We start from the raw sequence: 53,957 nt of genomic DNA, 5'->3' as shown, positions 1-53,957 counted from the left end.
TTTAAGGCAAAAAGCCCTGCTCTATGGCACATACTAATTCGTGGGGTGTAAATACTCCCTTCATGGGTGCTTTCAAGCTTCCATCGTGACATCAGCTTGCACATAAAACTTCTGCAAATTTAAGCCAGCTCTCACAAGCCCCAGCCCAGCACTGCGCTGGGGGTCAATGCTATACTATATTTGTGGGAGATAAATGCAGTGGGAAGGGCTTCCCACATGGCTCAGCAGAAAAGAATCCACCTTTGGAGAAGGCAATGGCACCCCACTCCAGTACTCTCGCCTGGAAAATCCCATGGATGGAGGAGCCTGGTGGGCTGCAGTCCATGGGGTCGCTAAGAGTCGGACACAACTGAGCGACTTCACTTTCACTTTTCACTTTCATGCATTGAAGAAGGAAATGGCAACCCACTCCAGTGTTCTTGCCTGGAGAATCCCAGGGATGGGGGAGCCTGGTGGGCTGCCATCTATGGGGTCGCACAGAGTCAGACATGACTGAAGCGACTTAGCAGCAGCAGCACCCAGTGCAGGAGCTGCAGGAGACCTGGGTTTGATCCTTGGGTGGGGAAGCCTGGAGGAGGAAATAGCAATCCACTCCAGTATTCTTGCTGGGATAATCGCATGGACAGAGAAGCTTGATGGGCTATGTCCATGGAGACTGGGACACATCTGAGTGACTGAGCACACGCACAAAGGCAGTGAGAAAAAGGGGAATTGGCAGTATGGAGGTCGGGCATACGTAGGGTGACATTGGGTGGCCACATGGGGAGGTTTGAGCAAAGACTTGGGGGAAGGGATGAGAATTAGGAAGCATCTGTGTGGGAAGGGGTGTACCAGGTGGAAGATATAGTATATGCAAAGGCCTTGTAGCTGGAGCTGCCTGGCGAGCTCCGGGAAAGCAAGGAGGCCAGAGGGGCACCCCTAGGGATGGGGAAGGCCATCGAGGGGAGATAGGACCTGGTTGTGGTCAGGTCAGACTTGGTGGGCCTCAGGAAAGCCTGCTAGACCCTCTCAGCTCCCCAGTTTGAATCCTTCTTTCCCCTGAACCTTTTGTCTTTGTCTTCATAACAGGGACTAGGCAGGCGTGCAGCCAGGGACCCAGCGGAACAGGAGAGCCACTCCCTCCCCACCTGGCAGGGTCCTTGGTGGTCTGAGTGGGGAGCCGGCTCTTTCCTGAATGGAGGCATGAGGGGAGTTGGCAGGTTTGCTGGGTCCTTCCGGAATGGAGGCAGGAGGGAGCTGGCAGGTTCGCTGGGTCCTTGTCCGTCTGAGAAGAACAAGGCTTCCTTGTTAGCATCCCTGCCTCCCTGGAACAAAGGGGCAGGCAGCCACCAAGGCGCGTGAGTCTGAGTCAGGCCCTGCTGAGGGACAATTGTGAGCACCCTGGGGAGGTGGGAGGTGAGAGATCGCAGGCCAGAGGGCAGAGGGAGAGTTGACACTGCATGGGGCAGCGTCCTGAGAATACCTGCCCCCCGGCCCGCCCCACCCACCGTGCCAGGGACAGAACAGCAGGCTGGCCTATAATCCAGCTTCTCACTTTCAGCCCCTAGACAGCTTTAGAGATGGTGAGGGACCTCAGCTCAGCTATGTCAATAGCCCCCACCCCTTTCTTCTGTGGCTGTCTGTGCACCGGGTCTGGGCCAGCGATGTGCTGACCCCAGGACAGGACATGCACAGCTTTGCCTCTTGTGTGTGTGTGCGTGTGTGTGTGTGTGTGTGTGTGAGAGAGAGAGAGAGATGGGAAGGAGTGGGGAGAAAGGACAGTAAACTGCTGAAGAAAGCAGCTGGTCTGAGCTCAGGTCCTTCAGAGATTCCACTCTTGACGTCTCTCTCCTAATGCTGACCGCTCCTCTTTTCTGCTCCAAAGTCTCCAGGGCTCCCACCTCCTCAAGTTCACAGCCAAGGTGTACCTGCACCCACAGAACCCATGGATGACCAGCAGCCTACCCTGTACAGCTGGCCCACCGTGTGTCCGTGTGCATCTCCTGCTGGAGCCCCAAGCCCTCAACCCCAAGAGTGAACTCATGATCATTTAAAGGCTGCCCTGGGACTCCCCAGTGGTCCAGTGGTTAAGACACACTGCTTCCAGTGCAGGGGGCAGTGGGTTCAATCCCTAGTTGGGGAACTAACTGACCAAAAAAAAAGTAATGCCCCATAAATATTTATACAAAATGGAATAAAATAAGAAAAGCCTGCCCCTCCCACCTCTGCTCCCTCCCAGGTACCCGCAGCTCCATCCTTTGAGGTGAGCCAACCAAAGCCCTGGGGCTCTGTAGCTCCCTCCCTCCCTCAAATCCGCTTGCAGACCTTGTTGTTTCTAGTTTTAAAGTAGACCCAGAATCCCTGCTTCTCGCCCACTCTTCCGTTCCTGCTCAGCTGGCCCCACCATCCCCCGGCCCCCAATTCCCCCTCCCATCTTCACTCCCCACATTCCTACTCACCATCGCCCTATCATCTCCCTATCATCCATCACCCCTCCCTCACCCCTCCAAGACACCCCCATCTCCACCCCTTAATTCCCCTTTCCCAGCGTCCCAGTGCTGCCCATGGCCTGTTCTTCCCGAAACCGCCAGAGGGCGCTTGTGAGCAGAGAGCGAGGCGCGTCCCTGCTCTGCCCCCTCCACCCCGCCCTCCACACCTTCCCCTGCCGTGGCAATCGAGCCTTCCGCGTCCCCGGGCCCTCACCTCCTGCCCCAGTCCCTCGCTCATCCTCCCTGCGGCCCCTCCCACCTGCCAGGCGCAGGGCTGTCTGTCCCAGGGCCTTTGCACAGGTGGTGCTCCCTCTCACCAGGTCTCCCTGCTCTCTCCGTGACTCCTCCCCACTGAGGCCTCCTAGGCTGCACACCCACAGCTCTGGCCCCTTCTGACTACCCCCTCCCACCCCGTTCTTCTCCAGGGCACTACTTGCCTGCCTAAGTGGAAAGAAGAGGCGGGGAGGTTGTGTGTTTCGTTCACCCCTGTTTCCCCTGTACCGGAAACTGCCTGGTGCGCAGCTCTGTCCTGGTGGAATTAGTAGTTCTGATGAGGGCTGTTATCAGAGGAGCACTGGCCGTATTTAGGCCTCGGCTTAGCCGGGCAGCCTCACTGGTTTCTGCCCGCACCGGGGCCTCGCGGCTGGGCCTGAGTCCCGCTCTCACACCCAGCTGAGCTTCCGTTTTCAAGTTCTCTGACTTGCCCTCTGCTGCCCATGTCAGTTTGGATTAAAATGCGGCTTGTTCCCATGTAGACTTTGACTGGTTCACATCTCAGCCCGCCTGCTGGAGTGAAGATTTCTGGGCTCTTTAGCCCAGAAAAGAGAGAATCCGGCCAGGAGTGGTGGCCAGGCGGGCTAGTGGGGGATGAACTCTATTGAGGAGGGGCCTGGGCCTGGGGGTCCCCCAAACACCCTGCACAGGCTCAGGCTGCCTGTCCTTCCTATTCACTGCCCCCACCCCCCAACTCTGTGTTAGCTCTTGGCTTCTCATAGTCAGAAAGGGGAACGGAGCCCTGGATGGATTCTGAATGTAGGGTCTCATCCCAGAGGGGCTGGGTCACCGAGAGGAAATGGAGGTGGTGGGAGCCGAGTCCAGTGTCTCCAGCTCTCTTCACTCCAGGGCTGACCGAGGGAGCCTGGGCTGGGGGCCCAGAAATGGGGAGGGCTGGGTCCTTCCACCCCCTGTCCTGGGCCCCAAGGCTGACCAGTTCCTGGGCTCCTGCACATCTAGCCAGTGTGGGTCCCTGAGAGGCGCCCATGGACAGGAGGAGAAGGAGGTGGGTATTCATCCCCCATCTCCCACTTCTGTCCATGACTCTGCTAAGGAGCACATAGCTCATTGAGTGTCGGGGCGACCGGTGCCTGAGGATCGAGCTGGCTGTGGGCTGATGGGCAGAAGTGAGCCTCTCTGGGGAGGGGAGCAGGTGAAGGCCCTGAGGTTCCCATTCAAGGGGCAGGAAGCCGGCTGATGTGGCCACAAGGTCGTGGACGAGGGCTGAAGGCTAGGAGTCCAGGGCAGAGGGGAGCAGGGATGAGACAGGGAGGACTTGGGTTTTATCCTTAGGATGAGGGAAATCCAGAGATTCAGCATACCCGGAAAACTGAGCAGGAATTAGAACCCCGGGAGAAGCCCTCGATGCCAAGCTTTGCTCTAAAACCTGAGTCAGAATTCTGTGCAATCCCCCACCCCCACCGCCCCCTTCCCCTGACTCGCCCTCCCTCCCTCCCCACTGTCTCCCCTCCTGTGACCAGAGGAGGTCAGAATCCACACCTCTCATGCGATGCTGGGATAATTAAACACTGCGATGCTGGGCCAGGATGCCTGAGTCCCAAGCTAGTAACCTGGTGACTGGGATACGGTAAATGCCTCTGGCTTCACACAGACTCGTTTCCCCCAGAGCCTGCAAGTCTGCAGTGCTGCCGGCCTCCTGTCCCAATGTTGTCATTCATTCACCGCGCTGGTTTCTTGTTGATCTTTTTAAAGAATCAGCTTTTGGGTGGTGGTGGTGGGGCTTTGTTAATTCTTTCTTCAGTTTTCTGTTTCATGCATTCTACTTTGTTTTTTAAATCTCCCTCCATCTACCCACTAGTACTCTTACATTTTTCTAGTTTTTAAAGGTGAAACCTTAGGTCATTGATTTTAAGATCTTCTTTTCTATATTTTTATTTATTTACTTGTCTGTGCCAGGTTTTAGTTGCAGCACGTGGAACCTAGTTTCCCGACCAGGGGTCAAACCGGGGCCCCCTGCATTAGGAGTGGGGAGGCTTAGCCACTGGACCACCAGGAAGTCCCAAGATCTTTTCTAACATAGCATTTAAGACTTGTTTTATGACCTTTGACACAGACTATAACATTTTGATTAAAAAGGTTTGAAAATTATAGAATGCCTAAAAATTACATTGTGGAATGAATTGTATGATATGCAAATGGTCACTCAGAACACCTGTTAACATGTTGCACTGCAAAAGGGCGTGACCACACAGCAGCAAACAAGGATGCTCTGAAGACAAGGAATGTGAATTCTGCTTGGCTACGCTTACCTGAGCCCGGTCTCAGATCCCGACATGGGTTGGGGTCGGGGGAGCCTTCCTGTGTCAGGGACAGAGACGCTCTGTGTCGCTGGCTTCTGGGAGGAGGGGGCTTCCTGGACAACCGCAGCCACCCCTTGGCCCACGTGACTCCTGTCCTGGACTCAGCTCGGCCCCCTCCTATCCTGAAATGCTGCCTTCTCATCGTCTCACCGCAGTGACTTGTCCTGCCCTGCTCTCTGTTCGCAGAACATGTAACACCTTTTAAGGTATGAAGTGCTCCTTTATACATTTACTGCTTATTTCCTCTTGCCTCCTGACATCAGCTCCGGTCTGTCTCTTCCTGTCGTGTCCCCCAGCCCAAGCAGAAACTAGTACAGAGTTGGTGTTCAGTGAGAACTTCCTAGATGAGGGAAGGAGGGGAGGAAGGAATGCTTCTTGGCTCAGAGTGGCAATCTTGGACCATGCCTCGGCCTCCTCAGCTGTAGTAACAGGGCCATGCTGCCCATGACCTCGCCCATCCCTCCTGCCACCAGGCTGTGGGTGTCCTGTTTGTGGCTCCAGCTCCCGGGAGCCTGCTCTGGCCTGGGCTGCCTAGCTCGGCTGGCTCCCGGGGGACTGGCTCTGCTGACATTGGACTCTTTCCTGGACTGTCCGGCCGCCTGGCCGACACTCGATCCTGGCCCCACTTCCAGGCCAGCGACCGCCGGCCAGCCTGATCAGGCCAGGGCCCCAGACTCCCTGCCGCGGGACAAGGGGCCGTCTGTGCCGTTCCAGATGGTGTGGTTGGCCAGGGCTCTGCCAACCCCACAGGAGCTGCCAGCATCAGGGACAGTGCCGGCACCTGTGGCCCAGAGCTGCACGGCCAAGGAGCAGACACCAGGAGCCAGGGGCATCCACCCACCATGGGGACTCTCACCTGCGACCCAGCTCCACGGCTGACCCCAGCGCCTCTGGGCCGGCGGGCCACTGACTGTCAGATCCCAGAGACCAGCCTGAGGAGGACCTGCGGGGTGGCCACCTTGGAGCACGGTAGGTAGGTGGGCGAGGGGCCCTGTGGAGGTGGGACACTTCCCTGCTCTCATCCCCCCCACCCAGATGGGGTTTGGAACGTGTGGGAGCCCAGCTGGAGGCAGGAGCTTCCGGCAAGCCCCTGAATTTCCCAGGAACTCAATTTTCCTTCCTGCAGGATGGGTGTGAACCTGGCATTCTTGTGGGCCCGAGTCCAGTATCGTAAAGTCAGACACCTTTCCTGGTGCTGACTATACAGTGGGCAACAGAGCAGCAAAGGTCCTGAGATGGGGATGGACGTTAGCAATGACAGCCGAGAAGCCTTTGCAGTGTGTTCACTGCTGATAGCGACCTTGGAGAAAAGGCAGCAAAGAGGCTGGGAGCCTGTGCAGGGGCAGGAAACGAAGAGATCTGTGGGCAGCTGAGTCTCCTGACTCTGCCGTGGACTCTGGGATCTTAGGGCCTGTTCAAGCCACAGTTCTCCATCCCTAACAAGGCAGCTGGAGTCAGACTGTGGGACTGACATTCTTGTGGAGGCCACCAAACACTGCAGCTGTGACAGTGTGTCTCCATGTCTGGGGTCAGTTTCCCTACAGGTGGCCATGTGTCTCTGAGTCTGGGGTCAGTTTCTCCACTGGTGACATTGTGTCTCTGAGTCTGGGGTCAGAATTTCCAAGGTGCCCTGGCCCTGCAGCCCCTCCCTCCTATGACTCACAAAGCTTCTGTCATTCCCCACTCCCCCCGGCAGGGGAAGGCAGCCCCTCCTCCCCTACCCCTGTCATGGAGGTTTGCTAGAAGGAGGGTGGGGGCTCTGGGGCTGGTCCCTGGGTTCCCCCTCCATCAATCAGGGTGAGCAACCCAAGGCCGTGACCCAAGGATTCTGGTCACAGGCTCTGGGCCAGGCTTGTATGCCCTGCCTTCCACTGTTGGCTACATCAACCACGACTGCACCAGGGTAGCCGGTCCTGCCTACTCACTCTTCCGGAGGCCCATTGAGGGTAAGGCCGGTGGGGGTGGGAGGGGTGGACCTCCAATCTCCCACTGGAGCACTTCCTACCCCCTTAGATCCAGGCGCTCACTGATCAGGAAGGAAGCTGGGAGGGTGCATGGTGTCACCCCTACTGTGTGACCTCAGAGAAGCTGCTGTGCCTCTCTGGTCCATTTCCTTATGGAAGGGGAGTAGTGGGCGGTGTTCTCCTTGACTCGGAAAAGCTGTGTCTCAGTTTCCCATGCTGTGAACAATGAGGGCACAGTCTTTACCAAGTTGTACTCAAGACCAAATACACCTCAGAAGCATGGAGAGGTTCATGGAGTGAAAATTAGGTGGTTTCAAAGTGGCTACCACAGCGCCTGGCCTCTATCAGTAAAGAAGGGCCCTGAGCGTGGGGGTGACCTCCAGGCCTCCATCAGTGGGATGGGGGCTCCCGGGCCATGCTGTCCCACAGGACACAGGGAGGTGGGAGGTGACCTTTCATGTTTGGACAGGAAAGGCTGGCGAGGCCACAGGCTGTGGACAGTGCCACTGCTGCCTGCGCCTTCACAGCGATGCCTGCAGGTGACTTCACCCCGCGTTCTAGAGCACTTGGGGTCCTGAGTGGGCTGGGCTGGGGGCTGGAAGGGTTTTTACTCTGTGGGGACTTGATTCGTGTGGACAGAGGCTCCTTTGGAGGGGTGGGGCTCACAACCTCTTCCCAGCCTTCAGAATCAGCATCCACCTCAAACCCAGGAGCCTGTGAGGGGTGCCAGAGGCACATAAGGGAGTTAGCACTGCATCTGTGACTAGGAAGGACTGAGAACTGGGTCTGTGGCCCAGAGCAACCTGGACTTCCAGGCTCTCTTCCCAGTCATAGGAGCCCATCCTGGGACAGAGGGACAGACAGAATGGGGAGTTGGGTTACTGATGGTTAGTGTAGACTCTGCTGAGTGCCCAGAGCAGACTCTTAGAGGTGGGGGCATGGGAGCTGGGCTTTGTAGGATGAATAGGAATTCGGCCCCCCTTGAGAAGAAGGGGACTCCAGGCAGATCTTGCAGCACAGGCAATGGCCTTGAGGTGGGAAATGACATGAACGGGGCTGTGCCTATTTGTCAAGACCATGCTTCATGTGTACGCACCATGTCACATATGCACATGTACACACGGTACTTAAACCCATGAATCCGTGTCACACCTACTACTCTTAGATTCACATGCATTGATACCAGAGTGGGCTTATAAACAGTGGCAGTGGCCATCACAGTAAGGGTCACGAGTATTAAGTGCAGGCACCAATTCACCCTATCCCGAGGATCATCTCCCCTTCTATCTTTGCATCCTGCTGGTGTGAGGAGGAGACTGGCCGGTTGGGCCAAGAGCTTCCTCAGGACCAGCTGTCAGAGACCCGACTCAAGCCCTGCTCCCCAGGCTGGTCTCATGCTAGCATACCCCAGCTCTGCAGGGCTCTCCTCTGACTGATGCTTACTCAGGGCCGGGTTACTTTAACTCTACACACAATTCTAAGTGTCTCATAGCGGGTCCCTCAAGCCGCTGACAGGTTGGAGGTTGGGGGTGGGGCTCTGATTTCAAGCACATAGATGGTCAACATGATCCCATGCCCCAGGTCTGGGCAGTCACTCCTCCATAGGTTGTCCTTCAGGACGTGGCAGGGGCCTCAGGGTTAATGAGGGCATCGACTGGGGGCGAGGTCACAGGAGCTGCCCTCGAGACCCTGGACTCTCCCCCGCAGCATCTCCGCAGGAGACCAGCCCTGGGCCAGTCTACTTCCTGGACTCGAAAGTCACCCGCTTTGGCCGCAGCTGCACCCCTGCCTACTCCATGCAGGGCCGGGGCAAGTCTCCCGGTGAGTATCTAATTTGAGCTGATCCCGCCCACAGGACCCTGCCCCTTCAGGGTCTCAGTCAATCTTGCACCTCCCTCCCTTTCTGCCCTACCCCCACCAATTTCTTAGATCCTCAGTGTCTTTGGAATGACAAAATCCAGTGGACTTAGAGGAGGGGTCAGGGACCCTAAGAGAACCTGAACGGGTAAAGTGGGCCAGGCTAATGTGACCCAGTACACATGTGGGCACATGTCTACTCAGCCATCCATCCATCTACTCACCCACCCATCCATCCACTCACCCACCCATCCATCCACTCACCCATCCATCTGTCCATCCATTCATCCACACTTTCATCCACCCTTCCATCCACCCACCCACCCACCCACTCACTTACCCATCCATCCATGTACCCACTCACCCATCCAACCATCCTTCCATCTACCCATCCATCCATCCACCCATCCATCCATCCATCTGTCCACCCACTCACCCATCCATCCACAGTCTGTCTATTGATTACTCTACAACTCCCTGAATCCATCATCTGCTCATTCACTCATCACCTCTCCACTCACTACTCATCCTTCTGTTGACCCATCCACTCAAACATGCACTAAGCCAACTGCTGAGCATTGAAGTAGATTTGACTCATTCTCACTTTTTGTAAGACCCCAGCCCAGGGTGGTTAGATCCAGGTGGGGACTTCTCACCTCAGTGTGGCCATGTCTGGAGAGGTGGAGAGACCCACATCAGGGGGAACCTGGAAGGGCTGTGAGGGCTCTCTGTAGGAGCATGTGGAGAAGACATGGGGAGAAGGGGATTTTGGGGCTGTCTTGAGATGGAGAAGCAGCTCCTGGGAGGTTGGAATGGGAAACAGGAGGTATGCCCAGCAGAGGGCTGAACTTGGACAAAGGCTGGAGGCTTGAAAGAGAAAGAGGGCAGCCAGGCTGCTGTGAACTCCACGATGCATATGGCAGGGGAGCCACGCCAGGTCTTAGAGGAGGTGAGGACTCTGTCCACTGCCCATTCTTACAGGTCTGGAGGTGACGCCCGGCCCTGGGGCTTACAGCCCAGAGAAGGTGGCCCCCATGCGCCAGCGGACGCCTCCAGCTTTCACCCTGGGCTCCCGCCTCCGCCCACGGCCCCTGAACACCTCAGCCCCTGCCCCCAACACCTACACCCTGCCCTCCCTCTGGGGCTCGCAGGTCTTTACCAAGCCCAGCAGCCCCAGCTACACCGTGGCTGGCCGCACACCCCCCGCCCGCCCCCTGCAGGACCCCGCGGAGATACCTGGCCCTGGCCAGTATGACAGCCCGGACCCCAATGCCTACCGTCAGCGCCGGCCGGCCTTCACCATGCTGGGGCGGCCCCGAGCCCCACGGCCCCCAGATGAGACACCCGGTCCTGGCAGCCACAGCCCTGAGCAGGTCACTGTGACCAAGGCCAGGGCCCCAGCATTCACCATGGGTATCCGCCACTCCAAGCGGGCTACCACCATGGCTGCAGACACTGCACCCTGATGCCCTCATGACAGGAGGTGACAGGACGTCTGGCCCACTCCTGGGTTGAGCCTCAGTCTCCTGTGCTGTGAAGTGGGGGGGGTAGGCAGGTGGTTGGAGGGGGGAGCCTAGGAGAAGCCAGGGTGAGGGGAAGGCACCTCCTTCCTTCCTGTCTTCTGAAAGGTCCAAGGTCCTTCTAGGCCACTGCTTTCTCCAGTCCCGGGGGCTGAGATCCCGTGGTCCCCACAGGGTGAGTCTCCTTCCAGCGTCCCAGTTTCTTCTGTCCAGGTAACACCAGGCTGGGCCAGGCCAGGTGGAAAAAGGGACACTCTGGCCTTCCTCAGCCGCTGGCCAGAGACACGGCTTCCTGTGTCCTAGAACTCAGTGTCCGCCCTCGAGAGCCTGGGTCCCCATCATGGCTTGGGTTTCTGCCTCACTTGGGCTCATCCCTGCTACTCATGGAAGGGTTGTTTGGGCCCAGATCCTGCTGGAGGCAGCCTTGCCGCCCTCTCTACCTGCTCCACCCTCTAGCTGCCTGCCAATAAAATTCTGGGGCATCGGCAGCTGTCAGCATCATGGTTCCATCTGTTCACGCCACAGGAAAGAAACCTGAACACTGCTTTCAGATGCCAACCCCTAACTCTGCAGCCCCCTGGGCACCTGGATGGGACTGAAGAAGGGGTCTAGGACTGAAGGAGACAAGCTGTGGGGCAGGGGCTTTGAGTGGAGGGAGCCAGACTGGTAGGCTTCTTGAAAGAAGGGACACCAAACCTGGGCTTTGAAGGATGTATAGGAACTTGATGAAGTTGAACATTTGCCACAGTAGGCACCTACCGTGTTCCAGGCATTGATAAGGTTGTTTTGCAGCAACTCCAGAGGCAAGTCACGTTTACGGACATTTGTCAGAGGGCATAATGGATGCTGGTGTCCTTCCGAGGCCTGGATATGAATCCTGCCCCATGGGCTCTGTTCCTGCCACTCTTTTCCACGGACAGAAAAGAAATAACGTGGATGAAGCATGTAACCAAGCCCTTGGGACCATGACACCTTATTAACTACAGCCCAGAAAGACCCTAACCCAGGATCTTGGGAGGGACAGACTGCACTTTGACTTCCTGGAGGAGATGACCCCCATGGCAGCGCAGCAGGAAGAGCCTAGGCCTTGGAGTTGGGAGTCAGCTCTCTCCTACTTGGCCCCTCTTCCCCAGCCTGGGTGCCAAACCTCAACACACACCCTTCACCAGACTAGGTGGACACGTGCCAGGACCACCTCTACACACACCTGTGTACACATCAGGACCCCCGACACACACACCTCTGTACACATCAGGACCCAGGACTCCTGACACACACACCTGTGTACACACTTGGACCCCTACACACACAATGGTAAACATACCAGGACCCCACAACACACACCTGGGCGGGGACCCAGACTCCCTCCTCTCTCACACACACAGACACACACACACACTCACATCCGCACAGAATATACACACAATCCAACTCTCACATAGTCCACAAATCTGTAGCCCGCAACAGAGACACAGCACAGAGCCCAGGTGAGAGCTGCAGACCACGACAAACGTCCTCCGACCCCCTCACTGACCCGGGGCCACGCCCCTCCCGGGCCGCAGGAGCACAATAGCTCTCGGGGCTGGAGGCTCAGGCCTCCCGCCGCATCCCCGCCCCCGCCCCGCCCGCCGGCCAATCACGGCCGCGCGCGCGCCTCCAGCCCGCATCCCAGCCGCCTCCCCCGGCCCGCGGGTGGCGGCCGAGCGGTGATCTCACCACTCTAATTTATCGATCCGGTCTCGCGCGGCCTCGCCACTCCTTTGCTTCCATCCCCACCGGCCCGGCTCCGGCCTCCTCCCTTTGTTTCCCGGCAGCCGGCCCTGCCCGGGGCGGGGCTGGAGAGGCTGGGGGGAACCGGCCAGCCCCCGTCCGGGAGGCTGGTTCCTGGGATTCTGTTGGGTGGACGCTGGAAGCGGCTCCCCAGAAACGCAGCAGGAGGAGTCCGTGACCCTCTGGTCCACTCCCCCGGCTTATAGCCGGGGAAACTGAGGCCCAGGGCGAGGCCGCGTAGCGGGGACTCGGCTCGCTCGGACGCAGGCAGCCGGACTGGTTCCAAGTGTGCGCTGTGTGCCCCAGAGCACACCCCTGCCCCTCGCTGATCTCAGGTTCCCAGTTAGAAAATCTAGCAGGGCCTGATTTTCAAGTACCTCCTCCGTCAGGAGCGGTGGGAAGGGAGGGAGACGACCTGGGGGTCTGGGGCGCTCTCCTGCCTTGACTGAGCTTCATTCCTCTCCAGACCTCAGTTTCCTCCTTTCGAAAAGGGAAGAAAGGAGATTTCTGTTTCTCCCACCTCCGTCCTTCTAGGAACTTGGGGGACGTGTGGAGTGCTAAGTAAGGGGTCACCGCCCGGGTGCTGGGTTCGAAACCTCGCTCCCTCCCTGTTTGCAGACCCCGAATCAGCCCCGTGTCCTCGGCGGGCCTCAGTTTCTCGTCTCCCCGCCGGGCACCGGGGCGCCGAGGGCCGGTGGTCCCAGGGGCGCAGCCCCCCGCGGCTGCGCGCTGGGCCGGACGGATGACATCACCGGGCCGGGGGCGGGGAGCGAGCGCGCGGGAGCTGGAGGGCCTCCTCCGCACCAGGCGCAGCGCCCGGTCGGGCTCGGTCCGGCGGCCGCGGCCATGACGCAGGGTCCGGGCGGGCGCGCGCCCCCCGCGCCCCCCGCACCCCCGGAACCGGAGGCGCCCACCACCTTCTGCGCGCTGCTGCCTCGCATGCCGCAGTGGAAGTTCGCGGCCCCCGCTGGTTTCCTGAGCCGCGGCCCCGCGGCGGCGCGGGCGGCGGGGGGCGCGGGGGCCGCCGACCCTGAGCCCGAGCCGGCCAGCCCGGCCGGCGTCCCGGCGCTGGCGGCCGCGGTCCTGGGCTCCTGCGAGCCGCGCTGCGCCGCGCCCTGCCCGCTGCCTGCGCTCAGCCGCTGCCGGGCCTCCGGGGTGCGGGGACCGCGGGGCGCGCGGGGGGCGACCGGGCCCCCGGATGCCCCCGCTGACGAGTGGATCCGCAAAGGCAGCTTCATCCACAAGCCAGCGCACGGTTGGCTACACCCGGACTCCAGGGTTCTGGGGCCCGGGGTCTCCTACGTCGTTAGGGTGAGTCCGTCGGCGGGACCCTGGGACCGCGTCCTCCCCCGAGCCTCCGTCTGGACATGGGGGTTCCCACCCCCCACTTCTCTCTCTTGGACACTCTGGACCCGGGAAGCCAGGTGTCTGTCCATCTCTCCTCTCCCCATCACCCTAGACCCCAACTGCCAAGCCGTGCTCTGCTGGCCACCCCCACCCAGGAGGCGCTGGGGTCCAGGTTCCCACGGAGTCACGTGGGGAGGGGCGGGGAGAGGGCGGCTGGTGGGAGGGGGGCACGCATGCGCAGGTTAGGCGTAGCCCCCCATTTCTTGGGTGAGACTGGGGCCCGAAGACGCGGGTGGGGGCGGCCGGCTACCCAGATCCCCACTGAAAACTCCCTCTAGACAGGAGGGTCGGAGACCGTGGGCAACGTGGGGTGCAGAAGGGCCGAGCCCTGCTAGGTCCCTGATTCCAAGTGAGAGATCGCGGGGCCTCGGAAGGCGCTGCAGAGAAGCAGGTCTTTATTTGTTCTGGTTTTATATGAACCTCTGACTCTGTGGGTAGTTCTGATGAACCATCAGGAAGCGGTGAGCGGCCCGTGGGATGCCTCGCCGTGAAATGCTTCCTCACGCCCCAGGCTATCGGCCACTCCGCCCACCCACAGTTCATTGTCACATCAGAATCCAATGTATATTCACAGCGTTTCAGTCTGGGGTGGGGACCAGGATCCTGGAGTTCTGTGTCTTTGCGTGTGGTGGTTTGTCTTCGCTTCTTTTACAGTCTCCCTCCACCCACCCCATACTAGGTTGACTAGTATTCCTCAGATTGCTGACCTTCTGAGCCTGAGAATATGGTTTTATGTGGAAATGGAGTCTTTGTCGATATAATCGAGTTAAGATGACGTCACACTGGATTACCGCGGCTCTAATGCGATCTCTGGTATCCTCCTAAGAAAAGGGAGATTCGGACACAAACGCTCAGGGAGGGGCCCCGTGACAACAAAGGGAGAAATGGAGTGATGCGTCCACAAATCAAGGGACATCCACGGTGGCCGCGTACCACTGCCAGACTCTGGAAGAGGCTGGAAGTACCCTTACCTCAGGGAGCAGGGCCCCCACCACACCTCGATCCCTGGCTTCCAGCCTCCAGAACTGTGGGGCCAGGCTTACATTTCTGTTGTTTTAAGTCCCCAGTTGGTGGCGGCTCGCAGTGGCCTTGACTTTCTGCATGTCCAGGTGTGGTCCAGGCAGGCCCGCAGCTTCCCTGGGAGTGGGTTAGAAAGGAAGAGCTTTGGACGGGCCAGCGGGTCTTAGGCTGCCTCACATTCTGGACCTGCTCTTCGCTCTTGGAGTCTTCTGACTTGGTCATGGCCCCTTCTTTTGCTGAATCTCAGCTTCGCTGGATTCAACACTAATTTTGTAGCGAGATGTTTCCCCGGCAATGCCTTGGGCTTCGCACTACATGCCCTCGGGGGCCATGGCTGTGGGGATTAGAAGTGCTCAGAATTCAGATGCTCATGTTGTTGGGGTGCAGGCTTTTGGACTGTTCCAGTGGTCTGGACGTTGCCATCGATGCTGCAGACATTTATTAATAATGCGTGCCAGAGCCTGCCAGGTGCTGATGGCATGCTAGGAAATGCGGCCCATCTGATCCCTGCTCTTAACGGGCTCAGCTTTCTAGAGGGAGAGACTGATGGTAAATAAACAAGAGACAGACAAACAGGAAAGTGGCAGATATTGGCAGGTGCTGTGCAGAAATTACAATCAAGTGATGTCAGAGACTGCTGGCTGCTCTTAGCAGGGCTGGTGGATGGGGTGCCCCTCAGAGATGACATTAAGGCTGAGCCCTAAAACCACAGAGGCCCTAGGCATGAAACAACTGGGGAAAGAGAATCCGAGGCAGGGGCTCAGCTGGCAGGTTTGGGGACTGGCCGGAGACCCATGTGGTGGGGCTGGTGCAGAGAGAGGAGCATAGGAGTAAGATTTGGGGGCTGTGCGGGCTAGCTTGGCTTTGGATGGTTCTAGGCAGGGTTGCAGAGCAGCGTTGGTGCTGAAAGGAGCTTTCCTGTGGAAGTGGGCTGGGGTGAGGCTGGCAGGGCAGCAAAGAGAGCCAGGGGAGGCTGGGGCACTGTTGAGGGAGCAGAGATGCCCTGGAGCAGGGCAGTGTGGGGGTGGGGAGAAGGGGGCTACAGCGTCCGTGTTGGAGATGAGCCCTGGTGTGGCTGCCCCGAAGGGGGGATGGGCAGGGGGTCTGACTCAGCCCCACTGTCCAGCTCTGTTCCCCTGGAAGCCTCAGTCTCTGCACCCACACCCCTGAGGTGTTCTGAGAGCCATGAGTCCTCTCCAGGTTGGTTCACAGAGAAGTGTGAGGTCAAGGCAGGAGCAGCTGTGCCCCAAATCATGCAGGGGCCGACGGGGGTGACTCGGGTCCTCCAGAGAGAATGTGCTGTCCCCACTTATGTAAGCTGGGGACACCAAGGCCCAGAGAGGCAGAGTTGTCACCCCGTGAGAATCCAGCACCAGACCCAGAACGGAAGCCACTCTCCAGCCCGAACTTGCTGCCACCTGAGTGGCAGAGTACCAGACCAGCAGCCTCGGAGACACCCCTGTCCTGGTCCCAGGACCTGTGGACATGTCACCTCACAGGGCAGAGGGGACTTTGCAGGAGGGATTAAGTTAAAGCCCTGTGATAGGGACGACCCTGCATTCTCAGGGGGCCCAGTGTCATCAAAGGGTCCCTAGAAGAGGGAGCGGGGAGGCTCAGAGGCAGAGAGACAGGAGATGCTGCTCTGCTGGCTGTGAGGATGGAGGGAGGGGCCGTAAAAAAAAGCTGGAAAATCGGGGAGCCTCTGGAGGGACCAGCCTTGACCACACTGGGATTTAGCCCCGTGAGATCCAAGCTGGACTCCAGACCTTCAGGACTCTAAGGGGATACATTTATGTTAAATTTGTGTTAATTTGTTATAGCAGCAAGAGGAAGCTAAAACAGCAGCTGACTCACCTAGCTGATATCATAGAACCCTCACGAAACCCTGTAACGGTCCCTGTTTCAAAACAAGAAAACGGAGGCTCGGCGAGCAGTGATGCCGTCAGGGCATCTGGTCTAGACATGAGTGTGGAGTCAAGCCCCCGGTTGAATTCTCCCCCATCCTGAGGTTTATCTACTCAGTTTCTAAGTGAGGACCCGGAGGCGCAGCCATGTCAAGGAACCTGGTGAGGGTCATGGCCGCTGTGGCACCATCAGCAGCCTTACCACAGGCACAACTCAGAGTGGCTTAGAACCAGAAGGACGTGGATCCTCTCGTGGGAGCAGAGGCCCTGGTGGTTGGGGCCTGGGGCTGGTTAATTTCCCAGCTCGGTGACCTCATCATGAGTTCTCATTCCCGACCTCACTTGGGAACTGGGTCTTCACAGGTGTTGTTAGGTAGGATGGGGTCATCCTGGATCCAGAGACTGGTGGCCATGAGAGAAGGCCTGGTGGAGACGTGTGGGGGAGGGAGAGGTAGGCACCGGCCATGCAGCCCTGGGGCAGGGCAGGCAGGAGGGTGGCTCCACCAGAGGCTGGAGGAGGCAGGGAGGACCCACCCCTGTCTCACCTGGGCAAGAGGCGTCTGGCCTTGGTGCGCCTTTTCTGTCCCAGATTAGACCCTCTGCCCCCTCACGCTGCAGAAGAGAGGCCCCTCCTGACTGCTGGGTCCTTCTGTGAGTAGGACGCCTCTCCTGGAAAGCCCCAGACTATGTCCTGTGATGTTCCCTAAACTGCCCGTTTGACTGGCACCGACCAGTGCTGCCCAGAGGGTCTCCACAGTGTGGAATGTTCTGGCTCCATGCTGTCCCATTGGTGGCCACATGTGGCCACGTATACTTGAATGGGCAGGTGCAGCTGAAGAACTCACCTTTAATTTTGCTCCATTTTAAGCTGAGGTCACGTGGTTGCCTGGCATGTGGTACTCTTACATGTTCACGAAAATTCCAACAACAAGCCCTTTCTGCTCTTCGGGGTGCTGTCATCATGCCCTCTCCAGAGTTCTTTTCAAAGAAAGTTTTCAGTGGGGCCCAGAGAGACTGAGGACTGCCTCAGGGCCCCAGACTGGCTGCCTCTGGGCCACCCGGTGTTTCCTGAAGGCAGGTTTTTGTAAGTGGGTGTGTACTGAGAATGTGGGAGGTTAACTTGTCTCAGGTGTTTTAGCTGCAAATACAGCTGATTCCTTGCAGGCAAGGAGTAGGATGGCTCCAGGGTGGATTACGGAGAAGGCAATGGCACCCCACTCCAGTATTCTTGCCTGGAAAATCCCATGGATGGAGGAGCCTGATGGGCGCAGTCCATTGGGTCGCTAAGAGTTGGACACGACTGCGAGACTTCACTTTCACTTTTCACTTTCATGCATTGGAGGAGGAAATGGCAACCCACTCCAGTGTTCTTGCCTGGAGAATCCCAGGGATGAGGGAGCCATGTGGGCTGCCGTCTTGGGGTCGCACAGAGTTGGACATGACTGAAGTGACTTAGCAGCAGCAGCAGCAGGGTGGATTAATTCAATGACTTGACCATATCCCTGCAGACCCAGGTCTTTTGTCTTTTCACACTGCCATCTTCAGCTTGCTGGCTTAGCTGTCTTCATGGTCACAAAAGAGCAGCCACAGCACCAAGTATCATATGCAGATCCAACCATGTCCACTGGGAGAAGAGAAAGCATTCCTTCCATTCTCTCCATACCTCACCTGCCGGAGTGTCAAACTCCATTCATGGCAAGGGAGATGGGCCACCAAATTGGCTTGAACCAATGCTGAGCAGAGTGGGGTGCCCAGACATCGGAGAAATTATTATAAATGCACATTCTCAGGCAGAGTCAGAAACTCTGGGGTGGGCCTGGTGATCAGTGTTTTACAAGACTTCCAGGTGATTCCGACACCCACTCATGTTTGAGAACCACCAGCTTAAGCCAACTGCTTGCAATCCTGTCAGATTAGCCACAGCTCATTTATCATCAGTGTTTTTAACCCTCCGTCCTCCCTGATGGCTCAAGTGGTAAAAGAACCTGCCTGCAATGCAGGAGATGTGGGTTTGATCGCTGGTTCGGGAAGATCCCCTGAAGAAGGAAATGGCAACCCACTCCAGTATCCTTGCCTGAAAAATCCCATGGACAGAGGAGCCTGGTGGGCTACAGTCCATGCGGTTGAAAAGAATTGGACACAACTGAATGATTAAACACACTGAAATGAACATCAAATATAAATATAACATCTACCTGCAGATTTATTTCCCCCCAAACCACCATGATGTAATAAAACAACAATAAAAAGGAGAAACAGAGGGACAGCAATTCATAATCAACGTATAGGGTGTGGGCTTCTCTCCCCTTGACACACAGGGCACGGAACTGCCCTCACGCAACAGCTAGAGACTGATCCCAGGCATTACTCCGGCAGCTCCAGTGTCACTGCGGGCGATATGGTCTTCCACAACAGTGGACAACCCCAGGAGAGCCTGAATATCAGCAAATGAAGCCTTCTGTCAGCATATGAGATAGTTTCATTAAATTCAGTGTGTATTAAAACCATACCAAGGGAATTTCCTGGTGGTCCAGTGGTTAGGACTCTGCTCAGAGCCCAAGTTCAGTCTCTGGTCAGGGAACTAAGATCCCACAAGCCATGCAGTGAAGCCAAAAAATAAAAATAAAAGCACTATATCAAAAAGTTAAGCATAGAATTATTACATGATCTAGAAATTCTATTGGTTGGTAAATACCCCAAAAAGCAGGAGGCCTAAACATGTATGGCTGGATACATGAGTAAGGTTGAGTGTGTGTGTACATCTAGGATAGAAAATAACTATTTTCCTGTTATGAGACTTGAGAAAGAACTCAAACAGATATTTGCACACCCATAGTTATAACAACATGATTCACAACAGCCAAAAGATAGAAACAACCCAAGTGTTCATTGATGGATGAATAGATACACGTGGTCCATCCACACAGTGGAATATTACTCAGCCTTAAAAAGGAAGGAGGTTCTGACATCTGCTACAACCTGGATGAAACTTGAGGACGTGATGCTCAGTGAGAGAAGCCAGACACAGAAGGACACACACTGTCTGGTTCCACTCACAGGAAGTTCTAGAGGCGTCAGATCCACAGAGACAGGAAGCAGATGGTGGGGCCAGGGACTGGGGAAGGGGACGGGGAGTCAGTGTTTCATGGGGTCAGAGTTTCAGTTTGGGAAGGTGATAAAGTTCTGGAGATGATGGGATGGTTGCACGACAGTGTGAATGTGCTTAATGCCATCAAGCTGTGCACTCAAAAATGATTAAAATGATAAATTTAATGTTACTTATATTTTGGACTGAAAAATCCCATGGACATAGGAGCCTGGTGGGCTACAGTCCATGGGGTTGTGAAGAGTTGGACACAACTGAATGATTAAAAACACTGAAATGAACATCAAATATAAATATAACATCTACCTGCACATTTATTTCCCCCAAAACCACCATGATGTAATAAAACAACAATAAAAAGGAGAAACACAGGGACAGCAAGGCTTCACTTTCTGGTATTCAGGCTCTCCTGGGGTTGTCTACTGTTGTGGAAGATCACGTCGCCCGCAGTGGCACTGGAGCTGCCGGAGTAATGCCTGGGATCAGTCTCTAGCTGTTGCGTGAGGGCAGTTCTGTGCCCTGTGTGTCAAGGGGAGAGAAGCCCACACCCTATACACTGAAATATACTCTAAGTTATTATTTAGAAGATATTAAAAAGATATAAAAAGATATTATCTTTTTCGTGAAAAAGATCTTCACAACCCTGATAATCACGATGGTGTGATCACTGACCTAGAGCCAGATATCCTGGAATATGAAGTCAAGTGGGCCTTAGAAAGCATGATTACGAACAAACCTAGTGGAGGTGACGGATTCCAGTTGAGCTATTTCAAATCCTGAAAGATGATGCTGTGAAAGTGCTGCACTCAATATGTCAGCACATTTGGAAAACTCAGCAGTGGCCACAGGACTGGAAAAGGTCCGTTTTCATTCCAATTCCAAAGAAAGGCAATGCCAAAGAATGCTCAAACTACCGCAGAATTGCACTCATCTCACACGCTAGCAAAGTAATGCTCAAAATTCTCCAAGCCAGGCTTCAGCAATACGTGAGTTGTGAATTTCCTGATGTTCAAGCTGGTTTTAGAAAAGGCAGAGGAACCAGAGATCAAATTGCCAACATCCGCTGGATCATGGAAAAAGCAAGAGAGTTCCAGAAAAACATCTATTTCTGCTTTATTGACTATGCCAAAGCCTTTGACTGTGTGGATCACAATAAACTGTGGAAAATTCTGAAAGAAATGGGAATACCAGACCACCTGGCCTGCCTCTTGAGAAATCTGTATGCAGGTCAGGAAGCAACAGTTAGAACTGGACATGGAACAACAGACTGGTTCCAAATAGGGAAAAGAGTATGTCAAGGCTGTATATTGTCACCCTGCTTATTTAACTTATATGCAGAGTACATCATGAGAAACGCTGGACTGGAAGAAACACAAGCTGGAATCAAGACTGCCAGGAGAAATATCAATAACCTCAGATATGCAGATGACACCACCCTTATGGCAGAAAGTGAAGAGGAATTAAAAAGCCTCTTGATGAAAGTGAAAGTGGAGAGTGAAAAAGTTGGCTTAAAGCTCAACATTCAGAAAACAAAGATCATGGCATCCGGCCCCATCGCTTCATGGGAAATAGATGGGGAAACAGTGGAAACAGTGGCTGACTTTATTTTTCTAGGTTCCAAAATCACTTCAGATGGTGACTGCAGCCATGAAATTAAAAGACGCTTACTCCTTGGAAGGAAAGTTATGACCAACCTAGATAGCATATTCAAAAGCAGAGACATTACTTTGCCAACAAAGGTCTGTCTAGTCAAGGCTATGGTTTTTCCTGTGGTCGTGTATGGATGTGAGAGTTGGACTGTGAAGAAAGCTGAGCTCCGAAGAATTGATGCTTTTGAACTGTGGTGTTGGAGAAGACTCTTGAGAGTCCCTTGGACTGCAAGGAGATCCAACCAGTCTATTCTGAAGGAGATCCAACCAGTCCATTCTGAAGGAGATCAGCCCTGGGATTTCTTTGGAAGGAATGATGCTAAAGCTGAAACTCCAGTACTTTGGCCACCTCATGTGAAGAGTTGACTCATTGGAAAAGACCCTGATGCTGGGAAAGATTGGGGGCAGGAGGAATAGGGGACGACAGAGGATTAGATGGCTGGATGGCATCACTAAGTCGATGGACGTGAGTCTGAGTGAACTCCGGGAGTTGGTGATGGACAGGGAGGCCTGGCGTGCTGCGATTCATGGGGTCGCAAAGAGTCAGACACGACAGAGTGACTGAACTGAACTGAACTGATATTTTGCCCACAGTAGAAAAGTAAACAAACAAAAATGCCCTAAATGCTTCGAGTTCTGTGTAAAAAGGAGTTAGGTTGGAGCAGTGACTGGAAAGGGCTTTTCACAGACATGAGACAGGATGCTCTGTGGGGACCCACAATGAGTGTGAGTGCAGGGTGTCCCAGTGCTCAACGCCAGGGGCTCCCCAGCTTTTGGAGCACACCCCAGCTATGTTACAGGCTGCCCCTCAGTTTGTGTCGGCCCTCAATGGGGCTCATGATGCTCGTGGGCCAGCTCAGCTAGTGCCTTTTCATCAGGGGGCTTGGAGGCGCACTCTGTCACCGATGCAGCTGCTGGGAACGGGATCGCTTGGTGTACGGGCGAGGATGGCGTCCCCAGGTTCATGTCCGCCGGGCCCCAGAATATGACTTCATTGGGAAATGGGGTCTTTGCAGATGTAATCAGGTCAAGAGGAGGTCGTTCTAGGTCAGGAGAGGCCCAGGACCTTCTGTGACAGGGGTCCTTATAAGAGGAGGGACAATTGGACACAGACACATAGAGAAGGGCTGTGTGACCACAGAGGACGAGACCAGAGAGACATGTCTGTGAGACCAGGCCAGCTGCTGCCAGAAGCTAGAGAAGGCAGGAGGGACCCTCCCCTGGGGCCTCCCCTGGACATTGGATACCAGATCCCCCCGACTGGGAGATGCCAGACCTCTTGCTGTTCTGAGCCCCCCAGGGTGCGGTGCTCCACTCGGCTGCCCCCGGAGACTAACACACTAAGTTAAGGGGACGTTTCTCCCTGGTAAAGACCTCATTTGTTTCTGTTAAAATTAACACATACCTGTGGGCTTCCCAGGTGGCGCAAGTGGTAAATAACCCACTTGCCAATGCAGGAGATGCAGGAGACTCGGATTTAATCTCTGGGAGGGGAAGATTCCCCTGGAGGAGGGCATGGCAACCCACTCCAATATTCTCCCCTGGGAAATTTCATGGACAGAGGAGCCTGGCGGGCTACAATCCGTGGGGTCACAAAGAGTTGGACATGACTGACCTACTGAGCATGCACACACGCACACAGGGATGTACTTTCCTGGGGACAGACTTCAAATGGAAGAATAACATAGATGTGCTCAAGTTTGCAAGGTGGTCCTGTGCACAGTCCTGGGGCTCCCTTGCTGGCATCCCTCCAGCCCCTCTCACCAGAGTCCAGTTTTTCTGTCCTTCAACCTGCTCTAGGAGCGGGGAGACTCTGAGACTCTGCAAATGGCCTGGAGCCCAACGAACTTCCACTAACTTGCTTAGCAAAAATGGGCAATTCATCCTGAATGGGTCTTTTCATTTTGATAATTATATGTTTATTTTAATGGTTATTAGGAAGCACTGCTAGGCATCAAACCCGAGGTTTATGGTAACAATATGCAGTTTCCTTTTTACCTCATGCACATTTCCTTTTCTTTCTTCTTTCTCCTTTTGTTTCCTCATGCATATTTAAAAAAACATATTTTAGTATCATAAAACTCACTCATTCAAGCTGTACAATTCAGAGGTTCTTGGTACGCTCGTAGATTTGTGAAACACTCATTAGAATCTAGTTCCAGAACATTCCAGCACCCCAAAGGAAGCCCCATGAACAGTCACCCTCACCCCTTCCCCTGACCACCAGGAACCCACTCTCTGTGTCTGTGGATCTGCCTGTTCTGGACGTTTCCCATCAGTGGAATCACATCCTGCGTGTCCTTCTGTGTCTACTTCTCTCACTCAGCACTATGCTCTCAGGGTCCATCCACGTGGTAGCGAGTGTCAGGGCTTCCCTTCTTTTCAGGGCTGAGTAATATTCCACTATCCTGGGAGGTGACATTTTACTTATCCCTTCACCCGTGTAAAGACTTTGGGGTGGTTTCCTACAGTGGCCTTTAGAAATAAACTCAGTTCTGTTTACAAATGAAGTTTATTTAGAAGGAAGACACTGAGTAATAATGGTGTGGGGCTGATGGCACCGTGAGCCATGGAGGGTCTTTTGGGCAGAGTGGCAAGCTGGGTGCTTGTACTGTGTCTGCCCTGCTTTGTTGTGTGAGCTTGCCTAGGTCCCTTCCCCTCTCTGGGCCTCAGTTTTCCCAGTTTAACTTGATTTCTCCCCTTACATCCTTGGGTGGGCTCTGGGTTCCCTCCATTTCTACATTTGCAGAGGGGAAGGTTGGTCTGCCTCCAGACTTTCTCTGTCGGCCTCCTGGGGCAACTGTAACAAATGACCACAAACTGGGCAATGAAAACCACAGGAATGTTTTCTCTCCTGGTTCTGGAGGTCCAAAGTCAAGGTGCTGGCGGGCTGCTTCCTTCTGGAGCTCTGGGCAGAACCTCTCTCCAAGTTTCTGGGGGCCGCAGGCCCCAGCCCTATCCCCCCACATCTGTGTCTCAGGCCCCCCTCCCTCTGCCATCCTCCTGTAAGGACGTCGGTCACTGGGTTAAGGACCAGTCCTGAATCCAGGACTGTCTCATCTTGACGTCCTGAGCCTGGCTGTATCTGCAGAGATCCTGTTCCACTAAGGCTCTGCTCACAGGTTCTGGGGGTGGGGGCATGGGCAAGCCCTCCTGTGGGTCGCTGTCCATATTCCACAGCTGGCCTCCCACGAGTGTGGGATTCTGGATCAGAGGTCATGCCACCTGGCAGCCTCAAGGCTGAATTTGACCTCTGCCTTCTTTTTCTCTCTTCTATTTAAAAATAAGGATTTCTTTAAAAAGAGATAAAGAAGAAAATAAAAAAAGTTCTTTAAACTTAAAAAAAAAATATTTATGGCTGTGCTGGGTCTTTGTTGCTGCACGTGAGCTTTCTCTAGTTGCGGTGAGAGGAGGCTACTTGCTGGTTGCGGTCCACAGGCTTCTCATTGCAGTGGCTTCTCTTGATGCAGAGCATGGGCTCTGGAGTGCGGTCTCAGCAGTTGTGGCCCTCTGGCTTAGTTACTCCCTGTCATGTGGGATCTTCCTGGACCAGGGATGGAACCTGCATCTTCTGCACTGGCAGGCGGATTCTTACCCACTGGACCATCAGGGAAGTCCTAAGAATAAAAATTTCTTGTCATCATTTACAAATTGGGGCATTTCAGGCAGGAGCCCTGGATTCCAAGGGGTCTGGCCCCAAGCGTGTAGTCTGCTGCAGCCTCACCACTTCCTCCCAGCACCATAATTCAAAAGCATCAGTTGTGTCTTTTTTTTTTTTTTGCGCGGCGTCGCGAGCGGGCTGTGCACGCTCCGGGAGTCGCCCGAACAATGCGAGCAGGGCGCTGAGCGCGCCCGGCCTCCAGTTGTGTCTTTGGACTGAAAGGAGATCAAACCAATCCATCCTAAAGGAAATCAATCCTCAGTATTCATTGGAAGGACTGATGCTGACGCTCCAATACTTTGGCCTCCTGATGCGAAGAGCCAGCTCACTGGAAAAGACCCTGATGCTGGGAAAGATTGAAGGCAGGAGGAGAAGGGGATGACAGAGGATGAGACAGTTGGATGGCATCACCGACTCAATGGACATGAGTTTGAGCAAACTCTGGGAGATGGTGAAGGATAAGGAAGCCTGGAGTGCTGCAGTCCATGGGGTTGCAAAGAGTCAGACACAACTTACTGACTGAACAACAACACTGCCTGCGTGGCTGGTGACACTCTGTGTAACACTCCAGGTGACACTGCAGGTGACACTCTGTGTAACACACCAGGTGACACCCTGGGTGACACTGCAGGTGATCCTGGAGCCCAGAATGTGGGCTCATTTTGTGCCCTTGCAGCCTATAAGTAGTGACTGAGCAGGTTGCCTCATGTCCTTGGGGCTCTGTCTCCGGGGGGTGGTTTGTCACTGTATCACAGGGGTTCAGGTGAAGTGAGCTTCGATCAGGCCTGCATGTGACAAGTGACTTACCAATGTCATCACTGCCTGATGCTCCCTTAGCCTCCTCCTCACTTTCTGTGCCCTTGTGGTCTGCTCTCCGTCCTCCAGGATAGGACCCCTAGCCCATCTCCTCTCCTGCACAGCTGAGTTGTGTCCTCACTTCATCCAAGGAGGGGCTGGGGCACAGGAGGATTTCAGCCACATTTCAGCTGCAGAGCCAGGGTGGGCTGCACACTAGTTGGGGGTGGTGGTTAGACCCCTCACACTGGGGCCCTGCTGCACTGACACCCCCTCAGAACGGGCTCCATGTCAGCTGGGGCCACCTTGTCTCGTCACCAGGCAGGCCAGCCTGACAGGGTTGCGGGGCCCCAGAAGCAGTGGGGGAGCAAGCGACAGGTGCCTTTCCAGCCTCTGCTTCCGTCTAGGCCAGCTCAGGACCTGGATGGGGGAGGGCAGGAGCTGGTGGCTGTTTTTACACTTGTGCGCTCTTTCCTGGCCCCCTTGTCCACACAAAAGGCACTCACTGAGCTCTAATAGCCACATTGCTCCTGTCGCTTAATGCCATATTGTAGAGATATTTGCATATAAATATATTAAAATTTTGTTTCCTTTTACAACTGTAAGCTCTTTCATTCCCAGCACCATGGTTTATTTAGTTTAGCAAAAATGCAAGCTGCCCGGTTAAATGTAAAGTTCTCATAAGCACGGATAATGGCCTAAGCACATCTCATGCATTATTTAGGACATATTACACTAAGAAAATATTTGTTGTTTATTGGAAATACCAACCTTGGCCTCCTGGGTTGGACCTTGCAACCCTAAATGTGTCAAGTTTTGGGGTGTCTGCAACTCCTTACTCACTCCTTCAGTGCTGTAGCTCTCATGGGAAGGGAGGGGCAGGCTGGGGCTGGCGGGACTTCAGAGCAGCATCAGGTGTCGGGACCAGACAGGTGGCTGGCACCCTGGGACCAGCCCAGGAGGGCAAAGCGAATCAGTGGGCCCTCTGGCCACCCTGCACTGGGCTGCAGAGTTAAGAGTGACTGGGGGTAAATACCAGACCACTGGAGCCCTGGGGAGATGGGTGGTCTGTGTGCTCCCACACAGCAGCTTGTACCCACACCTGGAGCCCAGGGGCTGGTGCTTCTGTGAGATAAAGTCCTAGAAATGGAGTTTCAAGGTCAAAATGTGTGTGTGAGTCATTTTTTAAAAGCTGAGGTACAATCACGTAACTAACTTAACCATGAGTCATTTTGGAGCACAGTTCAGTGCTACTTAGTACCTTCACAAGGTTGTACAATCACCACCGCTATCTGTTCTGGAACATTCCATCACCCCAAAGGAAGTCCGTCCCCATTATCAGTAATCCTACCCCTTCGCTCCCCAACCCCTGACAACCAGGAACCCAGTCTTTGTCCCTGTGGGCCCGCCTGTCCTGGACATTTTCCCATCCATGACAGTGATCACGTGACGGTCACTGCATGTGGCCGGCCCAGGTCCCTCCTGCAGCGCAGACACCATGTTGGGGGCACTGGTGGCCCTCATCTCTGGTACCCCTGCCCCAGCTTCCCCTGAGCAACATCTCTTGGAGATTGAGTTCCCTTGCATGGAAAGGGTGGTCCAGGCAGGAGTCAGCATTCTCCCCCTGCAAAGGGCCAGATGGCTTCCACCCACCATCTGCTCTCAGGCCCTGCTCTGGGCCCTGGGATGTAGAAGTGAGCAGGGTTACCCCCACACGGTCCTCCTGGGCTGGCATTCTAGTGGAGCAGAAAGAGAATGAGCAGGAGAGACTGAGTTGAAGGAATCTACCAGTTTCCAGGAACAACTCACAGTCAAGAGGGTGGCTCTGAGGAGGCAACCAGCAGCCTGGAGCTGGGGAAGGAGCCAGGCTGCAAATGACAGACAGGAAGGTGTGGGGCGGCCAGGTTGGGCATCGTCCTAAGGATGGAGGTGGGGGCTATAGCTCGGGTGGCAGGAGGGGAGGGCTGCGGGCTCACTGGAGGGGGTCTTTGGTCCACAGTGGGCCCCCAGCTCCAGGTGGCAGGAGGGGAGGCCGATGGGGGTGCTCGCTGGAAGGGGCTTGGGTCCATGGTGGCCCCCAGCTGGGCTCTGCGGGGCTGCTGCTGACCTGTGCTCTCTCCCCTCAGTACATGGGCTGCATCGAGGTGCTCCGTTCCATGCGCTCCCTGGACTTCAGCACACGCACCCAGGTCACCAGGTGAGGCTGGCTGGGGCAGGTTCTGGCGCCACTCAGTGCCGGGAGTGGAGGCGGTGGTGCTGTGTACTATGTGCTCCATCGTTCAGTCATGTCTGACTCTTTGAGACCCCATGGACTGTAGCCTGCCAGGCTCCTCTGTCCACCTGATCCTTCAGGCAAGGATACTGGAATGGGTTGTCATGCCCTCCTCCAAGAGATCTTCCCGACCCAAGGATTGAACTCAGGTCTCTTGCGTCTCCTGCATTGGTAGTGCCACTAGTGCCATTGCTTTACCACTGGTACCACCCCAGAAGCCCTGTGCAACCATGACCATGGTCTAATTCCAGAACATTCCATCACCCTGAAAGGAAACCCTGCCCCTATGAGCAGCCATCTCCAACCCCCTCCCCCAACCCCTGACAACCAGGAACCCACCCTCTCTGTGTGTGGATTTGCCTGTTCTGGATCTTTCCCATCGATGGTATCACACATTGTATGTCCTTCTGTGTCTGCTTCTCTCACTGAGCATCTTGTTTTCAGGATCCATCCACATGGTAGGGAGTGTTAGGGCTTCTCTCCTTTTCAGGGCTGCATGATGGTCCCATGTGTAAGAGGGACCATGGGCTGTTTATCCATCTTCAACTGATGGGTGTTTGGGTGGTTTCTACCTTTTGGGCTCTTGTGAGTTGTGCTCTGTGGCTATGTATGCAGGTTTTGTGTGCGCCTGTGTTTTCAGTTCTCCGGGGTGTGCACCTGGGGATGTGACTGCCTTACCCATTTTGAGGAGCTACTGCTCCATTTGACCTTCCCACCTGTCAGGCTGAGGGCTTGGTTTCCCCTTGCAGCACCAACATTGTTAAGAACTTGTGTGTCTGCCTGACCTTCAGGATTCTATAAAAGTTCCAGTCCCTCCCCAGGGATGAGCCGTTTCACAAAGTCTCTCCCATTCGGTTTGGGGGGTCAGTATCAGCCCCTGTCTTGGGGGGCCCAGAGCAGAGGGCATCCTCTCATGCCTCAGGTGGGACTCTTGGCCAGCCTGTGGTCACACAGAACTTGGGGTCCAGGCTCAAGGTTTGTGCCAGCATCCCCAAATCTGACCCCAGTGCCTTCATGTGGGCTGTGGCTCAGGGGTCCGCTGGTCTCTGAGAAAGAAAGGGCAGGAAGGGGAGAGCTGAGGACAAGGGCACCCGCTGGGGACATGGCGTGGGCTTCTGGCAGCCTGGGAGTCCCCGTCTAGGCCACCAGTTGCCCCAGCATCCCTCTGTCCGCTGAGCCCCTCCCCCCTCAGGATGCACCGCACCCCTTCCTTAGCCCATTGCCTTCTCTGAGCCTTTACCCTCCTCTGAGCTCCTGCCCGCTCTCCTCCAAGCTCTCTAAGCCCCCTCCCCCTCCGCCCACACAGGGAAGCCATCAACCGGCTCCATGAGGCGGTGCCTGGCGTCCGGGGCTCCTGGAAGAAGAAGGTGGGTGAGGGGCCTGTGGTTCCCGGGTGGAAGTGAGGGGGGAGACGCCTGACCATCCCAGGACCTGCCCCAGCTGGAGTTCCAGTGTGGTCCCACCTTCTTGAAGGCCAGGCTGCCCTCTTCAACCCCTGTGCCGTCTGCCCCCCCAGGCCCCCAACAAGGCCCTGGCCTCAATCTTGGGCAAGAGCAACCTGCGCTTCGCGGGCATGAGCATTGCGGTCAGCATCTCCATCGATGGCCTCAACCTCTCCGTGCCCGCCACGCGCCAGGTGAGCGCTGCCTGCCCCGCCCTCTGCCTTCTCTAGCCCCGCCCTCAGCCTCCTCCAGCCCCGCCCTCAGGCCTCCCCAGCCCCAAGTAGGGCCTGGCTGAGGGTCTGTGGTGACACCGGGGCGACGAGTGGGCGGGGCCAGGGGAGCTGCTCCTCACTCCACAGCTCCTAGGACGGCCTCCCAAAGAAGGTCTCGGCCCCATTGTCTGCATTGCTGAGGAGGCGAGACTGAGGCTTGGAATCTTCTGGTGGAAACAAGCAACCAAAATAAAATTGCAGAAAGGAGGGAATAACTATGAATTCTGAGGAGGATTGTGATGCTGGGCATGGGTTGTGAGCATGCACAGGGCACTGTGACCTAGCAGGGGCATCACGGAGGGCTTCTTGGAGGTGGTGATGCTGGCGCTGAGTGGAGAGGTGAGAGGACATTGAGCAGAGGTCACCTGATGAGATAGAGCCTGAGAGGTTAGCAAGGATCCTGGTGAGGAACTGGGATTTTTCCAGACAGCACTGCTATCCTCCTCAGAAGTGTGGAGCAGGAAGTGCTGTGATTTGTGGTCTGGTGTGAGCGTGGGAAGCGTGGAGGAGATGAGCTGAAGCCAGGGCCCCAGGGAGGGGGCTCAGACTGCCCCTGGGGAGGAAGCCGTGGGGCGGGGAGCTGCCAGCACGTTCACCTCCCTGTCCGCCTCTGCATGGACTCTATCTGGAACACACTGGGCTAACCCTGAGCAGGATGCCAGTGGGGGCCTCCCTGGGCAGGGGCCGGTTAGGGGGAGCCCTGAGTATCCCCGAGGGGTGACAGGTTGAGTGAATCATGGGGGACCCTAAGAGAACCCTGCTTGGGCGTCTCTGGTGCTTATTGGGTCTTGGATGGACATGACCACTTAGGGCAGCAGTGGGTGGTGGCGAATAGATGCTAATTGAGCACGCAAGTGAGCACATCAACACAAACAAACATGCAAATACGCAACTCAGCACACTCATGCAAATGAGCACACTGATTAGCAGATGTTGCAAATGAAGTTGCAAATGGATGCAAGTGAGCACACAGGTGAGGCTGCCTGGGTTGACAGTGCAGAGTCAGGAGCCTCCAGTGGGTCCTGCTTTTGTCTCCTCAGTGCCTCCATGGTGGCATGGGGCATGTGTCTGAATGTGAGAGTGGTGAGTGTCTGGGTGTGCATATGCTGTGCCTGGGTGTCTGTGTGGGAGGGTGTGAGGGCCAACGTGTGATGCATCAAGGTGTGAAGGTGGGCTGGAGTGTGTGTGAGTGTGTGAGTGGTTGTGTCTCTGAACAGCTGGAGTGGGGAATTTGTGTGTGTGTGTCTGTAAATGAAGGTGTGTGTCTGTAAATGAAGGTGTGTGTGTGTGTGTGCAGGGTGTGGTTTGTGTGAGGCTTTTAGCCCATGTACCTTTGTGTGTATCTGTATTGGATGTCTGTGCCCGTGTGTGCACATGTCCACCAGTTGGGGCAGGTTTGTCTTCCCGTGTATGTGGGCGTGTGACTGTGGGTCTCTGCATCCTGCCCTGGCTTCAGGGCTCCCCATCCAGCAGGGCTTTCGGTCATCCTGGCATTCCGTCGAGGGGACATCTCCACTTCCATGCCCTTGTCCTTCTGGTCCCCACTGTGGCCCTGTTCTAGTGACTGGCCCAAGCCCCTCTCTCCTCCCCCAACTGAAACGGCAGCTCCGTGACTGGTGGTCTCTCTCTGGCCAGATCATCGCCAATCATCACATGCAGTCCATCTCCTTCGCGTCCGGTGGTGACACGGTAAGGTCCCAGATGGGTGGTGGTGGACTTCCAGCCCCTGTCACCAAAAGCCCTGAGATGCCCTGCCCATGCACATCAGTCCCACCCCCACGTTGCTGGGACTCCTGTGTCTGCTGCCCTCTCTCCCCAGGACATGGCGGATTATGTGGCCTACGTGGCCAAGGACCCCATCAACCAGAGAGGTGAGGCCAGTGGGGGCGGGTGGGGCCGCGGGCTGGATCCGCAGCCAGTCGAGACCCCGCTGATGCTGCCTGACGACCCCCAGCCTGTCACATCCTGGAGTGCTGTGAGGGCCTTGCCCAGAGCGTCATCAGCACCGTGGGCCAAGCCTTCGAGCTACGCTTCAAACAGTACCTGCACAGCCCCCCCAGGGTCGTCGTCCCCCCGGAAAGGTACTGGCCTGTCCCTCTATCCCCATTCCCCAGCACCCCTGCTGGTCCTGCCCCTCCCCTTCCCTGGGGTTGGATCCTTGCCCCCTCCCTGCTCTGTGCCCCCCAACCTCCATGGCCTACTGCTCAACCATGAGGATGCCAGGATAACAACATCTCCAGTCCTAGCAGAGGAGAGGACTCAGGGAGCCGATCGGCAGGCAGTGACTGTCATTGCTGTCATCCTTAGTCTGCATGGGGGCGGCTGGCACTTCTGCAAAGGGCCAGGCTGCCTGCCTGCCTCTGCCATGGTAGCGGGAAGGCAGCCAAGAAGGACGTGTGAGCAGTCGGTGGGCCGCCTGCCAGCCAATCTTTATTTATGGACACAAACATCTGAATTCCATCTGACTTTCACGTGTCAGATGCAGTTCTTCTGATGTTCTCTTAACCATCTGACAGTTCCGTGGCTTAACAGGGTAGAAGCCATCCTGAGCTCCTGGCTGGCAAATTCAGGCAGTGGCCTGTGATAGGCTATTTAAATATCTAAACAGATGGGAACTGGTTAGAGTAGCGAGTGAATGAATGGACATGTTAACAGAGTCCCATATGCACAGATGAGAGACAGCAGTGTACAGCTGAGCTTGCCCCTTGGCCTTCACACAGGATCATGTGCCCCTAGTACATGAATGAGTGCTGGTTTTTACCTGGGGCCACCTCAACACCCTCCCCTCTCCTGGCTGCAAAGCCCTCCTCTGGGAGCCCCCCTGAGACCTGCTGTTCACCCCTGACTGAGGGGCAGGCTGTGGCTTCCCCCGTTTGCTCTTAGGAGCCAACTCGCCTGGATAAGCATCTGTAGCACACATTTCGAAGGCACCATCCATGGCCAGTGGGTGAGGGCATTTTAAACGCTGATGGTGTCATCACCCTAAGGCTTCCGGGTTCAGGGTGCAAGCCTGATGTCATGCCCTGACTGCGCGGTGGGGCTGAGGTGGCTGGGATGGGTGGAGGCCCCTCTCAGTTTAGCCAAACCATTGAGACGTGTGTAGAGCCCCTGTTGGTGGACAGAAAGGGACACCTAGTTCCTCCATCAGCAATGGCTCCTGGCGCCACTGCCCTCCCAGAAGATAGAGGAGGGGTCAGGATCCCTGGGTCAGGCTTGTCCCCTATGGTGCACAACTCAGTCTGGGGGCCTCGGCGCCGTCTGTCCCCCCACAACTTGTGCTGGGGCCCGTGCTCTTGCTGGCTATGTGTCTGCAGGCTGACCGGGATGGAGGACTCGGCCTGGGGGGATGAAGAGGAGGTGGAACACAACTACTACAACAGCCTCCCTGGGAAGGAGCCGCCCCCAGGAGGGCTGGTGGACTCCAGGCTCGCCCTTACACAGCCCTGTGCCCTGGGGGTCCTCGGTGCCCTTGGCCAGGTCAGCTTCAGCACACCTCTGGGGAGGGGGGCCCAAGAGCTGGGGCTCAACCCCTAGCTCTTCCTTCTGCTTCCCGCCTCTGTGATCCTAGAGGAGGGTCTCTCCTGCTCCCTGCTCCTTCCTCCCTAAACTGTCCAGGTCTGCTGAGCCAGACACACCAGACAAGGTTCCCATCTCAGACACGATACGATGACCACAGCCGTGACTGAATCAGGGCTTCTGAGGAGGGTGACCAGAATGTCCATGGGGGACTGACTGTCCCTGTCAGGAGGATGTCCCCAGGGCAGAACTTGGGCTGGGCCCTAATGGGTCAATAGGAGTTGCCCCAGAGAGCAGTGTAGGGAAGGGCCTCCAGGTGTAAGGAACAGCATGTGCTGGGGGCAGGCCTTCCAAGTTGGGCTGGGGGATGCAGCTACAGCAGAAGCAGGTGGGGGCTTGTGGGTAGATTGAGGCCCAGGAGGGAGGGATGGGTACAGAGCTGAGCTTGGAATCTGACTTACAGGAGTGTTGGGGTGGGCGACTGGGGGTCTGGGCCTGCACACTGCAGGGGGACCCTTGCTCTCTTTTTCAGGGAGCCTCTCCTGCTCGAAGAGATGCCCGCGGCCTGCAGTGGGATGTAGGCCCCTCAGGTACCGTCCAGCACACTCTGCTCCAGTGTCCCTGAGTCCCCACTGTCCCTCACATCGCTTCCCCTCTTTGGGTCACTCCATCTGGCCTGTGAGATCGTGTCACTCCCTGGGCTCTTAGAGATTTGACAGCATCTGCTTTTTGTCTGTGTGACCAGTTTTCTTGCATGTTGGACAGAGACACTGCAGTTAGTGGTTCAAAGCACCAACATATAAAAAGGCATCCACCGAGAAGTCAGTCTCCTGCCCCTATTTGCTTTATCCACCTCCCTGATCAGGTAACCACTGGTAGTAGTTTCCCTGGTTTTTCTAGAATTTTCATGCATGTTCAAGTCAGTTCAGACATACGTCACTTTCACAGTTTTGGACAGTAGTGTGCTCTCTATCCCTCTACCTGGCTTTCCCAGGTAAAAGCCCATCTTGGACTCACCCCTGCACCAGTGCTAGGCAGCTGCCCCCCTCCTTTTTCACCACAGTGTAGTCCCCACCACGTGAAGGACCCCCCTCACCCACAGACATCTGGGTACTTTCTAGGGCTCTGCCAGGACAGCAGTGCCCCAGTTGTCCACCACTCAGCTGTGTTCAGGGTCTCAGTAGAGTCTGTGCCCAGGACAGCAGCCACTGATCCATGTGATGGAAATCACAGAGCTGCCCACCAGGTACCATAAGGTTTTAACAAAATGGTTGAGTTTTCAGCCCGTGAGCATTTTATCCTGTTATACGACATTTAAAAAGACAGAGGAGGCTAAAATACCCTTAGCCCCCAGCTCGGAGGTCTTGAGCTTACCCCCTGGCACCTGTGTGTCTCTTTTCAGCACTTATGTGAATGGACCCCCCAAAGAAATAAGGACAGGCTGTGAGTACCCACAGTCTCTCAGGGGCTCTGGCTGCTTCAGTGGGATCTTCTGAATGGCCACGTGCCAGTCCCCTGTCCCTGCAGTTGCTTGTCCACGTGGTCCCCTCTTGATCAGCGCAGATGCCCCCTTGGCTCCCCTCATGTGTCCCTCCCACAGATGCTGAGCTGTAGACAGCATGCACACCTCCGTCACAGTAGGGGAAGCTGCCAGATGGCTCCCTGACGTGGTTTGGCAGTTTGTTTGCCCACCAGCCCTGCCGTGGCTGCCTGTTTCCTTACAGCCATGCTGACATCTGTGTTGGGCTTTTTTTTAAAAAAAAGATTTTCCCAAACAATCTGGGCATTTCACTGATGAGCATCAGAACCCTACTGCTCCCAGCACCTGTGGTTAAAGAACACATGTGGCACTGGGTGCCAAGTAGATGCCCAGCCATCATCTGGCCGTGGTCAGCTATTTCTCTGGGACACGGGCTACTCACACCTGACCCCCAAGCTCATTAGCATTTCCTACCCCTGAGCTTTTGCACATGAAGTTATTGCTTCATATCACGTTTTCCCAAGTCTCTGACCAAGAACTCCTACCAATACATCAGTGCCCCAACTCCAATGTCCAGGAATTTTCACTCTCTGGACCCCTGCAACTGAGATTTCTTTTTTCTCATCCCACCGTGACTGTACAAAGCTGGGAGAATCTGCACCTCCTCTGTGCAGACTGGGAAGGCTGGGCCAAGGCCCCTTTGCCCCCATCAACCACCCAGGGATGTAATGGTGTTAGCAATTTTATTGAATCATAACTTCTGCCAGAGGTTTTGGTCTTCACCCCTACTTGTGAAGAAGCTACTCCTGTTCTCCCCATTCAGCAGAGGAGGAGACTGAAGCACTGAAAGGTTACTCACCTGTCATGCCCACAGAGGGTAGAGCTGTATGTGAGCCCAGTTGCCTATGAGGGTTAAGGATTTAACTGGTACAAAGCAGAGATTGTAGCTTCAGGCCCTTGGGTTGGATTTGGCCACAGTGTACTAAAAGATCATCATTTCCCTGCCAAGGATTAAAAATGGAGATGTTTAGAAATGGACGGATAGATCTAGGGAAAAATATACAAATGTCCATGGAACCTAGGAAAAGATGCTCAACCTTGCTCAAAATAAGAGAAATGGAAATTAAAGTCCCCCTGGATGCCATTTTTCACCTATCAGGTCAGCACGAGTCCAACAGTCTGATAACACACCATGGGTGAGGCCTTGAAGCTGGGCAGAGGCAAACTGGGGAGGACTCAGTAGAATCCGCACAGAACACTGAGGGACCCCAGAAGAGACTCACTCAATGATACCAGTTTCACGAAATTGCAGCTTTTGAACCATTTAAATGCTTCACACATTCAAAACAAAATTAGAAAAGAACAGAAAGGAAACTCTAAAATAGAACACAAGCAAATGAATGACCCGACTGTGCCTCACTTGATAACATAATTACAGGGAGAGCAGAGTCTTATTGCTGTTACTTTTTAAATGTGGAGATTTAACATAAACATCGGGGTTTCTGCCTTCTCTTGAAACTGGGAAGCTCTGGTCCCTGGGCCACCTTCCTGCCTGGTAGACTAGCAGGCCTGGCTGTGTGTGTGTGTAGGGGGCTCTGGTAGACCTCTGCGCCTCTCACAGCCCCAAAGCTGGGCTCTCATGGGGTTTTTCACTCCTGACCTTGCTGCGCTAAAGGGCAGGCTTCCTGGAGGGACACAGGTGTGGGCGGGGCGCCCCTCTTGGACCTCTCCCCAGAGCTTCCCCGCGTGACCTTGTGCTCCTCTGAACTCACACCCTTCTGACTCCCCAATCCCAGCCCAGCCCGGGGATGGCTATGTGCAGGCGGACGCCCGGGGCCCCCGAGACTACGAGGACCATCTGTATGTCAACACGCAGGGTCTGGACGGCCCTGAGTCCCTGCAGCCTGAGGACAGTCCCAAGAAGGATCTGTTCGACATGCGTAAGTGGGGGCAGGCCGGCTTGTGGGGTGGGGCCACGCCCGAGCAACCTGTGGTCTGGTGGGGGATGGGCTGTGTACTATGCTTCCCTTGGGACTCCCTCCTCTGTGAGACCTTACGGTTTCCTGAGGGTAACCCAGATTCCCCTCCATGGGGTCCCCAGTTTGACGGGAGGGGCTAGTTCGTATCCTGGAAGAATGTGATGGGGAAGCCGTGGGCTCTTCTCTATGGGACTCAGTCTGCAGGGTGGACGTGCCTAGCTCCCTGTTTCTGGGTCTCAGTCTGATGAGTGAGTTTAAGCTCCCTCTTCATGTGATCCATGATCCGAGAGAGGAGGCTCAAGCCCCTTCTGGCTTGTTGCCAGAAATCCCGCCTGAAAAGGGAGGCCTGATCCACATCTAGCAGATGGTGAAGCCCCTCCCCCAGCCTGAGGGAGGGCTTGATCGGATGGAGGAGGTTTGTGTCCAGAACACCCTCCTTCTTTCCCACAACATCAAACTCCATCCTTTTGCATGAGCACTTTGGACGTGTTGGCTCCGTGCTGGCCCAGGCAGGGTCGTCTCCTACTCCCAGCACACCTCCCCAGGTGAGGTCTTTGAGGAACTCCCAAGCCAGCCGGAAATCCCTTCTTTCACAAAGTTTGCAAAGCTCCGCTCCCCCACCGCCTGATGACATGCTAGGCAGTGACATGAACCCCTGCTGTGGCCCCACTGGCTCCTCAGAGAAGTCTCAGATGGGAAAGGAGGTGTACCAGGTGTGAGCTCCTGAGGCAGGCTGTCCGCTTGGGCGCCCAGCCAGGTGGTCCAGCAACCCTAGTACGAAAAGGGATGCTTGTTGCCAGGCTCCCATTAGAAGTCCTGGGGCTGCCTCAGATTTGCCCTCCTTGGGTCATGGTCTCACCTCCCCCAGCCAATCACTAGGCTAGGAGTGTGAGAGGCGTATGCTGATTGGCCAGGACTAGTCACATGTCTTAGGAGCTGGAGGCTGGGTCAACATCGCTGGAGAAGTTAGGGAGGAGGGATTCCCAAGGGACCAGAAGTGAAGAAAGGCGGGTTGCAAAGCAAGCGCAGACACACCAGGGCAGGGATCAGGGCTGTCACTGCGCACTCCAGAGTGTCTGAGCTACGTGGTACCGTCTCAGGGAGGGCGACACTGGTGCCTGCTGGGATCCATAGGGAACTTGTACAAACCATCAGGAGCTTTTCCATTAGAGTTTGGAAAAGAAAGGGACACCTGTTGCCTACCAAAGAGGTGGCACGTGTAGTGGAGGTCCTGGCCAGTGCAGTCAGAACGAGATGATGAAACAAGAGGCATAATAAACATTGGGAAGGAAGCCAGTGTAACAAGACAAGAAAAAAGAAATAGGTGTGCACATTGGAAAAAAAAGAAATATCTTTGGATATGCTTAGAAAATCCAAGAGAATATACTGAGTTACTAACAGGACCAGTAAGGGGTGAAGGAGCAGGTCCCCGTAGCCCAGGCCCCTCCCGCCTACACTGTCCCCACCCCCCCCCCGCCCCCCCGCCCCCCCGCCCCCGCAGGACCCTTCGAGGATGCCCTGAGGCTGCATGAGTGCTCTGTGGCGGCTGGCTCGGTGGCAGCCCCCCTTCCCGTGGAGGATCAGTGGCCCAGTCCCCCGACCCGCCGGGCCCCCATCGCCCCCACGGAGGAGCAGCTGCGTCAGGAGCCCTGGTACCATGGCCAGATGAGCCGTCGGGCGGCGGAAAAACTGCTTCGGGCGGACGGGGACTTCCTCGTGCGGGACAGCGTCACCAATCCTGGGCAGTACGTCCTCACCGGCATGCACGGGGGGCAGCCCAAGCACCTGCTGCTGGTGGACCCTGAGGGCGTGGTAAGGTGGGCGCTGGGGGCGGGGTGGGGGCAGGTGCTGAGGATGCGGGGGAAAGAGTGCAGAGATAGACCCGCAGGGGCCTGGTGTGGGGCGGGGCTGGAGGCTGCGTGTGGTGGGGGTGGGGAGGGGACTTACCGGGGTGTCGCGTCTGCCAGAAGGGCCGGGCCTGTCTCCTCTGTCCAAGATCCAGGGCACCCACATTCTAAACACCCTTTAGGTTTAATAAAGCATTTTTCAGATTACAGAGCCCTTTATATTTACAGATCCTGTTTCCCTTTACTACATACTTCAAAATTACAAAGTATTTTCCAGTTTTAGAGGAATTTTAGCTTTCACAAAGGATTTCCCAGTCTATAAAGCATTTGGAGGGATTAGAGAATCTTTTCCAATCTCAAGGCCTTTCAGGGCTTACAAAGTACCATATTTCATCAACTGTAAGATGTACTTTTCCCCCACATTCTATCATCACTAATGCATCTTACAAACAGTGATGTCTTTGAGTGATAAATACAAGGCTGACTCACTGGAAAAGATCCTGATGCTGGGAAAGATTGAGGACAAGAGGAGGAAGGGACGATAGAAGATGAGATGGTTGGATGGCATCACTGACTCAATGGACATAAGTTTGAGCTAGCTTTGGGAGATAGTGAAGGACAGGAGTGCTGCAGTCCATGGGGTCACAAAGAGTCTGACACTACTTAGAGACTGAACAACAGCAACAATTTATGTCATCTAGCTGAATCCTCCGCACCACCCTGGGGGCTGTGTGTGCTCTGTGCCCTGAACAGGGCACACTCCAGTGGCTACTGTGCAGCCTGGCCCAGGTGGGACCACGGCTCCAGGCCCCAGGTGGCTCCAGGCTCCAGTGTTCTGTCAGTTCCCTTCTCCACCTCCTCCTTCATACCTAATCACACTGCTCACTGCTGTGTCCCCTGTCTGAAGTGGCGTTAGCCTCCCAGGGGGGTCTGTGTTGCATCCGGGTCTGCTGAGATTTTCTCAGCATTCTAAGATGCAGGTGGTGTTTAGATTTGGTGGTTCTGAGTTTTGGATCTGTGTCCACAAGATTTCTGAGGTGTGTTTGTTTCCTAGGGCTGCCTTCCCAGTGACCACCAGCAGCTGGGCAGCTTCAAACTACAGAGATTTGTTCTGTCCCAGTTCTGGAGGCTGGACTTCTGACATCCAGGTGCTGGCTGGGCTGGTTCCTTTTGTGGCTCTGAGGAAGGATCTGGTTCAGGGCCCCCACCAGCTTCTCCTCGTTGCTGGAAATTCTTGTTCTCTGGCTTGTGGACTCATCACCCCAGTGCCTTTGGCTTCTCAGGGCTTCTCTTGGCTTCTCTCTGTGTCTCTGTGTTGTCCCAGTCCTTCTTTTCTTATAAGGACATAGGTCACTGGATTTGAGGTCACCTGAGTAATTCAAGATGAACTCATCCTTTTTTACTCTTTTTCTAAAATTAATTTTTAACTGAAGTATAGTGGATTTACAATGTTCTGTTAATTTCTGCTGACCAGAAAAGTGACTCTGCTGCTGCTAAGTCGCTTCAGTCGTGTCCGACTCTGTGCGACCCCAGAGATGGCAGCCCACCTGTCTCTGGGATTCTCCAGGCAAGAACACTGGAGTGGGTTGCCATTTCCTTCTGCAATGCATGAAAGTGAAAAGTGAAAGTGAAGTCGAGCAGTCGTGTCCGACTCTTAGTGACCCCATGGACTGCAGCCTACCAGGCTCCTCCATCCATGGGATTTTCCAAGCAGGAGTACTGGAGTAGGGTGCCACTGCCTTCTCCAGAAAAGTGACTCAGTTATACACATATATGCATTTTTTCTTTCCAGAATTTCTTTTCTTTCTTTTTCACCGCTCTGGGTCTGCACTGTGTGTGCAGGCTTTCTCTCTCTAGTTGTGGCGAGTAGGCCTCTCCTTGTGGTGGCTTCTCTTGTTGTGGAGCATGGAGTCTAGGGTGTCTGGGCTTCAGTAGTTGTGGGACACAGCCTTAGATGTTCTGCAGCATATGGGATCTTAGTTCCTGGACCAGGGATTGAACCCATGTCTCCTGAATATTGGCAGGCAGGTTCTTAGCCAGGGAAGTTTCCATATATACATTTTTAAAAATATTCTTTTCCATTATGGTTTATCCTAGGACATTGAGTACAGTTGCCTGTGCTCTATCTACAGTAGAACCTTGTTTATCCATCCTGTATATGATAGTTTGCATCTGCTAATGCCAGACTCCCAATCTGTGTCTCCCCCAACCTGATCCCCCTTGGCAACCACAAGTCTGTGCTATACATCTGTAACTCTGTTTCTGCTTTGTAAATAAGTTCCTTTGTGTCATATTTTGATTTCACATATAAATGACATGTGGTATTTGTCTCATTCCACGTAGTGTGATGATCCATGTTTCCACAATTGGCACTATTTCATTCTTTATCATGATTCAGTAGTATTCCATTTGTATATATATACCACATTTTCTTTATCCTTCAGGATGAACTCATCTTAATCATATCTGCATAGAGGCTTTTCCCAAATAAGGGCCCTTTCACAGGTTTTGGGGGTTAAGATGTGGACATATCTTTTTTTGGTGAGGGGGAACCATTCAATCCACTATAGGAAGCCACGGCCCCTGGGTGCTGGAGCTTTGAAGCACGTGTCTACCTGTAGTTCTGTGGCTGCAGTCTTTGACCCAGTGGTTTTCAGACTTGTGCATGAGCTACAGGAGGCATTGTGAAAACTCAGTGCCCTGTCAGCAGGTCTAGGGTGGCCCAAGAGTTTGCCTCTCCGACCGGCTCTCCCAGTGGTGCTGATGCTGTGGCCTCTGGCCCCGCAGGTGCGGACGAAGGACGTGCTCTTTGAGAGCATCAGCCACCTGATCGACTACCACCTGCAGAATGGGCAGCCCATTGTAGCCGCTGAGAGTGAGCTGCACTTGCGAGGCGTCGTCAAGCGGGAGCCCTGAGCCAGGTGCGTCTGGCCCCAATGTGCCAGATTTTTCGCATCTTGAAAAATTGACATGGGTGCACATGCTGCACACTTCACCCATTTACAGGGCACAACTCAGTGGGTCTCTTCACAGAACTGTGCCCCCTTCCCCATCTAATTCCAGAACACTCCATCACCCCCAAAGGAAACCCTGTCCCCATCAGCACTCACTTCCTGAATTCTTATGGCAACTCTGTGTTTAACTGGTGGTAAAAATCCCTCAGAGAGGCAGTGTTTGGCCACCTGGGAGGTGGGCCCAGTAGGGCTGGGTCCAGCAGGGCTGGCATTTGAGGCAAGGCAGGTGGGTGAGAAGGTCCACCTGGGTCATCAGTTCTGGAGCCTCAGACGTCTTGAGTGGGGGAGGGACAGACAGGTCCCATGGTTCTAGGGCCTCTGGTGGGGGGTCTGGGGTGAGATGGGAGCCTGTCTAGGCTGGGAAGAGGCAGCTGAACTGCAGAGGGGTCGAGGTACCAGGGCAGTCTGTGGGAGGAGGCAGAGGCAGGCTCTGGAGCGGGGGTAGGGGGCAGGAAGCTGGGAGCTGGGGGCTCAGCTCGTGGAGGGAAACAGGCCGTGGAATTTCCCCAAAGGCTGAGAGGCCTTCTGGGCCAGGTTGGGCTGCTCTCTCGTCCCCATGACAACAGTCTCTTCCTGCCTCCTCCCTCTGTTAGCGCTGGCCTGCTCCCTGCCCCCAGCCAGGCCCAGCTGTAGGCAGAGACAGGGTTCCCAGCCTGGGGAAGGGCTCCAGGGATGGAGGTGGTCCTGCGGATCACCTGAAATGATGCAGTGCCATGGACTGTGTATGTGCACGTGCCAGGGTCTGACCTGTTTGCCTTCTACACCCTGAGTTGTTTGTGACCTGAGAAATAACACCGATGGCAGTAATAATCACTGCCTATGCAGAAGTTGCTGTGTCCTGGCCCTATGCTCAGACCCTCCCACATCTGTACTAACTCCCACGCAACTCCCAACAGGCACTGTTAACAATGTTCTCATTTTGTGGAAGAAGCAGTGGCACAGAGAGGTTACCGGGCAAGACCATGGAGGAGCTGGGACTTGAACCCTGGCCCTCCACCTGAGGCTTGTCACTGGGTCACTTTGCTACCTTGTAACTGAGGTCTGTGACACCTGAATCCAGGTCTCCTGTTGCTGTCTCTGCTGACCCTTGACCTCTGCTTCACTTTCTTCCCCAGGTGATGGTTCTCAGCCTATGGCTTCTGTCCCTGCTCCCCAGATGCTCCTGTTGTGGCCTTAGGGGCCCCTCAGCCTTTCTCTGGACCCTGGTCAGGCCGGAACCGCCGCTGTCTCTCCTTCTTCACCTGGGTCTCAGGAGTCTTCCTTCTCTAGCTGGTCCTGGGGCTGGGATGGGTTACCCTGGCCAGGACACGGGGTGCATGACCCCTCTCTCTCACCCCTGCCTGCTGCCACCTTCACCTGGAGTGAAGATGTATGTACCAAAGACAGAACCTTTTCTCGCCTTTAAAGAAAATATATCGAAAAGCAGCCATCCGCCTTGGAGCCTGGCCCAGGTCCCCGATGAGGCCAGGGGGCACCATTTTCCTTCCTGGAGGGTCATCAGCTCACCTCCTGGGGAATGAAGGGTCCCAGCTCCCTGGCATGCAGACGGGCTCCCGTCTCTGCTGGGCTCAGATCTTCCACCTGAAAAATCGGAGCATAGTTGTCTTTTGAGGGTAGAATTGAAGCGCTGTGGGTCCTCAGGCCGGGGCAGATGAGGGTGTTGAAGTGGGTGAAAGCCTTGGGCTGATGGGGTCATCTGTCAGCTCCATGACCACTGACCCGGGAGGGGGTTGTTGTGAGGCCCCTCCCTCCCAGCTGTCAGCCTGGACTGGATGCTTGGAATCTGTTTGTAATTAAACGTGGGAATGACCATGTGGTGCGTGAAACCTCCTGTGATCTACAAGGCCTCTCGGGGTGGGGACCCTCTCTGGGTAGATGTCATCTTGGGGCGGGGGTCCTCTAGAGGCAGGGGTCCTCTTGGGGCTGGGGTCCTCTCGGGGTAGGGGTCCTCTCTGTGTGGGTGTCATCTCAGAGCAGGGGTCCTCTCAGGGTTGGGGTCCTCTTGGGGTGGGGGCCCTTTTGGGGTCAGGGTCTCCTCAGGGTGGGGACCCTCCCTGGGTGGGTGTCATCTCATGGTGGGGGCCCTCTTGAGGTGGGGGTCCTCTTGGGGTGGGGGTCCTCTAGAAGTGGGGGTCTGGGGTCCAGGGAAGCCAGGGCAGCACCAGATTTGGCCCCCCAGGGCTGGGGAGGAGAGAGCCAGGCCCTGGTGTGCCCCTGCTATGGGGAGAGAGTTGGGGCAGAGTCCCCTGACATTTTGGGACCCTCGATTTTATCCCAAGAGAAAGCACACACCAACTTCTCTGTTAAATATCCACCCCTCTCTTTGGAAACACCTGAATTTATCTCCCGAATGCTACAAACCTGTGGACTCGAGATACTCCAGGTATCTGGCAAAACACTGCTTGTTTTCTTCTCCAAATTGTTCCTGACTTGTCCTGAAGGATGGTCTGGCTTCTCAGTCTCCCAATGGTTCTCATCCTCATTTCTTGAGAAGCACCCAGTTCTCACTCTAGCCCCTTTATCCACCTGAAAGCACCTACTTCTACCACATGCCCAGCTTCCTGCGCTCACTCCGACTCTCTGCTCCTGACCTTTCCTCACATGATGTCTTCCTGTCCAGGGAGACCCCCATCTCTCCCCAGGACCCTCCTCACAACCCTCCCACAAACATGGAACCTTCCCTCCCAAGGGGGTACCAGTCTCACCACTGGTTGGTGTTACATCTCTGCCCAGGTTCTGGGGAGGGGCTTTGCTTTCTTTGCTGTCAGCAGGCCCTGCTCCAGGCCTGGGGGGATCTGGTAAGGGTGTGGGGAAGTAAAAGTCACTCTGATCTGCCTGTAAGTAGGGTGGAAGCGATCCTAAGGCAGAGCAAGATAGGGGACTCTGATGCCCTGTTTCTTACTTCAGAGATCTGGAGACAGAGCTACCAGTCTATCTGTCCATCCATCCACTCACCCATCCATCCGTTCATCCTCCCATTCATCCATCCATCCATCCATCATTCACACTCCCATTCATCCATCCATCCACCCATCATCCATTCATTCACTCTTCCATTCATCCATCATCCATTCACTCTCCCATTCATTCATCCATCATCCATTTTTCCATCCATCCATTCACCCTCCCATCCATCCATCCATCCATCATCCATTCACCCATCCATCATCCATCTACTCATTCATCCGTCTATCCATCTGTTCACTCACCCACTTTTCCATCCATCGTTTATCAGTCCGTCCACCTAACCATCACATCCATCCCTCTAACCGCCCATTCATCATTCATTCCACTGATTGGTCCATGCACCCACACCCCCATCCTCTTATCTTTTAATCTTCCTTCATGACTTCCTCTTATTGACCAAGACCCCTGGTGGATATCCCCTGGTGGATAATGGAGATGCAACATTACCAAGATAGACCCACTCTTGTGGAGTTTGCCAAAACCCATTCATCAGCAGGTCACCACTAAGTGTATGATGACAGCTGTGGGAAGGAATGCACCTCGGAACTTGGGGGTCCCTAGAAATCCAAGTGGGTTTTTTTGTGGGGTTTCTGGAGGATGAGCAGGGAGGCCCAGAATGGGAGGAGAGATCTGGGCCGAAGGCATGGCGTGTCAAAGGCCCCAGGTGTGTGGAATACAGCTTTTTTGAGGGACAGAAGGATGGCCAGAGGTTGGAAGGGAGGTCAGACGGCAGTGGAGTCGGGGACACAGCTGGGTGCAGCCTGGTGCCAGGGAGAGCTGCCTGGGGCCTTTTAAGCAGAGGTGGTAAGAGTCCCAAGTAGGAGTTGTGCTATGGGGACAAGATGGGGCCAAGAGACGGCTGGGAGAAGGCACTGGGTGGGGGGTGGGGGCTACTGAATAAACTCACTGCCTCCTCCCCAACCCAGCTGGGAGGACAGACCCTACCCCAGCGTGGCAAGGACATGTGGAGAGTGAAACCACAGTACCAGGTCAGCCTGTCAGCAGGACACCTGAGCCGGTCAGCTTGCTGTCCTGGGCCCCTGTGCTGGCGCGGACAGTGGAGGAAGGTGCCTCACTGTACTCGGCATTGCTCTTCCCACTGTAGCACTCACTCATCCTGGGCCACCACTTTCCTCCTGGGCTCCAGGCCCAGCAGGGGCGATGTACATGAATGGAATAACTTCTCAGAGTAACCGCGCTCCTCATGAAAGCTGAAGCTGGGGTTCCGTGAGCTCTGTCTGGCTGTGATGTGGGGCAGGCAGGGCAGGCTTCCTGGAGGTGGCAGTGAGGTGATGCATTCATTGGTACCTGCCTACTTTGTCAGCCTATGTGGCCACACCAGCGCTGCCCCTAGAACAAACGGTAGCGGGCTGGATGTTTGTTAGGTGAGCAAAGTTGAGAAAAGCCTCTTGAGGGAGCCTCACTTCCCCCATCTGGACAATGGGACTCTGAGCCCCACCTCACTCCAAGGTCAGATGGAAGAGCTGGAGGGGCTCCACCCAACTCAAGCTCAGCCTGCCCCTGTCCCCCTCGTGCTGTTGAACCAGTGGCCACTCCAGACCAACCCTCATCCAGCTCCAGCGATGATGATCGGGACGTGTCTGGAACATGGGTGGCTCCTGGGATATCAAAATTTAATAAGGTCCAGGCATTCCCTGCTGTGTGTCGGTCCTGATAGGTTATCTTGCTGGACTGGGAACTGGTCAGTTGGCCTTGTGTTGCAGAGGGGAAACTGAGACTGGGAGCGAGGAAGCTGTGAGCAAGCAGGGGGGCTGGGGCTGGCAGATCACAGGGTGGCCTGTGGGATCCTGAGGGATGCCCCTGGTTTTGGGGCTGGCATGCCTGGGTCTCCTGGTCTTGCCCTTGACAGTTTCCCCACCTGCGAAATGCATGGGGGACTATCCTCTCATCCCAGGGGACTATCCTCTCATCCCAAATCACATTTTTCCTGTTACATTTTGTCACGGGAACCATCAAGCCTACAGTTACTATTTACCTGTGTATTTCTGTACTGGTGTCCTCTTGTCCTCCTCCTTCCCCCTGGGACACATCACAAAGTTGACAGCTGCATCCAAGCCACAGCACTCTCCCCAGCGTCCAGTAGGTGCTTAACAAACCTCTCTCCATGAAATAAAGGAGGAGCACCCTGGCCGGCTCCTTGGATGGCTGCACTGAGAGGACCGAGCGTCAGAGGCTAGTTCCGTATTTCTAGAAGGACAGCTTCACCTTCTTCATCTGCAAACTGGAGACGGTCATGGACATATCCACTGGTGCTTGTGACAGTGAGTTGGGGCAAGAATGTTAAGAGCCTGGCACTGAGAAAGTGCCCAGTAATAAATTCAACTGCGGTTATTATTACTGCTATTCTTTTACTCGTCATCGTAAGTCTGGAAAGATGCTCACCAGGGAAAAGGCCCGCAGACGACCTGCGGCAGGAGCCTGGGGTTTCCAGGGGCGCCAGCCAAACGACCACCTGCCTCTCTCCCCGCTCAGTCCCCCGAGTCGCGGCGAGGCTCCCCTGTGTGGAGCCGCGGGGGGCGGGGGGAGCTGCGCAGACGGCGCAGACGGTCCCCGGGCGGGCGAGGCGGGGGCGGAAGGCGGCCGTACTAGGAGGAATACGGCGGCGCGGCGGCCAGCTGGGCGGTTTCCCGCCGGTGAATGAGTCCGACTGCGCTGCCGCCGCCGCCCGACCGAGGCTGCGCCCGCGTCCCCGCGCCCCCAGCCCTCGCGCCGAGACCCCGGCGTGTCCGCGGGCCAGCCAGCTTCGGCCCCCGCCCCCGGGCAGGTGAGTTCGGGTCTCGCCACGCTCCGCGGGGGCTGCTAGGACCCCCTACGCGCACCCCAACCCCCGCCCCCGGCCGAGTCCCGCGGGGCGGGGGGGAGGGTGGAGAGGAGGGGAGGGGTCGGCTCGCCGCGCCTTCAGCCCCCAGACTCACCTCCTCTCCCTTCCCCCACCCCGGATACCCGGACCCTCAACCTGGGAGAAGCCACAGGTGGGTGGGAGCTTGAGGGGGGGCGGAGCTGGGACACCCAGGGGTGTCTTCTTTGTGCACTAAGAGCGGACCCCTTTAGAAAGCGCTTTTGAGATCCTCAATACAGGGGTCGGGGCAAGAGTGGAGCCGCTGTCCCCTGGGGGCTTCCCTGGAGACAGCGCCGCCCCCACCTCCCAGGCCCGGCTTCGGTGCTTGGAAGTTAAGCGCGATTCCTTCCGGGAGGGTAGACGAGGGGCGAGCCCACCCCGCCCCCGTGCTGGGCCGCAGCGCCTCGTCACCTCGCTGGCCCCCACAGGGCTCCCTAGGCAGGTGCCGCAAGCCCTGCTTCCAGCCCCCGGGTGCCGGGGGGCCTGCCGCTCCCGACCCCCGCTTCTCTTCCCAGGCTTCGCAGATCCCTTCTGGCTCCTGACTGCGCCCCAATGAAGAAAACCAACATGTGGTTCTTGGAGAGGTTTCGGGGATCGGGGGAGAATGGAGCTGCGGGGGGCGAGGGTGGGGACAAGGCCGCCAAGGGGCCCCTGTACAGCAACGTGCTCACGCCAGACAAGATCCCGGACTTCTTCATACCCCCCAAGCTGCCCGCCGGCCCCGCCGAGCCCGAAGCGCAGGCCGAGCTGGGGCCCTCGACCTCGGAGCAGAACCTGGCCTCCGCCGCGCCCCGCCGCGCCCCCCGGAGCCCCCGGCTGCCCGCCAAGCTGGCCGCCGAGAGCAAGAGCCTACTGAAGGCGGCCACCCGGCACGTGATCCAGATCGAGAGTGCGGAGGACTGGCCGGCCGAGGAGACTGCCACCAACGCCGACCCCCAGGCCCAGGGGGCGATGTCGCTGCCCTCGGTGCCCAAGGCCCAGACGTCCTACGGCTTTGCCACGCTGGCCGAGAGCCCCCACACGCGGCGCAAGGAGTCCCTGTTCCACAGCGAGCACGGGGCTCTGGCCCAGGTGGGCTCCCCAGGCACCCGGCGCCGTCGGGGGGGCGTCAAGGCCAACGGGGGGGACGGGGGGCCCAGGGAGGCCGGCGGCACCCTCATGAGTCCCGGCCGCTGCGTCAGCGGCGGGGAGAGCGACACGGGGTCCTCGGCCGAGTCCTCACCCTTCGGCTCCCCCCTGCTCTCGCGCTCCGTGTCGCTGCTCAAAGGCTTCGCCCAGGACAGCCAGGCCAAGGTGAGCCAGCTCAAGCACTCTGTGGGCCGCCATGGCTCCCTGTCGGCCGATGACAGCACGCCGGACACCAGCCCCGGGGCCCGGCGCCGCCTGCACCGCAGGGCCACCCCGGAGCCCGGCCCGGAGTCTGGTCCGGCTTCCCGCGCGGAGCACGCCGTGCGCATGGGCCCGCGGGGCAGCGTGCACCTGCTGGCCGAGTACGAGGCGGCCCAGGCCCGCCTGCGCGTGCGCCTGCTGGCAGCCGAGGGCCTTTATGACCGGATGTGCGACGCCCGCAGCATCAACTGCTGTGTGGGCCTGTGCCTCGTGCCGGGCAAGCTGCAAAAGCAGCGCAGCACCATCGTCAAGAACAGCCGCCACCCAGTGTTCAACGAGGACTTCTTCTTCGATGGCCTGGGTCCGGCCAGCGTGCGGAAGCTGGCTCTCAGGATCAAGGTGGTGAACAAGGGCAGCAGCCTCAAGCGGGACACGCTGCTCGGGGAAAAGGAGCTGCCCCTGACCTCCCTGCTGCCCTTCTTGTAGAGACCCCCTGCCTCCCTCGGGCCGCGGAGACCCCGCTCCCTCCCGGGTCCTGCAGGGGAGGCCACGGCCACGCCCCCTTCCGGACCCTGCAAGTGAGCCCTGTTGCTGCGGCCCCTTTTGGGGGTGTCCTGAGTCATGTTCTTTTCCAGGGGTTACTTGAGAGAGGGCTGCTGGGGAAAAGAAAGGGCCAGCTTGCCGGGCTGAGTCCCTCTATACCCCAAGTTTCATGCCCCCACCGCAGCCAGTCACTGATTCTGGAGTTCTGGAACCTGGGCTGGGAAGTAGCAGAGGCTGACCACAGACCCAGAGACTGCGGGTCCTGAGGACCAGGCAGGTCTTCTCTGCCGCACGAGTGTCCTCCTGCCCCAGGCCCGACGGACGCCCCCTAGAGAGGGGTGCCAGGCAGTGTGGGGCCCCATGGGGCTGTGGGAGGACCCCCTCCTGCCTTAGGCTGTCTCTGGGCAGCCCTCAGTCCTCCCAGGCTCCGGAGGTGAGAGCCGGTCAGAGGATGCCACCCGGTCTGAGAGCCACTTCCGGGCAAAGACAGGCAGCTGAGGAGGAAGTCCCAGAAGAAGAGGAGAATGATGGCTCTGCCCCTCAAGTGGGACAGCCCTCCATCACCTTCTCTTATCCGGCCCTGCAGCCCTGCTGGACGTCCAGAGCCTTCAACCTCTGGAAGGCTAGCTCAGATCGTGCCCAGAGAGCAGCACCAGCTGGTGGCCCCTACTCCTTTCTGTCTTCGACCCCTCCTGAGCATGGTCCTCAGCAGCCCAGGAAGTGCTGTTTAGGAACAGACGGCTTCCGCTTTTACTCCACTGGTGTACATAGGTTCTGGCTAGGGTGGGTGGGACAAGGGGCAGCTGGGGAGACCTTGCTTGTGGCTTTTCATGCTGCTAACACAGCTGCATGGGCTTAACTGTCCTGTCAGTATGTGTATCCTCAACTGATTTTTGTGGCTCAGCCAAACAGAAATGACACACTCTTAAACAGGGCCTCCTGGGCTGCCTGCTGGGTGACGATGGACCAGGCCGGTTTGTGGGGATCCTGGAGTCCCCCTCCCAGTCCAGAAGTTGTTCCCCCCCTCCAGCTCTGGGTTTCCAAATTACCCTGGGGGAGGGGTGAAGGAGCCGGGGCTGGAGGGGAAGCACACATTCCCTTCTGCACACCTGGTGAGACATACTCATGCCCTTGAGCCTGAGACTGAAGGCCCCTGGCGCTGGGGTCCCTAGCTGCGCACCCTCTGGCCTCTGTCCTCCGCCTGCCCCTCAGGCTTTCTGGTCCTGGGGACCACCCAGGCCAGGCCTGTGGGCAGAGAAGGTGGACAGAAAGCCCCGCATGGACTTAGATGCTCAGACTTGCCGCCCCCTTCTCTGACCCCAACCGCTCCCACCCCCTGCTTTATCCCTGGGGACCCTCATTTTCTAGGCCCCCGCACTGTTTGATATCTCTGTGTTTGAAGTTGACTGTGGGTACATCTTGAAGACATCCTCCCCCAAGTGTTTGTTTATAAATGCTGTTTTTAGTGCAATAAAGGTGTTTTGGGGATGTGGGGGTGGAACTCTGCTGGCTTTGGTGTTTAATAACAAGAGAGGAATTTTGCCTTGAATTCCAGGGAGGGTGGCAGAAACCTTCAAGATCCGTAAAGGCCTCCCCACCCTTTCATACCCAATGGGGCTCTCCTGCTCCTGGGGGCGGCACAGAAGCAGGACTGCAGCAGGGCAATGTTCCCAGGGACCCTCATGCCCTGTTATAAGGACACCTGCATGCAGGCAGCGCTCTCACCCCCTGAGGCCATGAACGTCCCCCTCACAGGTGCAGAGACTAGCCGTCTGGTTGCCCACCCGAGACAGTCTGGCCACACCCTCAGCCTAGACGTGAACCCGTACCCTCCCTGCAACCACAGGCAAGAGAGATGCCAGGGCTGCCCCTTCTGTGCTCTGTCCACTTGGGGACAGGGCAGCTAGGGAGGCTCCAAGCCATTCACGTCTGTGCCTTCCCACATCTTGTTCTCTCTGCCTGGAATGCCTCCTACCCCCACGCCCCACCCCCACTCACCTGCTTTCAGACTCTAGTTGACGTGGCACCTCCTCCAGGAAGCCTCTCTCTGCTGTGTTTCCCTTCCCATCTCAGCTCATAGGCCATTTGAGGTCCTGTCTGTCCCCAACTCCAGGGCCTGCAGATTTATCTCCCTGAAAGGCCATCTCCAGTCCCAGGGAACCTACTGACAGCATGTGGAAAGCTGTGGCCTGGCCTGGTCTCTGGACTCCTGCAAGGTTGCTGGAGAACCAGGGAGCTAACAGTGAAGGCCCTAGTGTCCCAGCCCTTCCCCCTGCTTTCCCTTGAAGAACCGCCAGCTTTTCCCACTTGTGTTGACCTCACCTTCCCCCACCCCCTTGGGAAGTGGTGTCCTTGACCTGGGAGGCGCAGCAGTGCTTGAGGACCCAGCAGTGCTTGCCCTGGGGGGCAGGCAGTGCTTGAGGACCAGAGCAGGTCTGCAGCCCAGGACTGCTCAGCCTTCAGGAGTGTCGGAGCTGTGGCTGGCATGGGTTGCATTTGCTCCATTTGACAGATGGGAAACTGAGGCCCAGGGCTTGGAAGCAGGCCAGCTGTGCCTTCATTGATTCATTTTGCAGGGCTGGGTGCTTCCTGCACAGCGACTGCTCTGGGGGTGAGGGGTGGGCAGCTGTGCCCAAGCAAGGACCACACTGGGTTTTTATGATGGGATGCCAGGGCTCAGGGAACCAGGACAGAGTCCTTTCATCATGCTGGGGACAGAGTTGGGAAGGACAGGGCGTCTGAGCCACAGACCAGAGGATACATAGTGTTAGTGAGGCTGCTCCAGAATGGGGCCCCAGCCCAGCCCTGGGGTGGCCCTGTGCTGCTCTGTGTCCTTGTCACCCCTTCCTCTTCAGAGCCTGTACCAGCATCCATCCTGGCCCCCCTGCTCTGGTCATGGCACCCAGTTGGGACTGGGTGGCCCTACCAGGTAGAGTGGGTTACAGGGAAAACAGGCGCCTTGGAGCCTCCAATCCCTGGGCTGAGAGGGATATGTTGACTGCCTGTTGTATACTGCCAACAATGCAAACCTTGCAAAAGCCCTGCCAGGATGCCTCTCTCCCCATCACAGGGGAAGAAACCAGAACAGGGCAGGAGGAGGGGACACGACAGCCCCCAGGACTGAGTTGTGTCTCCCCCTACACTGGTCCCTGGCATAGATCTCCAGTATAGGGCGCTGTCTCCTGCCCTGATCCCCAGCCCTTTCCTCTTGTCTTATCCTGGTGGGGCCCAGAGCTTCAGGGCCTCACCATCACCAGGAGGCTTTGTGCAGGCTGGGGTCCTGAGCACCCCCACCTGCTGACAGCCCACCAGATGAGCTGCGCTCACCAGGCCTGGTTGGGTTCCAGGATGTGTTGCCAGGGCAACCGGGCACCGTCTTGCCTCTTCCCCACCAGCCACTTCATGGGTGGGCAGCTGGTGTGTGAGTGTGTGTGTCATGTATGCGTCCATGCACATAGCTATGGGCGCCCTGGGCACATGTGTAACTGTGTGCTGTTGCCTCTGTGCATACTGTGTGAATGTTAGTGTAGCCACGTGCACATGAGAGTGTAGCTGTGTGTGCACACGTGTCACAGCGTGGGCATAAACATGTGAGTGCGTATGTGTTAGCATGCATGTACTTGCACATCTGTGTGTACTGTGTGTGTTTGTCTCCATGTGTGCACCCTGTGCATGTGTGTAACTGTGTGAGTACAAGTGTTGTCGTGTAACATGTGTGGCTGTGCACATGTGTATTGTGTGTTCATGAGTGTGCACTGTGGCCACTGTGCCTCAGGCTGCCCCTAAAGATAAAACAAGATTCAAGAGGACCCCCTTCTTCCCCACCTCTCTCCACGCTGGCTCCCCACTGGAAATGCCCTCTGCCACGTTCATTCCATCTTCCTTGAGGTCTCAAACCACTGTCTCTTCCCCAGGGCAGCCTCCACCACAATGAGGTCATTGTTGTTCAGTCGCTCAGTCATCTTCGACTCTTTGCGACCCCATGGACTGCAGCACACCAGGCTTCCCTGTCCTTCACCATCTCCCGGAGCTTGCTCGAATTCATGTCCATTGAGTCAGTGATGCCATCCATCCATCTCATCCTCTGTCATCTCCTTCTCCTCCTGCCTTCAATCTTTCTCAGCATCAGGGTCTTTTCTAATGAATCTGCTCTTCGTGTCAGGTGGCTAAAGTATTGGAGCTTCAGCATTATTCCTTCCAATGAATATTCAGGGTTGATATCCTTTAGGATTGACTGGTTTGATCTCTTTGAAGTCCAAGGGAATCTCAAGAGTTTTCTCAACACCACAGTTCAAAAGCATCAATTCTTCGGCATTCAGCCTTCTTTCGGTCCAACTCTCACTTCCATACATGACTACTGGGAAAACCATAGCTTAGATTAGATGGACTAATCAAAGTAGGATTGCCTACTTTGTAGGCAAAGTAATTTCTCTGCTTTTTAATAGGCTGTCTAGGTTTGTTATAGTTTTTCTTCCAAGGAGCAAGCATCTTTTAATTTCATGGAGCCCAAGAAAATAGTCTGTCACTGTTTCCATTGTTTTCCCATCTACTCACCATGAAATGATGGACCAGTGATAAGATGCCATTATCTGAGTTTTAAGTCAGCTTTTTCACTCTCCTCTTTTACCTTCATCAAAAGGGTCTTTAGTTCCTCTTTACTTTCTGCCATAAGGGTGGTGTCATCTGCATATCTGAGGTTATTGATATTTTTCCCAGTAATC

At 56.0% G+C, this 53,957-nt stretch overlaps 3 protein-coding genes across 5 annotated transcripts; all 3 read left to right on the top strand.

The window, feature by feature from the left end:
• Positions 1-5,179: 5,179 nt before the first annotated feature.
• Positions 5,180-10,901, top strand: ODF3L2 (outer dense fiber of sperm tails 3 like 2). Of its 2 annotated transcripts, none has more exons than XM_010807264.4 (5): positions 5,180-5,268; positions 5,777-6,031; positions 6,901-7,008; positions 8,734-8,847; positions 9,865-10,901. In XM_010807264.4, the coding sequence occupies exons 2-5, from the start codon at positions 5,905-5,907 to the stop codon at positions 10,347-10,349; spliced, it is 834 nt and encodes a 277-aa protein (XP_010805566.1). In that variant the 5' UTR covers positions 5,180-5,268; positions 5,777-5,904; the 3' UTR covers positions 10,350-10,901. The 2 variants fall into 2 exon arrangements, with proteins under 2 accessions (XP_010805566.1, XP_010805567.1); XM_010807265.4 differs by having other exon boundaries at positions 5,182-5,268; positions 5,736-6,031.
• Positions 10,902-12,979: 2,078 nt separating this feature from the next.
• On the top strand, positions 12,980-46,859 carry SHC2 (SHC adaptor protein 2). Of its 2 annotated transcripts, none has more exons than XM_024995090.2 (13): positions 12,980-13,484; positions 27,842-27,912; positions 29,294-29,354; positions 29,504-29,623; positions 31,337-31,390; positions 31,521-31,572; positions 31,656-31,782; positions 33,016-33,178; positions 33,750-33,807; positions 36,494-36,637; positions 38,178-38,488; positions 41,311-41,444; positions 46,641-46,859. In XM_024995090.2, exons 1-12 carry the CDS (start codon positions 13,020-13,022, stop codon positions 41,437-41,439), a joined length of 1,755 nt encoding a protein of 584 aa, XP_024850858.1. In that variant the 5' UTR covers positions 12,980-13,019; the 3' UTR covers positions 41,440-41,444; positions 46,641-46,859. The 2 variants fall into 2 exon arrangements, with proteins under 2 accessions (XP_024850858.1, XP_024850857.1); XM_024995089.2 differs by lacking the exon at positions 46,641-46,859 and adding an exon at positions 42,653-43,349 and having other exon boundaries at positions 12,981-13,484.
• Positions 46,860-46,941: 82 nt separating this feature from the next.
• C2CD4C (C2 calcium dependent domain containing 4C) lies at positions 46,942-51,512 on the top strand. The gene is made up of 2 exons (XM_010807263.4): positions 46,942-47,289; positions 47,880-51,512. Exon 2 carries the CDS (start codon positions 47,917-47,919, stop codon positions 49,177-49,179), a length of 1,263 nt encoding a protein of 420 aa, XP_010805565.1. The 5' UTR covers positions 46,942-47,289; positions 47,880-47,916; the 3' UTR covers positions 49,180-51,512.
• Positions 51,513-53,957: the final 2,445 nt, after the last annotated feature.

This window comes from Bos taurus, chromosome 7 (assembly GCF_002263795.3).
Source record: "Bos taurus isolate L1 Dominette 01449 registration number 42190680 breed Hereford chromosome 7, ARS-UCD2.0, whole genome shotgun sequence".
Classification (NCBI taxonomy): Eukaryota; Metazoa; Chordata; class Mammalia; order Artiodactyla; family Bovidae; genus Bos; species Bos taurus.
Note: the sequence above shows the minus strand (reverse complement) of the source record. Positions and strands in the feature narration are given on the sequence as shown.

What these genes read in the sequence shown, in the direction of transcription:
- ODF3L2 (XM_010807264.4), top strand. Translation starts at nt 5,905, where the DNA reads ATGGGGACTCTCACCTGCGACCCAGCTCCACGGCTGACCCCAGCGCCT. An exon ending in CTTCCGGAGGCCCATTGAGG is followed by an intron (nt 7,009 to 8,733) that starts GTAAGGCCGGTG and finishes TCTCCCCCGCAG; the next exon opens with CATCTCCGCAGGAGACCAGC. An exon ending in GGGCCGGGGCAAGTCTCCCG is followed by an intron (nt 8,848 to 9,864) that starts GTGAGTATCTAA and finishes CCATTCTTACAG; the next exon opens with GTCTGGAGGTGACGCCCGGC.
- SHC2 (XM_024995090.2), top strand. Translation starts at nt 13,020, where the DNA reads ATGACGCAGGGTCCGGGCGGGCGCGCGCCCCCCGCGCCCCCCGCACCC. An exon ending in GGGTCTCCTACGTCGTTAGG is followed by an intron (nt 13,485 to 27,841) that starts GTGAGTCCGTCG and finishes CTCTCCCCTCAG; the next exon opens with TACATGGGCTGCATCGAGGT. An exon ending in CCGTGCCCGCCACGCGCCAG is followed by an intron (nt 29,624 to 31,336) that starts GTGAGCGCTGCC and finishes CTCTCTGGCCAG; the next exon opens with ATCATCGCCAATCATCACAT.
- C2CD4C (XM_010807263.4), top strand. Translation starts at nt 47,917, where the DNA reads ATGAAGAAAACCAACATGTGGTTCTTGGAGAGGTTTCGGGGATCGGGG.